Source organism: Apostichopus japonicus, chromosome 16, assembly GCF_037975245.1.
Source record: "Apostichopus japonicus isolate 1M-3 chromosome 16, ASM3797524v1, whole genome shotgun sequence".
NCBI classification, from domain to species: domain Eukaryota; kingdom Metazoa; phylum Echinodermata; class Holothuroidea; order Aspidochirotida; family Stichopodidae; genus Apostichopus; species Apostichopus japonicus.
In genome coordinates, this window is record NC_092576.1 from 23,997,953 (window position 1) to 24,070,041 (window position 72,089).

General features: G+C 36.8%; 2 protein-coding genes and 1 long non-coding RNA gene across 7 annotated transcripts; 1 reads left to right on the forward strand and 2 right to left on the reverse strand.

The window, feature by feature from the left end:
* Positions 1 to 11,146: 11,146 nt before the first annotated feature.
* Positions 11,147 to 42,036, forward strand: LOC139983512 (uncharacterized). 4 transcript variants are annotated; one of them, XM_071997102.1, is made up of 5 exons: positions 11,147 to 11,305; positions 27,504 to 27,603; positions 28,913 to 29,142; positions 29,934 to 30,038; positions 40,116 to 42,036. In XM_071997102.1, the coding sequence occupies exons 2-5, from the start codon at positions 27,510 to 27,512 to the stop codon at positions 40,644 to 40,646; spliced, it is 960 nt and encodes a 319-aa protein (XP_071853203.1). In that variant the 5' UTR covers positions 11,147 to 11,305; positions 27,504 to 27,509; the 3' UTR covers positions 40,647 to 42,036. The 4 variants fall into 4 exon arrangements, with proteins under 4 accessions (XP_071853203.1, XP_071853202.1, XP_071853200.1 ...); XM_071997101.1 differs by having other exon boundaries at positions 27,504 to 27,602; positions 28,906 to 29,142; XM_071997099.1 differs by lacking the exon at positions 11,147 to 11,305 and adding an exon at positions 25,136 to 26,474 and having other exon boundaries at positions 27,504 to 27,602; positions 28,906 to 29,142.
* Positions 41,795 to 45,321, reverse strand: LOC139983516 (uncharacterized). Its single transcript, XR_011798725.1, has 2 exons — positions 44,543 to 45,321; positions 41,795 to 43,862 (listed from the first exon to the last, which is right to left on the reverse strand). It is a non-coding gene; the product is annotated as an uncharacterized lncRNA (long non-coding RNA).
* Positions 45,322 to 51,850: 6,529 nt separating this feature from the next.
* Positions 51,851 to 70,709, reverse strand: LOC139983517 (methylthioribose-1-phosphate isomerase-like). 2 transcript variants are annotated; one of them, XM_071997128.1, is made up of 7 exons: positions 70,569 to 70,709; positions 67,911 to 68,048; positions 66,281 to 66,513; positions 62,158 to 62,327; positions 60,487 to 60,663; positions 55,022 to 55,246; positions 51,851 to 54,147 (listed from the first exon to the last, which is right to left on the reverse strand). In XM_071997128.1, the coding sequence occupies exons 2-7, from the start codon at positions 68,043 to 68,045 to the stop codon at positions 53,981 to 53,983; spliced, it is 1,107 nt and encodes a 368-aa protein (XP_071853229.1). In that variant the 5' UTR covers positions 68,046 to 68,048; positions 70,569 to 70,709; the 3' UTR covers positions 51,851 to 53,980. The 2 variants fall into 2 exon arrangements, with proteins under 2 accessions (XP_071853229.1, XP_071853230.1); XM_071997129.1 differs by lacking the exon at positions 70,569 to 70,709 and adding an exon at positions 70,174 to 70,483.
* Positions 70,710 to 72,089: the final 1,380 nt, after the last annotated feature.

Here is a 72,089-nt window from a genome sequence, read left to right on the forward strand (position 1 = left end):
AAGAGGAGGCAAATTTTAAAGCACGTGTGAATATCTTTTGACAATGATTGAATTTAATCTTATTGATATTTGAATCCATTTACAAAAGCTTTCTCCTGGCATTTCAACATTGCTGACATGCACTGTAGACATTCAATGTACACGTTAACGACATTAACAAATTGAGGATATCATTTTGAGGACGTCAATTCGAGGACGTCAATTCGAGGACGTCAATTCGAGGACTAAGGAGGGTGCTCTCGTAGCAGGGTTTTCTACGATACACACTGTTCAGCCAAATTTGTGTCTGATAGGGACAATTTGAGGACCACCCCCATACTAATACAGGAGCTTTCTGAGGTCACTTTGAGTCCATTCCTCAATGTAACAATTTGAGGACGTCTTAAAATTGACGGTCACACACCAAATGTCCTCAAAGCGAAGGTGTGTACCAGAACACAAGTCCTCGAGTTGATAGCTATGACAACCAACATACACACTCTCATGCGACTGCGTGACAACAAAGGTTACGATTGTCATCAAAACCAAAAAGCAATAAGGACTATTCGAATGACACGTTGACCAATGAGGGGTCCAGAGAGGCAGGGATGGGGGGGGGGGGCGCTAGAGTGCATATAATGCACTCAATGCCTATAACCTTATAACAGTGTACGCAAAGTACACAATACGTTGTCAGCAGCTGTTATTTGCCATCTGCAAGCCTATGTCTTTCTGTATGTAAACATTCTGTAAATGCTGCCCAGTCCCCAGAGATCCGTAGAAGATGCAACCAGGACCCTCACGTGTGAGATAGGGACAGAAAGGGAAGTGTTGTCGTTCATGAATACGCAAGACAGTAACTTTTGGGGTATTAAACATCACTACTCTCTTAACCGTCTCAGGTAGATATGCACGGAGTGACACTACTGCGATGGTGGGAGACCCAACCGGAGGGAAAATTCCCCGAATGGAACTCCTATTTTCGAATGCGACCTCACCGCATTATAGGAGATGAAGGGGAGAAATATATACTTATTCCAAAGTAAAGACAGCAGAAGAAGGTAATTCTTGAGTAATAATACATACCTCTATATAATGGAATATTCAGAACGGTTAATCTGCTGGTAACATGGTTGTTGTGTAGTTTATAGGTATACATTTCACATGTTACGTACTTCAAAATGTGAGAGTAACGTTATATGAACTAACACAGCAAATTCAAAAGTTCTACACAAGCGTTTACTAAAATATCATGTGTAAACCGGTAAAGGAGACTATGATTTATTTATCTGACTTTAAACAACGCTGTCATGCTATACATGTTTGCAGCATGCTAGTTAGTCTGCAGTTCGACAATTATTTCCCACACTTCAGTTCAGTAACATTCTTTCTACGGAAAACCCACTACACAATACTCTGACAAGTTCAAAACACGCAACCGAGAATAAGGTTAATGTAACGTATGTATTGAGGAGCAACTAGCTATATTGGGCTCGATGAGTATATTAGAAACGTTTCTAAGCCCACTGAATCATAGATTAAACGTTTTAACTAACATATCATTCCCACTATTTCAAAACCGATAGCTGTTCCGATTAAATATGGTAACATGCCTCACTCCAGCGATAAATGAATGACAATAAAGAGAGCAACGGGCACCTTACTGTATACTTTACGCGATGTTTCAGCCAGCTTTCTATTTAATATACAACAATAAAATATCAGAGAACTGTTTAGTTTACATTATCGCATGCCACCCTATGTCACATCCAAGCATTTGAATCATGTGTTCCAATAATATATCTGCAAAGAAAAGAAAGTGGTTTTGTTAATGAAGGAGACCACAGAGTGATTTCTTAAAATGAATCCAAATTAAAAAAAAAAAGTGAAATAAAAAGTATATATTACGGGACAAGGGTAAATAGACTCTGTATTGTTTACCTTATGTATAAACAAAGCTCTAATAATATTTTGTGGAGATGGTCAGATTGTATTATTAGTAGGTAGTCTACTACTGCTATATTATTCTAATGGTGGACATTATTTTTTTTTACTTTTACATAAAGTTAGATTCGTACCTTTATTGGAGTGAAATGTATCACCATAAAAGGTAAGACACATACAAAGACGGACCATCACATTAAATACCACACATTTCGGTGCCTTTAAAACAAAAGCAGAATAGCGTGTTATGTACGTTAGCATTACGATGCGTTAATACAAGGGATAACGTATTCGCTATATCAGTTCATATAGTACCTTCGAGTGAAAAGTAAATATGAACTTTGATATCTTCCATAATTTATGAAGAAGTTCAAATAGGCCTACTCACAGCACATCTGCGCCATTTCATATCAATATTGCAGACTCGTTGTCATATAAACTTGGAATTATATACGTGTAACATTGTTTCTCCTACATATGAAAATGCTGGTTAATTAGTCGTATTTGTACGGTACATACGGTTTTTTATGTTTTCTTTTTCTCTCTAATATTTCTGGTAACTTAAATGGCCATTGTTCTAATGAAAGATTTGCAGTACGTTTTCGACAGTGCGGGACATAGTTAATGCTACCATACAATTACGGTAGTAACACTTCGCGATTGATTCAATATGGCTCTATTAATCATGTTCTTTCACAATGGTTTCAAGAATGTGTCTCATGTACGGTATCGATACAGATAATCCTTCGGAATCATTTTAAACTTGCTTTTATTTCTTCGTCAGCTGAATTAAAGACAGAATGCGGTATATTAACCGATCCGATAGAGTTAACTTCACAAACATTCGTGTATGCTTTCAACACTGAAACCATTTACACTAAGCCGTATCTCACAACTTAGGTGACGTACAGTACGCAAATTAATGTTTCAGTCTCTCTATGGAGTATCTCTTCTTTCCCCAAACTCTAAACTTGTCATACACAAGGTTGACATATTCCTCATGATAATATTCTATTTAAATTTTTGTAACACATTGCTTAGATATGACTGGACGAAGTTTTCGTTTCCAGGAAAATAATAAACGTATATGCCTTATGATATGTTTATGCATGTTAAGTTATGTATGTGGCTTAATACTGAACACGTTATATCAAAAATGGATACTTGTATAGATCCATTACTCTGCTTGAGGGTTCTTATAACGAATATTAAAGGTTTTGTTGTTTATTGTATGATCACTTCATGCCAATTAAACACGCAACAAACTGTGGAAATCTAAAATTGAGCTTTTACAGCATTAACTTTTAAACGTCATCGAAAGCACATGTGTTTTTGTATTTCTGGTTTTAACCATATAAATGAGCAACCAAGATAACAGATGAATGAAATGGATGACCGCTGACACTTTGGAGTTTGTTTTTGACATGTTCATGTACACTTCTCAGCATTGAATACGATGGAAAGTTATCATCGTTTACATTATGACTTGTTTATACCATTTCAATCTAGAGGAATGTACCCAGGGATTGTAAGAGAAAGTCTTAAAGACAACAATGAAATGGATATTTTAATCACGTATACACAACATTGTCTTTGTAGCCACACTTCTATACAAAATGTAATGCAATGAACAAAACACACGAATCAGTTAATCTGCAAGTTGTTTGATCACCAAACTCAATTCAATTGATTTGGAAAGCCTTCATAACGAATAAATCTCAAACATTGATAGAACATGGATACAGCTCAAATAAAATAAATGTATGCGAAATTTACTAAAACGAAACATGCTTAACCAAGATTTATCAGTTTGTAAATATATAAGAAAATAATTCAAATATATCCCAAAGCTTAGGATAAACATATTGATGAGCCCTGTAAGACACATGGCCCTCTTACAATGATTTAACTTTGACCCAGTGCAAAGCAGAATACTACATTTCACATAAGTACATAATGAACAAGGTGAGTACTTCGGAAGAGAACTTCGCTGAACAGTTATTAAAAAAAAATATATAAATAACCATTTCTGTTAAAAAATATCATAGTAATAAAATATAGAAAATCACCCACAAAATATACTACATTTAAAACCATTTTCAATTCCTTTGCAGCTTACAATGTTCATGAACTGTTGAGTAGAGTGGTAAATAATAATAAACATAATTATCAAACCATAATTTTTTAAAGCAACCACTTTAAGGGCTAACTAGCAAACTCTGGAACAAAATGTAACTTAATTTTTTGTAACCGTGTGGAGACTTATGTTCTAATGACTCTATAACAAAATGAAGATGCCGCCGCCTTCTTCTGATCTGGACTGTTCGTGCTTGTGTGTCGACTAAAAGACAACATTTTACGATTACAAAGAGACAACATTACAACCATCTCTTTTTATCATTATGGCATATTGATTCCATTGCTGACATCACTATAGACTTATCCAAATGTCAAAGTTTAAGTAGATGATACCATGACATAGCTTGTGTGGAACTTGATTTTGAGTTGATTTATTTCACACCAAAAATACAAAGGCAAAACAAGACACTTGTGTAAGGAACACACAGAAACGATTGTACAGCAGATTTATTTCCATTGTGGTTCCTTTACATACAAAACAACGAATACAAACATACATAAAGAGAACACACTAAAAACAATTTCTAAAATAGTCAAGAATAGTTGACGTCGACTTTAAAGTCAAAATAAGTGTGCCTCCAATTGTTGGGTGGTTGGGGTCTGAGGGGGCCCTCTGTAGTCCTGTCCCATAATACATACCGTACTGTGTAGTGCCGTACCATATTGAAGCGGCAGGCAAAGGTATTATTGGACACAATTTGCAACACCAGCCTATTTGATCTATGGCCATAATTTTATGATGGACCATGGAATAGTTGTATCTTACCAAGAAGCCAAAGACTGCATATCACACATACTAAAAATACAAGATACAGAGCAAAACGAAACTGAATGAGAACTGCATTCGTTAACTTTTCATATCTGTTAAGTTAATATTTAACATGGATATTAAATTCCATTCATTTAGGACAAACTTTGACTTTATTGAACTTTTTATACTGATCTACAGCATTGTATCAGTCAGAAATGACAACGGACATTACACCCAAAGGTTAAGACGAAAGAAGTCAATAAACAACTTAACAAATGATATGAAATTGAATAGTATAATATGGGTCTATTGAATTTGTTATTTGAAAGCAAATTGATAATATATATTAGTAGAGAAACATGTATGAATAATAAAGAGACAAACCGCAATTTGAGCTGCGAAATGGAAATTAAAGAAACCGAATACAAAAGTCTTAACCATTAGAACAAAGCACTTGATATGATGAATTGTACAAGAACCATTGACTATAGCAACTGAGTGAACAGGGTACTGACACATCAATTCAAAACATTACTTTGAAGAAATAGATCCAAAATGAGAAACAATACTACAAAAGTGAATGTACTTGACCACTCTACTAAGAACAGAGAGTTTTTTTTTTAATTTAGACATTATCATTAAATGAAATCGGAAAGTTTTATTTCGAATCAGAATTGTTGGAAGACAGTGCAACCGTTTGATAGTTTATCAATTATAATGGCTCTAATTTATGTGGCATGGTTAGGCCTCACGATACACTTTTTGTAAGATGACTGTAGCAAGACCCTACATGATAAATGTGCATGTGAATCCTACACCCGATATGGGTAGATATGAAACGAGTGGTGACGAAATACATGAACTAATTTTATTAAGTTTTGGAATCGAAATTTGTTGACAAAGTTAATAACGCAAAGAAAATATACCATGCAAAACCATGATAAGATAATTAATGACATTATAACAGTTGGTAACAGGATTAGATGCGATGAAGAAGAAAACATTATAACATCATAGGAACAATCAATGGAAGTATTGTATCATTGCTTGTTCGCTCGATAGACAAATTACACTACACCCATGTGCCAATAAAGCTACTCCCAACGTCAGTTTCTAAACAATACCTTTCAATAAAAAGCAAATGTAAACTTTGATTTGCCACCCATAATTTACGAAGACAGAATATTATTCAAATTATAATGTCCATACATACTCTTGGAGTAGATACTATAATCAAATATGGACAGACATAAGAAGAAATATGACAAATGCTGCATATTTGTGTGGGTTTAAGAAGAGTAAAGGTTAGGAGGATAACTCAGTACAGATCTTTATCATTCTCTATATCAGTGACCTATCGATATACTTTATGGGTACTCGTTTGCCAACAAAATAGATAACGTACTCTTGATATCAGTTTATCAATAAGAAAGCAAACATGATATTTGGTACTACCCATAATGTATGTAGATAGTGGATTTCCCACAACCGTATGGCGCCATTTGATGCTCACATGATTCATGTCGGTATTAAACATTCAATCCTCGATCAGCTCATAGCGGTTATACGGTTTATTTTTTAATTGAACGTTAAGCATGTCATACAATAAGGTATATGTATGAATAGATTTAATCAGTAACCAGTTAAGATGTAGGGATAATTTTTATGAAGAGACGGAACGATTGTTTGGTTCTATATTACTATTTTCCTTGGCTGCGAAAACAACTACGATGTTTATATATTGATCGCGAGAAATTATGAGCTGCAAAGCTCCGTTATTACAGTCCAGAAATGTTGATCCCGAGGACTTTGGCTGGAATTAGAATTTAGCTAAGAAATATTAAGTTCTTTTAAAATGTACAATTTTTACTATATTTTATGCTTAAAAAATGTTTGACGGAAATAACAATGTGACCATCATATTTTATTTGCGGACTAGACACGAAGTATATCTTAACACGTCGGCTAGTGACACGCACGAAGGGTTTAAGAAGAATACCACCATACATATAGTACTCGTGTAAATACTGCGCGGCATGTTGCGTATTCAGTTTTATCATGAAAAGTAAAAGTAGCAAGAGAAACGACGTTATTTGCTTGTAAATGTCAAGCTAAGGTTTGTCATTTTTTTAAGGTTATATTGTAAACCCAATCTTACTTTTGTCAAGTCAAGCAAACGAGTTACATAACAGAAAGACGTTGATGGCTCAGGCAGGAAAACAAAAGACAAATTAAGTCAGCACAAACTATTTCCATTATCTATAACTTGAGAACTACATATTACCCGGTCACGTTACATGATTCGACTCTGTATTTTTGGCGATGAGTGCCATTCCTAACTTGCCTGGACGCTATATCCAAATTAGTAATATAACAATGAACGTACGATATCTAAGAGACTAAGAGTTTGAGTATCTCTGTGCGTAACAACCAGTTGTATCATATAACTAAGAATTCCCATCTGCATCACATCAAAGTATAATAAAAACAGTTAAGTGACAGGATCAAACATATAAGCAGGCTATACTTATTTGGACTCATGTATCACACATACTTTATTGCAAACTTATTATATGCAGATTCCGTATATGCAGACTTAAAGTAAACAACTATTATATGCAAATTACAAGTAAATTCCATAAAAGTTGCGGCTTAACTTCGCCAAATACATTTTTCCTTTTGCTTTTGTTTTAGATCAAAATGGAAACTTTTATATACTTGATGAATGCGCCCTTTTCTGATACGTACTTTGAATTCGTTGTCTATTGTTAACAGCTTCCTTTGTATTTACTTACGTTTTGCTGAAGTGTTTATCGAATTTCCAAATAGATTACTGATGACACGATAGATAAATACCTAACCTGGGCTTTTGAACAAGCGTTTAGTTTCGTTTTAAGGTTAAGAAATGCTGCTGACATGGCGATTATAATGAAGTCTAGAAGATATATGGTGTTGTATCATACTCATATTATTCAAAATGTTGACCAGCTGACCATTTAGTGCAAACAGCGCCCTATATTATTATAAGTGTTGTTACACAGTGCACATGGTACATATCACGGCGACATGTACCATACTCTAAGATTATATCTACTAAGTGTCCTTGGCCCTGTTTTAATTACTACGGAACAAACATGTCAGTAACTCCACAACGGATGTATAGTTTGCGACTCGGCATCATAATGCACGACAAAGTTACTGAAGTCGGTTACAAAAAAAAAAGCCAATACGAAACGAACAACATCTCTGTAGAAACATTGTACGATCCTGGTCACATAGAATGAACGTTTTGGTACAGGTTTTAATTTCATGTTAACATTTAAATAAAGTTTCACCAAATAAATGTGAGGAGGGGATGCCACCACTCCAACCCTACTCTGGAAATGTTGATATTGCCAATGCCTTACTTTGCTCGTTTTTCATATCATGAAATACAGAGTATCGCCACCGCATTCACGTATATGATCTAATGTTCGTGTTTCTTTAAACTCTGAAAACGAGACTGAACAAATTATGTGTATTATGCTACTTGGATCAAAGCAAGTTTTGTACGCTGTTGTAATGAAGGCAACCAGTTATGTCTGTCATGACGTTCAGCAGTGACACTTGTTGCTTAAGTTTAAGATGGTATTGATCATACGTTTATGTGACTTTAACTTGTTTTTGTAAACGTGTGGAGACTTAGCATTATGTTCTAATGACTATATTTCTAAATGAAGATGCCACCGCCTTATTCTGATATGGACTGTTTGTGCTTATGTGTCGATTAAAATTAACACAGACAAGTTTGTACATCAGACTTATTTCCATTGTGGTTCCTTTACATACAACACAATGAATAAATAAATAAAAAGAACACACTAAAAACCAAACACAAATTCTAAAATAGTCAAGAATATAAAAATGGCTCATAGGATAAATAATATCCTCCGACTCTTGTGTTATCATTAAGTCTTAAAAATGCTTTTTGACTCCCGTTTGTATGCATCAGGACTAGTGGTGCTCTGAGGCTCCGTAAGAGGAGAATTCCGTACTTGCAGTATAAATAAATTGTAATTATTAAACTACTCATCACTAGATCTGTAAAAAAATTATTACAACAATATGACAAAAACAAGACAAACTTAAGCCAGATAGATAACATGTCAGCCAACAGACAATCATTTGCTTTTATTATTATGTTGTTTCATTTTGCATACACTCAAATTATATTCAAAATATAGTAATTGAGGAAAATAATGAAGTTGCAGACATATTCATACAAACACATTAAGTCATAGGAATCTCTAAGCCATGTCAATACGCATTATAGATACCTTGTAGTATAATTAACACATGTTGAAAAGACGCAAGGTACACCGAACTGTTATTTCTTTTTTCAGAAAATTTCGTTATTTAACTAGTAAATGTATTGATTCTATATAAGATGACAATGGACGACAAACTCAAAGTCTGAGAGTGAATTGTATTGAATACTATTAACGAAATACAATTAGCCAATGTGCTTGAGAAGGGAAATGAAATAAACAAAAACATAATCCCCTACTACTCGAATCATTTTCTTGTGTTTTTAATTGCATTATGTTGCCGTTGAGTATCACCTAAGTATAAACAACTTCAAAGCAAAACCTCTAAGCAAACAAATATGGATGCAAACACAAACCAATCAAACGAAAGTGAATGTATTGAGTATTGTGCGTTGTTCTACCAGTGCACAGAAAATGCGCGAAAATTATACTACGAGTGTTTTCTTCTAGCCATTTGCATAATAATTGTGTTTTCTTTGCAATGAATCAAGTTCACCTGCATTGTTCTATTCTAACTTATTTAATTTTAACGTCGTATAATTTACCAATCAGTAGAAATTCAGCCGAAACGATATGTATACTATAATGACGTCACGAAGCCGTGTACATGATCATGTATGCAATTCAGTTATAAATAATACTTGAATCAAGTTAATAAGAATAGGATTCACATAAGGGAAAGTGTGTCACCCGTTTTCCTCACCCCCCCCCCCAAAAAAAAAAACGATAGCAATGTTGTTTTGTTTTAAATGAATGTATGTAGTCCGTTCATTATAAAATCATCAGACAAATTATAAAATAAAAATATGAGATCAGCGGTAGTACATACACACAAGGATCAGTGTAATTAAATATAATATAATATGAAATAAATATATATATATACTATTTAGTACTCGAAATGTGCGAGATCGCTCTTTAGACAAAATGCGGCACAGTAGTGTCAATTAAAAATGATAGTTGACAGCATCTATGTCAGTTGTTACAATTCCTGTCTCAGTGTAAAGTCAATATGAACTTTGATGACACCTACAATGTATGAGGAAAGTGGAATACTCACAACGGAACGGCGCCAATTTACATTAACATGGTGGATACCTTTTTTAGGGATTATTGTGATTTTAGGTAAATGTTAATGTTTCTATATATTTATGATATTGTAGATTGAGTAGAATTATCTTACCGTAAGTAGCCTGATGAGTTTTATTACTTGACCAGAGTTCCAAACAATGATTTGCCGTGAATGAAATACAATGCCTGGCATTATTGTTTTGATAAATTACTGCGCTAACACTTGCTCCCTCATTTTAGTACATAACCTTTCTATCAATACGATTTTGGGTAACCGTGTGGAGTATTTATATCCTACAACAAAAAACCCAGATTATTATCTCTATAGCTGAAAAGAAATTTATATAACACAAGTTGTGTCACAATTTGACCAATCAGATATAACCAGAATGACACACAATCGTTCTTTATAACTATTGCATACCGCCATTGATATTGAAACCAGTTTAACGTAACAACATAGTTTTTGTGTTATCCAGTAACCATTCGTAAGCAAAACTACACAATTAAATTTCCATAACCTTGCCATCACAATAAAGCCGATAACCATCTTTGAGTTTAGGCTTAGGTTCCTCTTGAACATGGTTAAGTGCTCGTTTACCCGTTTGTTAGGTTATTTATGAATTAGATAGTAGTGTGAAAGTATTAACGGAACAATCGTTTGGTGTTAATATTCTTCACGCACTAAATAAATGAACTCTAAACGTTACTAAGAGGAAAAAAAAAACAAAATGCCTACTCACGGCATAACACGAATAAAGCTTCTGAAGCCGGCTTGGTAGTTGGGTGCTTTTAGAGGAGATTAAAGGGAAGAAAAGTTAATGATTTCTCATAACCATTCATATGTTTATGATCTCTCGCTAGAAAAAGTAGTAAAAAATTTATCAAATACTGTAATATGATCACTTATTCTTTATATCCATATGACCTTGCTGCGAAAAGCAAACATGAACTTTGGAACTCATCAGGTTTGTAGACAATACTCAACCGAATACCGAACGGCGCCATTTTCTGTTAAGTTGGCAGATCTGTGCTTGACCTGTCATTCTATCCTTTCATTAATGATTTCATTTGGATATTTTTGGCGGATTTAATCCAGACTATACCTTAAACGGTAAGTAAATACGTTTGTTACTGTTCTGCTAACTTAGAATTCCTTGCAATGGAGGGATTGCTGTAAATTGTATCCACTGCGCTGATCGGTTATTGCTTACATATATAAGTACTGCAAAAACATTTACTGCTTAATTGTAATGCAGTATTCTTCATAATTTTACAAATCAGAAAGAACTAGGAAGCAAGGCATTCTTTACTCATCATTATTACATTCCGCTTACAACTGTATAATATCTTGCTCGTAGTTGTATTTCTCATTACAAGTGAAAGTAAGGCTTACACCAAGAACTATGCCCTGTCCTTACCATACAGTATCTGGACATCACACTCAAAGGTTAGGAATACAGTAGTCAATACACAACTTAAAAAATGAAATGAAATTGAGCAGTATAATATGGGCCTATTGAAGTAGTTATTTGAAAGCAAATTGATAATATATAGTGTTAGCTTCTGAGAAACATGTATGAATAACAAAGAGACAAAATGAAATTTTAACTGCGAAATAGAAATTAAAGAAACCGAATACAAAACCATGAGAACAAAGCACTTGATATGATGTATTGTACAAGAACCATTGACTAGCGTAACTAAGTGTTCAGGGAACTGACAAATAAATTAAAAGCATTACTTTGAAGAAAGAGATTTAAAATAAGAAACAATAATACAGAAGTGAATGTACTTGACCACTCTACTAAGAACAGAGAGGTTTTTAAAAATTATCATTAAATGAAATCGGAAAGTTTCATTTCGAATCAGATTTGTAAGAAGACAATGCAACCGGCGGTTAGATTTATATAAAGGCTCTTATTCATGTGACATGGTTAGGCCTCACGATACACTTTTTTGTATGATGACTGTAGCAAGACCCTACATGATAAATGTGCATGTGAATCCTACACCCGATATGGGTAGATATGAAATGAGTGGTGAAGTTACATCAACTGGTTATATGAACTTTTCAATTAAAATGTGTTGATAAAGTTAATAACGCGTAGAAAATACACCATTCAAAACCATGATAAGATAATGAGGACAATATAACAGTTGGCTACATGATTGAAGGGGTTGAAGAAGAAAACATTATAACATACTAGGAACAATAGGTGGAAGTATTCATCATTGTATGTTCGCTCGATAGACAAATTACTCTACGCCCATGTGCCAAGAAAGGTGTTAAAATACTCCCAACGTCAGTTTCTGTACAATACCTTTCAATGAAAAGCAAGATTATTCATATGTAATTTTCATACATACTTTTGGAGTAGATACTATCATCAAATATGGAAACACATATGTAGAAATATGACAAATGCTGCATACTTGTGTGCGTATAAAAAGACTAAGAGTTAGAAGGATAACTCAGTAAAGATATGTATCATTAAATATGTCAGTGACCTATAGATATACTTTGTAGTGTACTGGTATGCCAACAAAAGAGAAAACGAACTCTTGATATCAGTTAATCAATGAAAAAGCAAACATGAACTTTGGTACTACACTGTTAAAACACTGGGTAAAGTACCCTTTCAATTGTGTTGGTCAAATAGTGCCCAGTTTATATATAAAAATGATCGAATCGCAGATTAGTTTTTTTACCCATCGAGTTGGTAAACTCCGTGCTCATGTTTGTCCACATGTTGGTCTTTTCTGTCATCGTAATCGTATGTTGGGCGAAATTTTGGTTCTTTATACCATACGCTGGGCAAGCATTCGGCTTTACCTTGGCGACGTTTACCAACGTTGGGCAACTTTGAATGCAAAGTGTGCTTGAGCGCGCGTGCACGACGAAGGGTTACATATTCCGTCGTGTTGACAGCCTCAAAAGTCGAAATGGAAGATCTACTCAAGAGCTGGGGGTTGTTTGTTCCCGACATAATTCAGTCTATGAAAGGTAATCATTTCAGTGAAGAGATTGAAGTAATCGGAATAAACTGGGACGATTCTTTCACACAATTTTCATCAACATTTTGTACTCCTATGCTAGGCCTAGTAGTAATACTAACGTTCGCGTATAGAGCATATACAGTAGTGTAGCCTATCACAGTGACAAAAGGATACCTGTATACCGACGTACGTCCTATATGCCTAGCCTAGATTACTTAAGCGAGTCCTACTCCTAGGCTAGTTAAGGTTAAGTGTGGAGTTCGAACTTCCAATAACCTTTTCTATCCTTATAATAAGCCTATGGTGATCCGTGGTTGAAATCTTGGGCTTATGTTTACAATGTGTATCGTTTTTATTATGCTACAGTGGCAAGCTACAGTAGCTTCAGCATATTACGGTAATTTCTTAGTGTTTAATGTAGATAATATAGAAACTGTAGGTCAAAGGACAATAAATTAAGTCAGCAGAGGTCAAACAATGACCTTCAACCATATTACTTCAGGAACAACCAGGTTGATGATGTTAAGTATGTTCTGTATATTTCCCATATTGAATACAGGATCACTATCTTTCTTTGAATGGGAAGGGGGGGGGGGTCTCCCAGCTACTTACCTACCCTATTGTTTCTAACCTGATGACTATTGAATTTGGTATTTACTTCCCGATAGACTATTATATTACAACAACCATTGATTTTGAGGTTTTTATGCTTTGCTAAATTTGGCATTTTGGTTTTCACTTGCAGAGGAGAAGGAAAACCTGTCATTGCTCATGTTACCAGGAGCAAGGCCAAAACTGGAGGACGATCAGCGGCAACAGATCATGCTTCATCATTTATTGAATTAAAAAGGGTATGTCTAAATGCATTATTCATATCAGCTGCTGACTTTGCTTGTAATCAGCTAGGGTTTGAATCTCGTAATCCAAGAATCAGTGGTTCAAATCCCGGCTACATTGTGTCCTTAGGCAAGGCACTCTATCTTGATGGCCTCACTCCACTCAGGTGAAAATGTAAACTTGTGAGGAACCTGAGCAAACCCCTGTGTGATTTACAAAGACTGCAGCAACTAACTCTCCAGGATTGTTGGAGAATTGTGACTGGCTCCACTGATCTGTAAAACCCTTTAAGCTGTATTTTCATCATTATTGTTATTGTTGCTGTTCTTCTTTTTTTGTTCTTGTTCTTGTTCTTCTTGTCGTTGTCGTTGGTGGTAGTAGTAGTATTAGTATCAGTGGTATCAGTAGTATTAGGTGTAGTATTGCTATTGTTGGACATTGGATTGTGCAAAATCCCTGAGTTCAAAACTAGCATGTACCCATTGTGATCTACATTTATATTTCGAATTGGGAAGGAGGTGCCAACTAATGCCCTACGACGATCTCCTTGTTCACTTGGATGATCTTAAGTCAGTCAAGTCTCTCCAAACTAATTCTACATATGAATCAGTAGTGTGCTGGTATCATCCTACTGGTTAGACATATCAAAAGGGAGCGTTTCCATTTTTAATTTATACTACAAGTTCAATAACATATTTGTGATATGCATAAAGTAAATGGTTTTGGCTGTTATATAGAACACACCAAAAATAAATAAATTTGAACATGGAATAATAAGGCTACTTTTCATTGCTTCTATTTGTTTCACAGGAGCACACCCATTTGCCTTCATACTTACAAGGAATAAGCAGTGAATGAAGATCTCAGCCTTTTATCCTTGGGTTTTACTCAGACTTCAAACTGACACCATCACAAGTGTTTGTTATCTTGGAGAGGCACGCAGCGAGCGTGCAGACACTCTCTGGAGGAGTCGACATCTGCTATAAAGCACACTACATATTCAACTTGCAGTACCAGCACCACTGCCGAAATGTTTGGGATTTCATTGAAAGTTGCATATATAAACATTCAGGAATGAAGAATCTTTCCTCCTCCATCCGGTCTTTCAGAGCTTTTATGAAGAATGCTGCCAGTCCTTAAACAGTTAATTATCACCTGGCTCGGAGCCTTTTTTCCTCGAGGTATCATAATGGGATACATATCCAAAGCCCTAATACCGCTGTTTCAAACTTCGACACAAATTACAAGGTGTCTACAAATTCATTTTTGAAGCATTCATTTATCATGGAATTGGGTAGAAAAAGTGGATGATACGAGTATATGTAGGTTACATTTGTGTAATGAACGTGCTGAAATGGGCAGTTGCACTGATTTTACGGCTAATTAAGGAACTATTTAGCTACTTTAGCACTTAAGTTAAGATATTTCGCAGAACTAGTCCATCGGAATTATTATGTACATCTGAACATCTAGATTTGAACTTACTCTGTAATTGTATTCACTTAAATCAAAATGACAACATTATTAGGGCACCCATGAAAGGCAGAGCTTCATGCACAATGCGACTGCAAATGTTTTTTTGAAACTTACTCTTGATTTGCACCACCAATTAAAATTCTTCCAGCAACTACTGTGTGATGAGCTAGTGTACAATGAAATGACATACTTGTGCTCTTTCTATCCACTATTTTTACATTTTTACATATGTAGAATAGACCCTTCCCCCTCCCCCATCTCAATGTAATGAACTTGCAAACATTCCCTTAGCCTGTGTTACCTTGTATATTTGGAAACTGAAAGAAAACTGAACAGTGTGTCTTACGTGACTAATTTGCATTAGAATATCAGTATAAAATGCATATCAATTAAATTTTACCTTGAAGTTATTCCTCAATGTGTCTTTTTCAGATATAATAGGCACCTTAGCAGATTTCTCTCAATGCTTCACAGGATTTATTGATTTCCTCCAAAAATTTTAAATTCTTCATTTCTCTGCCTGACGTACGTGACAAATGTTGAGGGCGATATAATTCGCAATGGGAAAGCATTAATGTTTCGCAGTGGTGACAGAATTTATTTTGGGTTTTCAAAGTTCAGAAACTATAGGCTTCTGACTTAACTACAGACTTGTACTGAACATGATATTGAAAACAAGTGTAAAATTTCGCTCTGATTTGTGTCTTACGTCACATGGTATGGCCCTAAAGAATGTTATCAGTTTTTAAATCATATGAACATTGTATAGCTTGCTTCACAGCACAGAAATTAGCATAGCAATATATCAAAATTTGCGGATCTTTGTTTTAATTATCATGAAGAACATTTTCAAAGACATTTTTTGGCCAGCCCTCATATCTCCTTTAATACCATTATTCATTTGAACAAAAGTTTGAAAGTGTTCCTTTCATGTTCATCTAAAAAAGAGACTTTTTCCTATTCAACAATTTAAAGATGGCTAGTTATGTAGTAATCATTTTGTGGAAAATGTTTTGCGAATATCATTAGATTGTGGAAGACAATTGTTCAAGTGCAAAAGCAACTGCTCTAAATTTTGTTAATTCAACTTTGTACATGGTTCCACATAATTATTAATTAATTAATTAATGATGAGTTTAAAAGACTGCAAAGGTAAAAAGTGATTAGCTATGGTCAGCAAACATAGGTCCTAACATAGATCTAGAGAGGGAGTGAGTCTGACCACAGCAAATTTCCATTTCCAAAACAAGAACAGACAGCAAGGGCAGTACTGGGCTGAAGGCAGTAAGCATTTAGGTACAAGAACATTGCTGACAACCTGTTTGCTTCCTGTTTCACTATAGTATGGAGCTTTACACCCCTTGATTGCAGCCCATTTTGATCCACCCTTGCATTGGTTAAATATTAATTTTAACCAGTACACTTCCATACATGGGTACTCCAGAAATGGAGGGTGTATATGTGCTTTTGATCCACATTACTGAAACTTTTGGGGTTAAACTTAAGGTAAAAGGTTAAAATATTAATGCAAAGTTGGTGTATGATGTACAAGGGGGATTTTAGTTCTCATGGCAAGGAATCACAAAGCCATTGGCATTTTTTCCATAAAATTTATCCTGTGGGATTCTTAAGAAAATTGAGACCACAAATGTTAATGTCACTTTAGGGAAGGTTGTTTTCAGATCAAAATGAGTTTCCAAGGAATGTGCGTGAACCCTACATAAATGAAACATATGGCTTTATTAATTAATTTATTTCAGTTCATACCCTTGTTTCAAGAATACCTGAATTTAAGACTTCTTATATCAAATTATACTGTTCAGTCAACAATAAGTTTCTTCAACCATTATAGTTATATGTCTTGTTCAAGTTCAGTTCATTCAACAATAAGTTTATTCACCCATGATAGTTATATATGTCTTCTTCAAGGTCAGTGAATAAATGTGTTCCAAGTATTACAAAATACAGTATCTTTCTTTATTTCAAAGGATGTGATGTCTTAGATTTTTTAGAATTCCAACAGTTCTTTTCCATTATTGCCCAACACGATCTAAGAAACCCCCAACAGTTGGAAGTGGTTCAGGATTAACCCAACATTTGGTTGTTGCAAATGCCCAACAAAATCCATGAATTTTCCAACAATTCGGACAAATTTAGTATACACCCAACAGGTGGCTAAATGAACTGCTCAACAGATGGATACATTACTGATGACTTCACCCATACGTTGGTTAAATGATTTGCCCGACAAAATGAATGACCCACCCAACAGTTGGGGAAATGGCTAACCTGAACAGTTGGGTAATTCCCCTCCCAACTGTTGAGAATTTATTATACCTATTTGGGTTTGCCCAACTTTTGAGGTTGCTGAAAACATGCCCAACGTTGGTTAAAAAGTTGGGTAAATTTTGCCCATTATGTTTAACAGTGTACCCATAGTGTATGCATATTGTGGATTGCTCACAACCGTATGACGCCATTTGATGCTCACATGACTTACATCAACCATAACTAATCCTAGCTAAAACATCAACCCTATCCAAATCAAATTCGGAGATATTTTGGTCTTTTTAAACGGTTAAATGTTTATCGGTAATAAACATTCCATCCTTGATCAGACAATAGCGATAATACGGTAATTTATGAATTGAACATTAATCATGTCATACAATAATGTATATGTATTAATAGATTTGACCAGGAACCAGTTAAGAGATAGGGATAATTTTTATGAAGAGACGGAACGATTGTTTGGTTCTATTTTACTTTTTCCTTTCGCTGCGACCACAACTACGATATTCATATATTGATCGCAAAATACTATGAGCTGCAAAGCTCTGTTATGACAGTACAGACATTTTAATCCCGAGGACTTTGGCTGGAATAAGAATTTAGCAAAGAAATATCAAATTTATTATTTTTACTTTATTTTATGCTTAAAAAATGTTTAAAAGAAATACAAATATGACAATCGTGTTTAGCTTGTGGACTAGACACGAAGTGTATCTTAACACGCCGGCTAGTGACACACATGAAGGTTTAAAAAGAATACCATCCATACATATGGTACTCGTGTAAACACTGCGCGGCTTGTTGCATATTCAATTTTATCATGAAAAGTAAAAGTAGCAAGAGAAACGACGTTTTTTGTTTATAAATTTCAAGCTAAGATATGTCATAATTTGGTTCCCGGACAACTCCCCCCTGGACGATTTCCCCCCGGACGATTACCCCCTGGACGATTTCCCCTCAGACAATTCCCATCCGGACAATTCCCAACCCTGACAATTGCCCCCCGGACAATTCCCACCCGGACAATTGCCAACCCTGACAATTACCCCCCGGACAATTCCCACTCCGGACAATTCCCACCCATGACAATTTCCCCCCGGACAATACCCCTCCTCGGAAATTTCGACGATTGATTGACAGCCGATGTAGGCGGGGTTAAGGCTATTATTCCACCAAAAATGGAGGTGTGCAACAGAAGATTTCAGTTTGGGTTCCGATGACAATCATAACCTATGCATTCATGCAGGCGGAAAGTTTGTGTATGTGTGTGTGTGTGGGGGGGGGGGGTGACGCCTCGCTTGTAAACACGATATCTCAAGAAGGGAAGCTTGGACCAATCTAATATTGGTGTATATGAGTAACACATTGGGTTAGAACCCAATTGTTTTGTGGGTAGGTCAAAGATCATTTTGAGTCACCAGGGGCCAAACAGTAAAAACCTTGTAAACACGATATCTCAAGGATATAAGCATTGACCAATCTCATATATCGTGAGTAGGAGGACCACATTTAGGAGCAAAAGCCTCTAGTTTATTGTGGAGGTCAAAAGTCATTTGGGGTCACCAGGGGTCAAATGATGTAAACCTTGTAAACACGATATCTCAAGAAGGGAAGCTTGGATCAGTCTCGTATTTCGTGTTGAAAGAGTACTACATTGAGTTCAAGATCCCTATTGTTTTTGGTAGAGGTCCAAGTCTATTTGGGGTCACTACAGTCAAATTGTGAAAACCTTGTAAACACGATAACTCAAGAAGGGAATGTTGGTCGAATCTTATATTTAGTATGTAGTTGTTACATGTTCAGTACAAGATTTTATTGAGGTCAAAGGTCATTTTGAGTGGCCAGACGCCAAATTGTGGAAACCTTGTTTTATAAGCTACCGTATCTCCGACCGACCAGCCTATCAGATATCATTTGCGTTACGCCTCATACGAATAGGGGGATTAGCAATTGGAAATGAACTTATGGGCATCCGTAGAATCTAAAACTCAAAACTGTAAACTCAAACATCTTTGCATTAGGTTCAACCTGCCGCTCGGAAGCCTTACTTTGAGTGCAAAGGGTGTACGTTCTCTTTGTATACATCGGTTCTATTGGACGTTTTCCGTTGTATTTATTTCAGATTGGATGTAGTTTCGCTGTGACCAGGCAGCGTTTATGAAACTTAGCAGTTCGTCTAGTTAGAATTTTTTACTATGACCAATGCGAAATAATTGTGTAAAACGGTCTTAGTTTGGCAGTGAGTTCACGAGCTTTTGTCTGGATCGGCTGTTGATCTCAATATGTGTAGTCTCTTCCACCAGTTTCAGCATAGCTAGGCCTTAAAAGTACCGTTCGGCTTTCGTCACGTTTATGATTATGCAGTGGCGAGAGCCCCCATGAATGCTTGTCGCCCCCAGTCGCCCTCCCACTGGGATTTTGGGTGTCTAAAAAAAAATTACATGTGCGAAAAATATATCATTGGTCTGAATGGTCTCGGATCTCCATGATGACCACTCATGAACGACCCTTCGACCGCGGACCGGCAGTAGGCTATAGTTGCTGAAGAACCTGACGTGACATAGCGCATAGGCCGAGAAGACATCTACAGTAGTCGCACTGTACTGAAAACGCATGTTAACGACCGTGGAATTATATAATTCCTGCTCTACAAGACTGCCACACACATAATGTTTATTACTGAATTCGTGTGTTCGACCGTTCGGGCAAACTTTGCTTTTGTTTGTTTCTTTTTTTAAATGGACGGTGACGTCACAATGGTACACGCTGAACATGGATGAGTTGTTGACAAGTTCACTGCAGCACATAACAACAGGAGGATCAAACTTGTCTAGGCATACTCACATTGACTTGATGAATTTTCTTAACTAATTATCAGCCTTACATATCCTATCCTTTCTCGTGGTTGGTCGGTTAGTTGGGTTTAACAACACAGCAACACTATCATGTTATGTAGTGTCTCCTCAGAAAAAAACAGGGTCGATGCGCACTGGTTTACAAGAATTTCCCAAATTGGTTAACATTAACCATAATCCCTAACATATACAAACAGCCAATCAGGATCTTGTAACCAGTGCGCTGATCAAACAAGCTAGTGAGCAATACTATACCCTTATAGAAAGATGGTTTCCAAGTACTTGAATGCCAAAGAAGATGTTAAAAGGTAAAAACTGCTGACATCATACAGGTTTCTCACATCATTGCTCGCGTCATTGCTTCGATACTCTGTTACATTTTCAGTCGTGTGGTCACTTCTGTGACGTACCCTGATGCTTTTAAAACCGCTAAAAAAAAAAATTCAAGAAAGGAGACAATACTATCGCTGAGAACTACCGACCAATCAGTCTATCACCCTAATAATATTTCAGACGCAATCTTTGATGTCAGTTTGACATATAATTTGGTCATTTCAGTATGTTACTTGGCTGAAAGCCCAGTCAATCTTTCCTTAATTTCCACGCGCAATTTGCAGATTTGTCGAAAAATGTCAATGCCGGTGTCAAACTTACAAAAGATATGTCATGATATTTCAAAGTAACTTACCAGACTGTTTTTTTTTCTATTTCACTAAACTATTTGATGACCATATCAAGACATGGAATATTAAAATAAAGCATGTTGAGAAAACTTTAGAACAGCTTACAAGGCCTGGGAAGTGTCATTTCCAACGATCTAGGAGGCCTTTTTAGCTAAAAGAATTTCGGTGGCGCTCCGCTTAGAAAGACACAAGACGCCCTCCCAGAAAAAGGTCAAGCCCCCCAGCGCCCCACCCCCACTGAAAAATCCTGGCTAGGCCTGTGAGCAATTTTATGTTGTCTAGGCCAGCAACGGTTGGGTAGAATAGGGTTCGTTTAACACAACAACGTGAAGGATACCAGTCAGATTTTTGGAAGATAGATGCTCTTACAACCTCAGATTTTCATTGCGTGAAAGATCGCTTTGACTTAGGCAGTGCAATGGAGTAATAGCGATTACTTTTCGCGCATCAATCTGCAGCTAAAGACAAGATAAATAATGGGAAAATGTACGAAGTCGTTCTAATTGAGCAGCGGTTCAAAGTAGTAGTGAGGTACTGTATATGCTTAGGACTCCCCCATGATGGTTCGGGCCATTTCTATTGTAACAGCTAGTTCGGGTTATACTAACAACCAGAAGTCTAGTGCACTGAAGGCATCGAAACCTCAATGCATTTTGGGTTCTGGTTTCATATTGTTGTATCCCCACTGAATATTATATCCAATTAACATAAATTCAAAATGGACGCCAACGATAATTTTGAGGCTCTGTGACAACTCTTTAACGATTGGTTTTTATACCCTCAACATATATTTTGGAAGGATCGAAACATGACCCCAAACAATCAAACTAGCTTATTGAAAATACACATTGACGTACCTATAACGTAATAACCTAGATAGGACTCCATGTGACGTCATCAGAACTATAAATGGAGGCGGACTGAACGAAATTAGGCTGCTTTAAGCAGAGACGATATTATTTTATATTTAGTGTGGTCAATGGTTAAATCCATATTTGGAAAAATATCGCGCTACGCGTGATTATTGACTGTCATTACCGCTTTAATATACTGTAGGTAGTTCTTTATGCAGCTTCAGTGATTTACTTTGAGAACGCGAAGTAATAGTTAAACTTCAATTCTTTGCAGTAGCGTATTGAGCATTATTAGCGGTCGGGGGAGGGAGGGGCAAATTTCGCTTTTGGCGCCCCCCTGTCAAAGTTTATAGCATACAGTTTATATGGGCCCAAACCACATTTGGGGGCCCCTATACCCTTGCGCTAAAATAACATGTAAAACAGATATCACAAAGATGATAAACAGAATAAACTACATGATACTATTGAATAAAAAAAAAAGCCTACAGTAAGTAGTAAGTAGTAGCTTGAAGCTACCAGTTCTCTGAAGATCGCTATAACGCGTGAAACTCCGAGTAACAACTACTAGTGTTCCACTAGTCTCATCTAGTATCAACACATGTATATATATATATATATATACATATGTATGTATATATATGTATGTATATATATATATATATATATATATATATATATATATATATATATATATATGACCACAGTGATTCTACTGGTGTGTAATTAAAGCCGTAAATAAGAAATGCATGTGTAGCAAGTGGTGTGACAGTTATTCAACGCCAATTTATACGCTGTGGTCGAGTGGTGCGGACTTCGGGTCATGACACGAAGATCCGGGGTTCGATTCCTACCTTCGCCTGATGAGTCCCAAAAGGACGAAACCGGTCGTTAAGTGGAATTTTTCTGGTGTGTTATTCTTCATTGATTTATTTATATATATATATATATATATATATATATATATATATATATATATATATATATATATATATATCCACAAGAGAAAAAGGGGAAAATGATACTTTCATTTCCAACTGTATTACTTAGAACGTTAAATCAGTTACAAAATATTTCGAGCGTTAACACGGCTCTTCTTCAGTTGCAGTAATGAAATGGAAGAAACTAGACCTTATTGGGATTTAACTTAGTATGTATACTCATAAAAGAGAGATCTCCGTTGAGCCCATTGTTGTGTGTGTTGAGGCGTAAGATGGTTTTTAGTTCCCGGTTGCTTCTTTCATGAGCAGTTTTGAAGAAGCCGTAGAGAATGACAAATTTGAGGTCAGATAAGCTGTGATTGGGGAGATTAAAGTGTTCTGCAACAGGGAAGCCGGGGTTATTTTTGCGGACACTTAGTTTGTGGTTATTAAACCGAAGCCTGAACTTAGTGCTGGTTTCGCCATATAGGTGACCTGGGGGCACTTGCAACAATAGAGGAGGTAGATGACATTGGCTGAGTCGCAACCAAATCTACCAGGTCTCAGAGTGGTGCCTGAGGCCCGGTGGAGGAAAGCGGGGGAGGGGTCGAGTGTGTGCACACCAAGCATCTCGGTTTGTTACAGGTGACGTTTCCACTATCAGGCTCATTGCTGGGTGGGGCGAGATTAGTGTCGAACCAGCACTGGTCGAATGTTACGTGGTTGTCTATAGGCTATTACAGGGGGAGTTTTGAAAAGTTCAGCTATTGTGGGGTCGGAACCTAGAGTGCCCCAAGCTTGTTTGATTTCATTGAAAAGGGGGCGAAGGGAGGGGTGGTAAGTGACAACGAGGGGTAGTCTATCAGAATCAGATTTGTTACGATAGGTTAGGAGACTAGATAATTGTAGAGACAGAACCCGTTTGAGGTGGAAGTTAAGTAGTCGGTACTGGTATCCCTTTTTGAGGAAGAAATCAAGCAGTTCAATGGCCTTATTAAGAAAAGTTTGGTCACGTGAGCAGATACGCCGGTACCTGAGTAACTGGCTGTAGACAATGGAATTTTTGGTGTGGCGGGGATGAAAACTATCAAAGTGGAGATAAGAGTGCCTATCAGTTGGTTTGGCATTCACCGATGTCTCTATTTTGTGATCTTCGATCATGACGAATACATCGAGGAAGGGGATTTGCTTTGTGGACCGTTCGGTGGTAAACCTTATGGAATCGTGAAAATCATTGGCAAACGTGAAAAGTTGTCCAGTTCTTGTTCGCCCTTATCCCATAACATAAACATATCATCAATATAACGTACATAGATACATGGTTTGTAAGAGGATGAAGAAAGTAATTCTTGTTCCAGGTAATGCATAAAAATATTAGCATACGAGGGGGCCATTCGGTCGCCCATGGCTGTGCCTTTGGTTTGCAGATAATGACGACCATTGAAGGTAAAATGATTATGCTCAAGTATAAACTTAATGAGCTGCGATATCTCACAATGTTGGGTGATATCATTAGACGCCATCATCTTATTACAAGCCAGGACACCTTCGTTATGGGGGATATTGGTGTACAGGGCAGAAACATCCATAGTTACCAGAATGGCGCCTTCAGTGAGGGGCGGGACTTCCTTAAGTATGTTAAGAAAGTGGGTGCTATCTTGATAATAGCTGGGTATGTTGGGGAGACATAATAGGCCTACCGGGGGCGAACATATGTTGTTTACGAGCGATTTCGAACACCTCGTGGTCTGACAGTTTATCAGCATTCTTATGTTTATATATATATATATATATATATATATATATATATATATATATATATATATATATATATATATATATATATATATATATATATATATATGTTCAGTTGAGCCAGACAGGGCATGAAAGTTCAACATATTTTCAGGTCTCAGCAGGCAAGGCCCGATAATTGTTCATATCCACAGCATTAGGTCTATGCAAAGTATCATTAATCGGAACAGCAGATGCAACTTGTTCTTTGCCAGTTTGAAGGTGTTGCTGATAAAATTTCTAACTTTTGGACCTACTGCACTGGAATTATAGCGAATCAGATTCTGATGTCGATAACGAAATGTTTCGGCTAGGTTTCCCCGATTCTTTGTTTTCCAAGCAAGATCTTTAAAATAGCTATGGTTTTTAACTCCAAATCATATGCAATTAACCATAGGACCAAACGGTTCCATTTGTTTACTGTAGTGTGTTAAATAGTTCATTGTTGTTGCTAAACTACCTTCTGAAAAAATCAACACATATTAGTTTAGGAAATCGTCAACAACACCATGCTAATATACTACCATCTGACCACTATGCTTTGGAGAAAACAAAATACTTAACATGCCATTTAACTGAACAACCAACTCCCAAACATTGTCGCCAGTAACCACATTTCTACCAAACATCAGTGAGGCTAACCTACAGAATCACCCCATCTATGATGCATTTTGGTTAAAGACAACTTTTCCTGGTGAACACAGTACATAAGATGGTTTGGATGATTTATCAGCTCATACATACGTGACATTTTGAAGTGCTTCGTTAATTTCTGAGATATATAAATACTTTCTTTCTACTAGGGAAGCAATACATTTAGTCCAAACAAGAGGGCAGACTCATTCTCGCAAATCATCTATTGGATCATATGGGAGTCCATTGGTAACATGAAAGCATGACAACTTGTTTAATGAGGAATGGTGTTTGACACAGATTTGGTTGTTGTTACACAATACGCAACTGATGTTCATAGCCATGAATAGATTTTTCTCTGAAGTGACTTGCTAAATGTGTCGCTTCATACTATTGTAGGTGCACATCCTCCGACAAATCCTGTTGCTGTACTGTTTTCCGTGTACTTTCAGGCTTTAGCCCTTTGTCTCTAAAACTTGAAAATTAGTGACCAACTGTTTTACAACATGTGTTCAGCCAAATTTCTTCAAAAGACTTATGCTACATACCCATTCCAATTGTATTGAACTCAGCCTGCTTCTATGCTTTGCTGGTTACCAATTTTATAGTACATCCCATTAAGCGTTTGTTTTTCCCTTGTAGTTTCCTGTAATGATTGCATAAATCAAATCATCAATGAATAATTGAATTGTTAATGTTTGCGGTGTTTCAAAAATCTTGTTTACATTAATGAAATGATCCATCATAAAAATGTTGACAATGCATGTGTGTTTAACACTTCATTCAAACATCTGTATGCCTGAGAAGGGTCTTCAGACTCTCCAGAATAGAAACATACATGTATGTAACTACTTTATTAGTGCTATAAGCGTTGATATGACCGATGATGTATTCTACTGGGGCTACATAGGCGGTGTTGTTCAACACAAATTCTTTCTGGTGAGCCTCGCTGTTGAAGTATTTGTTAAAGTATTTGTGCACTTACTGTTGTCCTTGGCAAGCTGTGTTTTTTTCTATAAGTGTCAAGGTGAACAAGCCGACAGCATCCTGCATTATGTTCCTGTATATTTTAGTTGTTTTTCATCATCTCTGTTAGAACCTATTTTTATTCCCGGATCATTCAGTATTTGTCAATTTTCTACATTTGCAAGAGATGGTTTACAATAGTAGTCTTGCAACCAGGTTTCTTCGATGATATTAGAAGCAGCATCGATCTGAAACCCATATAGGAATTCACCTTTATGTACACATTCTCACAAACATGAATCCCACAGCTACCATTAAAATTTGACTCGTGTCCATGAACTAAACGTAAGTGCTGAATTAATCTTCTAAATGCCACTGCCCGTTACATATGACATTGCAAACACCTGTTTTGCATCCATAGTTTAGTCATGAGCCTAATTTTTCTTAAAATCAGAATTTGGTTATATTCAGTTGAGGCATAGACTACCTATACTTTAGCCTAGGCGTAGGTAGGCCATTAGCCTATTCAGAGTGCAAACGTTGATAGCCTGAATTACTGGCTATAGCCTAAGCTACAACTAAAATATTAACGAAGTGTGTACTGCTAAGGTCCGCGTGACGTTATAAGTATCTTATATACGATAAATCAAGACTAGTTATAATAAAACTGTAAGCACGTAAAACCAAACGAGTTCTACACATTGATACACTTTGAAATGATATATTGTCTTAATGTGAGGTCAGTGGGGAGGGAGTGAAGTGACATGGCAACCATGGAAAACTCTTAAGTCTATTATATTCTGAATATAACGTATACCGTGATTCCATTGACCTACATATATTTAGTAGAGACAGAGATCACATTTAGTAAATTCTTTAACATGACAGTAACACTAATGAACATGGACAGTCGAAACTTAATTGATTATTTAGTTGCTTGAGCTATTGCAATAAATAACGTAACAAACAAGATCGTCAAATGCAACATTTTCCTCTTTCAAGGTCAAGATGAACAAATCTATAGCAATAACATTGGTAGCATTGGTCTCCGTCTCTGGGTTCGTCTTATGGCAACATTCAACGGTAATTATCCAATCAATAGGTGAGTTCAGTCCTTCTTATGATGAAACATGTACATTCTTTTAAATATATCATGTTTAACCATTACATATGTCATTTGTAACTGTTAATAGTCTTACTTCAGCTTAGAATGTTAAGGACGTGTAAGTGATGAATATCGAGTTGAATAAACTGCATACGATCTCAGAAAATATCGCGATGTTGGTACGTAGTTGAACCATAACATATTCAATATAGCAGTGAACGTAAAAACTTTAAGGTAAACAATAAATGTGTTATCAAACAGTAGACGGTTGAATACCTGTCTCTCGGCACATTACTGACTAACATTACTGAAGATGTCGTAGATTCCCCAGGAATACAATTTAAAAATCTGGGTAGGGAAGGGGGTTTGTTTTGGTGGAAACGCCAAAAATAGAAACCAAGAACAAATAATCTATATTAGGTAATCGTCTAAGCATATTCGTAACTGAGCCTAGGACTGTTTCTTTCACGGAATTTATTGTTTAATGTTTTTAATACTGCCTCAGATTGATCGAATTTGTGAATAAATTTAGTTATCGAAATATATAGGAACCCTGTTGTAGGAATAAAGTATATGCGTTGGAAGAATTTAGCTACCCTAGGCATTTGCAATAATCCATACCTTGCAACCTAACCAGTCTTGCTATATATTATTTTTCTGCTCATGTGAGGATATGAAAATATTCACTTAAATTTGGTCTTATTTAAAGAAAAGTATTCATGGCTTCAACCGATAATTTGATCTCATTTGTTTCTCGAATATCTCCTCCTTGCACCTTTCTCCTAAAAGTCTCAATTTAATAAATGTTATATCCAGTTAGCTCTATACTGCCAAGTCGTACGTATTTGCTAATTGATTGTTGACAACGAACATGGTGTAATGATATGCATTTGCATTGAATAACAGTGTATTGCCGTTTTAATAATAAACCGATTCTTAACGTATACATTGACATATCGTAAATTCATATTATCATCACTTCCACGCGGACATAACAAATCGTTTGAACATTGAACATTATTATTGCTTTTTCAGTTACCTTAGCAACTATCGATATGACAAAAGTAGTTATTAATGTTCCAGAGGCAGCAAACCTAAACAGCTATTTTAGCTTTAAACGCAAAGACAAATATATAATAAATTTGACCAACGTACGTATTATCAAAATACATAATTACAACGGTAAAAGCCAAAACAGTATGAGGATAGCTATTACTTTGTTCATGAATGAAGAATGTGAATTTTTAATATAATAGAACTACCTGGATTTTTTTTATTTCCTTTTTATGTTTAATTGTTGTTCGAGGCGGAAACAATTCTAGGTTCGTGCCATCTCCAATAAGATACTCAGATATCGATGTAGATGTGTCAGTACCTTCGATAGATGAACTGTACGACAGATTGGTCCTCATCACAGCCTTCTCTGACAATCACTACAACGAGGCGATGGGTTACATCGGGACAGCTCAGAAATATATGCCTGGAAAGAGAATCGTCGTTTATGACCTAGGATTGTCAACAAAGAAGCAACACGAGGTATTAATACATTGTAATGCTTCGTTGAAAAATTTGAAATAATATGATATAACAACACACAACATGGGTTATTTAATTGTGAATTATTCCTAAATCATGGCAAACTTGCAGAGTTATGATAATTGGCGTGTACAGCAATGGACATTGCTACATGGAATCCATGATTATTCCTACTTGTGGTGGCTTACTATAATGCAGCAAACCAAGACATCTGAATAATGCATCATAACACCACACATTTTGATGTAATACGCAATAAGACATACATACACAAAGGCAATTAGGATACAATTCTGCTACGAAAACACTTTTTGTACGACACTTTAGCTTTTACCAGTACCGTTTCATGTACACATTTTTAACCTTTGCACTCACTTAAAACTAAACTATAAAACAGAAGTCAATCAATCATGTCAGTCTTTCTTGTTTAGTACATAACATTGACTAACTGCTTCTTTTAATTTAAGAGAGCTGACCGATTTTAGTAAAGTCTGATCTGGCTGTTGTCACCAGTGACAGCTAATTATTATGGTAAAATTTCTTTAATTATGTAGAGGTCTTAGAATTGAGTTCTGTAACACGATTACGTTGGATGTTCGTTGAAGATTGAAATGACAGAAGAAAAGTTAACTAATGAGATAATCAACAGACACATCCCCAAAGTTATGGTTACACTTTAATGCATCTTTAACCCGTCCCCCCCCCCCATCACCACCCCAAGAAAAAATATACCGCTGCAATAACTGCACTTTGATGTATATATGTTCTTACTTCGCTTTTGCTTAATACAGGTGAAAAGGCTCTGCAATGTCGAACTACGGATGTTTAACTTCAATGATTATCCAAAACATGTCAGCGATTTGCTTACTTACGCATGGAAGGCAATAATAATCAACGTGAGTTGTCATTAGAATATCCTTTTCATCGTTTTGGCTGTTTTCAACCCGTTCACTAAGTTGTAACTGTCAAATATTATAAAATATACTTAACAGTCGACATGTTTCTCTTTTTAGGGATGTAACAAATTCAGCGTAACAAAGTAAAATCTTTTGGACAAAACATATGCATTTCAATTTTCATTTCGTAATAACAATGTTCGTAACATCATAAAGAGTAAACATTCCGTAGCAACGGATATAATCATTTACAGATCTATTCGTTACTACTGTATTTGTACCAGAATGTGTACTTTTAGGTATATTTCTTTACAAGGTAGTTACAAGCAATACTCATTGACCCACTTTGAAAATACGTTATTGGCAGTCTACAAATATCTTTCGATACAATGTAAGTAAAATGCTTGTTGGTTATGGCTTACGCAGTTTCGTGTGACAAATTGAAACACTTCTCTCGGCACTGTAAGCCCAAACTAGACTGCCTTGTACCAGAAAAAGATCCTGACCAACGCTAAGGGCTTCCGGCTGTGACACTAGATCTAAGTTTCAACTCAAGTGAGAACATATTCAGCTTCCAACGGGACCCGTGCCCCTCAACTTGCCCTCTTCCCTAAATAACTTGGCTTTGGACTGATTGTAGGTCGAAACCAGTAACGAAGGTCGCCATTCACTTCTAGGCTTTTGACTTTATCGAGCAATGCTTTTTTTTTTGGTGATAGTCTTTACATTAGTCTAGAGATATAATGCTAAGCAGCTCAACAAGTATATTGTCCGATCATAGTCATTCATAAAAAGATGAATTTCAAGGGTCCACATGAAATACGAAGCATTAGCATAAGTGAATACAATATAATGAAAACAGGTTTCGACGTTGACGTTACTCTTTTTGGCAAACATGAAATATTTTGCTACTACCAATTGGTTGCCAAAATTGAGGTAAACAATTGTATTTATAAATAACAATATATGTGTTATTATGCAATGTCAAGAAAGCTATCCAATTACATCCAGATCTAAGTTTTGACTTAATACTCAATTTTAATTAAATGTTTTTATTAGAGGTCTGTTAGTAGATAGATGGCCGAAGGGTTGGGGCTAGTAACTCAGTGGACACGGATAATATATAGAACAATGTTGAGTTTACTTAATTCATGATATATCTAGATGGAATAAACAATTAGTAGAATGGTAGTAACGTCATTCATAGTTGACTTCTTTACAAGCTTTGTAATGTTTCGGATATATTAGGCAATATTTTTTATACTACTTGCAGAGTTCTTTCACGCAAAATGTAATGTGTTGTGTTCTAACCGAGTATTTTTGCTTTTTTAAATGAGGTAAAGTTACAAGTCACTTATTATAAAGTCAGGTGATAAGTGAATTTCATTTGCATCAAGTCAAGTCACAACTTATTTGATTATAAATTTTAAATAAATTGAAATATAATAACAACCTATGAAGTCAGACTATATGTCAAATGACACACGAACAGCTTAGGTTTAAGTATGCTTATTGATGAAGTGACTCTCGTCAAGTGGATGGCATGCATCAATTTCCTGAAATGCCATGATTTCAAAGAGGTACTTTATTCTACCTCTCCTAATTCAACTATGACATAAACTGAAAGCAATATTGATTATAGCTGAACTGATTACAGTTATTACCATTATACTGCCTTTTGGAATCACCATACTGAAACTTTCATATCAATTGCTATTGCCAACAATATGCCCATAATGCAAAAGCTTAGATTAATTAACTGGATATCTCACTTTACATATTATCTTAAAGATTAAACTGTATATTTCATGTCCCCAAAAGAAAGATCGACTTTAATGGATTTTTAAATGCTAATAGTTACTAGTCCTAATGTAGCATATTTATACACCTATCAATAACCCATCAAAACATACCCTACTCAAGAAGTAAAGAGAATTGTACCACTAACGGTTACCAGATATGATATGTTGATCTCAATGACAGTTGACTAAACATCAATACTACGTTTGTAGTTAATACCAAATTTAATTATGTTGGAATGTGTTCAAGTCAATTCGCAACACATTTTATCCGCACGAGAAGCCAAGTCACAGTCCATTCTTGTCATGACAAGTCAAGTCAAGAGTCAGTTATCGTCAAACCAAAAGTGAAAAGAAAATGGCTGACTAGAGTCGAAATCATGACTTGGTCTCGAGTCAGACACAATGGTGACGTCATTATTTGGACGCGTCCTCGTTGTTCAGCTTTCATGCACAGCCAACACGGAAACGAAGGACAACGAGAACTATGTGATACAGGTACGCATCATAACTGTATATAATATGTAACGTTTTAGAAGCACGGGTGCGCAGGTAGTATGTACTCTTCCAACATTTGTGAAATACCTTCAAAAGTCTCACTTCTGGATACATGAGATGTGGTTGTTTCCACGGCACAAAAGGAAGGTCTGGAAACCTCGAAACAAGAAGTTTTAGCTCAGTGGTTAACCCTGGTGACTTTCAATCATAAGGTTCCGAGTTCGAGTCACTCCAAGATTAATGTATGTCGTCCAGTTACATAGTTGTTTACAATTGACAATTCAGAACTATCGACGTCATAAATGAATCTCAGAGACTGACTCAATTCAATTCAATTCAATTCAATTCAATTCAAAAGACTTTATTTCAATCTCTTGTATTAAAGTATGCAATTTTGACAATAGACGTGGGTAAATGTACAAGAAAACAAGAGATTGCGGAGTGCCAACAAGCAGCTCTGTAGAGGTTGTTTACGTTGACACCCCTTGACAAATAAAACATAGAATGAAAGCTTAAGTATACAGAGAAAACAGAACAATGATGGCAATGAAAGGAAATACAAAATCAATGATAGGAAGATACTCTTTAAGACGTTTTTTGAAGGTTTAAAGTTAAAGTTTTACAACTAGTAATAGTAGTAGGGAGGGAATTCCAAAGTTTTACGCCGGAATAACGAATACCAAGTTGTGAAGACCTAAGTCTAAAGTAAGGAATAGTAAATTGATTTGGCGCACGGTTAGGATAGGGATCGTTACGTAACTGAAAATATTTGCGAAAAGTCGACGGAGCATTATCATGTAACCAATTGAAAATAAAAATACCAACATAGTAACGATTTATGTCATAGATACTAAGAGCGTTAAGGGTAGTAAGCAGGAGTGCTGTAAGCTGGAGGTAATCCTCATTGCAAATATAACGAATGGCTCTCTTTTTTAAAGTAAATAAAGGGGTTGATTTCTAGAGGCATGGGTACTGCTCCAAATAACATTACAATAGGTAAGATAGGGAAGTATGAGTGTATAATACAAAGTGACCAATGTGCTTCTGGGAGGATTTGGCGAAGTCTATTAAGAACTTCAGCGCCTTTAGACACTTTCATACAAATATTCTGAATAAGATTATTCCAAGAAAGATGATTATCGATATAAATGCCAAGAAATTTAGTAGTCTTAGACAGCATAACTTCAACACCGCAAAGTCTGATACTATTTATGTTAGGATTTAAGTGCTTTGAAGGTGTACTAAACACAATAGAGGTAGTTTTCTTAACATTGAGTGACAATTTATTAGCACAAAACCAATTATTAATATATGTAAACTCATTCTGTTTAGTATCCAATAGAAAATTAATGTCATTACTGGAAAAGAACAGGTTGGTATCACCAGCATAAGAGATTATATGAAATGTGTTGCTGGCTCTATAGAGGTCATTAACATAAATTATAAACAACAATGGACCAAGTATGGACCCTTGAGGAACACCACACTTAATTGGCTTAGAAACAGAATTTATATGATTAATAACAACAAACTGGTGACGATCAGCAAGATAGCTTTTGAACCACTGAAGTACAGTTCCCCGGATTCCATAATGATTAAGTTTGTCAAGTAAAATGTCATGGTCAAGAGTATCAAACGCCTTCGACAGATCCAGAAATATACCAGAAGCATACTGATTATTTTATTAGTTTTTATTATAAGTAAAATGTAAATTAGCATGTGTAGTTGAACGGTTAGGAAAGAAACCAAATTGATAGTTATACAGTAAATTATGCTTAGCAATAAAGTTATATAACCGTGAGAACATTATTTTTGCGATTACCTTGGAGAAAAATGGGAGAACTGAAACGGGTCTATAATTATTCACGGATTCCTTTTCACCGGGCTTAAAGACAGGAACAACTCGAGTTATTTTTAAAGATGTGGGAACAAAACCAAGCTCAAACGAGAGATCACAAAGATATGTGAGTGGAATACATAATGAATGGGCAACATGTTTTACAATAATAGCAGGAACACCATCAAAACCAGCAGCGGGTGGCTTGAGTGATAGAAGTACCATTATCAAATGCAACGTTTACATCATTGCCATTAACGACATCTTGCCAAGATTCGTTTTCAATAGCAGACCGAAATAACCCATATAGTTGCTGAATTAACGTGCCTCCTTAGAGTAATTGACGGAATACTAGTTTTAACATTGTCAATGTCAACAATAGTAAAAACAGGGAATGATCGAAAATGTCGCCACGAATTATGCCCGAGGTAGATGATAACGATGGACTATTCGTAAAAATTAGATCAAGAAGTGTAGCAGAGTGTGACGTTATCTTAGTAGGCAAATTGTGGAGTGGACGAAAAGAGTGAGAGTGTACAAGATGTAATTAAGAAATTACAATTAAAATCGCCTATTAAGAAACAACTCATGTCCTCTCGATTCAACGAAATAAATAAAGTAGAGAACATGTCAAGCACAGTTTCGCTAACACCGGAGGGCAATAAATAATGATCACAATAATGATTGGCGAATGAGAAGCCTGTAGTTCTATGAAAGTCGACTCAAATACTCCTTCTACAAACAAACTCAAATCTGAACGTGATTTGTATTTAAGAGAAAAATTGATATATAGTGCGACCCCTCCACCACGCCCTTGCCTAGAGGCATGTTCCATATTATACTCAGGGATGTTGTAGATAGTATGTAAAGTATTAGGATTACTAATCCAGGTCTCGGTAATACCGATAACATAAAAATTATGCCTAACGAATCTTATTGATAATAATAAATTATTAAAGTTACTATTCAGAGACCTAGCATTCACATGATACAAGGTAACTTTCTGATCCCATAAATCGTTGGTAAAATCGTGAAAGAAATTATAATCATAATACTTGCAATTAGTAGCTTGAAAACTTTGAACAGAATTGATATCAGGATCAATAGAACTGAGAGGGGAATTAATGTCGTCGCATGCTTGAAAGTGATTACGAGCTTTTTTTTCAAATGATACAGGCTATGTCCCCATGTAAGCTAATAATAGGATTACTAATACAGTCATTATGCCATTTACTAACCCCAGAGCAATTGCAGCAATGACCTATGGAATAACAATCACTAGACGTTAAGCTATGCGCGCAAATACAACAGAGATGACTAATAAAGTACAAGGCTTCATGCAGTATCAAATGCAAACTATCAAGAAGTAAGAAAAGAACAAAAAAAAAGGAAGAAGAACAGAACAAAAACGAAGAGTGAAAAAAAAGTATTATAACGTATAATACCTTGAATGTGGATAAGACGGATGGTTGGACAAACGAGAACACACGACAAAAGGGAAATCCTTTAAAGTAATCCGTAAAATACCAGTAATACGTGCAACTTCTTGCTCTTGCTAGATTTAAGTAACTAACGGTAATGGCAGGTACTGTCCCAAAAAATCAAGATAGCGGCTTCAAATTCAATATGGCGGCTTCGAATTCACCATAGTGTCCGTGCATTACCGAAGTCTTGCCAGGTCCTATGTAGTAATATGATGTTTATGATCGTTCCCATCAATTACGAACATCTTCCCATCTAGGGTCCAAGACCGGTGAACTCTCTCATGTTTGCGAGCACGGGCGAATAGCTCCTGGTTCCTGCGGGTCAATTCCTCATTGATGTATATTCTGGTGCCTTTTAGTGAGGTCCTGGCACAATATATCCTGTCTCTTGTGTTGTATGAGTTCAGTTTGACGATGATAGCTGACTTCGGTCAGCTTGCGGCTTTGATTAACCAATGATGGCTTATACGCGAGTTCTTGCCTGCAGGAGGATCTAAAATACATACATACATACATACACGCATACATACACACACACATACATACATAAAACAAACATTTAGTATAAGAAGCTGTGAATACAACCAGAGACAGTGGTGGTCATTTAGTCTGAGGATGGCAATTCTTATGTGAATGTAGACTCACTTGTCACAATTCAGAGGTAGCAGATCTAATGCTGGCTTGGCTAGAAAAAGACTTGTTTGCAACCTCTTGGATTTTACTTGCTTTTAAAAAAAAAAAAATACTGGAACGTGTGGTAAATACTTCAGATTCTCTGTCAAAAGGTTTGGAATTACATTTGTGATATTCCAACTTCCCATCGAGACTTATGCCCTTTCAGATTATGACGTCTTCCCCCGCTCACTGTAGAAGTCAAATGTTTGACTGCAACTTTGGTAACAGCATTACGTCATATAAACAAAACTTTTTGTCTATATCATGTTTTCTTTAAGTTAATCATGCATGGATTGTTTCTGTGATGAATCAGTGACCTCAGGTATGCATGTCAATACCAGTATTGATTACTTTCTAAATAAATGAGGAAAACAGGAACGCATTGACAATAACGTGTGTGATCAGACAACCTGAGTATAGCGACTGAGTGATTCATGTTTGTAAATAGATATATACCCACAAGTATTATTGAAATAAAGCAGTCCATGTCGCATACAAATTCACTTCGTAGAAGACATGTTAATATAAGTTGAGAATTACAGTCTTGTATCAAGGCAATGCCACTCACACGATTTTATAACAGTTAACCCCTGGTCACTGGTAACTTGTCACAACCACACACCTCACTGTGCACAATTCAAACAGTGATATCAACGTGTCCCCTCGCGGAATTCCCAGAAGGTGCAGCCACTGACCAGGACACACATCAATATTAACAAGGTACCTCACTGGTCCCCATTTATATATTTGGAGATAACGTTCCTTACCAAAGGACACACTGATCTGGCCAGGACTCAAATCTGCAGTCATTAGATCGTCAGTCCATTGTCTCAGTGGTGATCGTATAACATTGGGTCTAGAAACGTACAGATCTTAATTGTAGCTTAAATGTGCCTGGTATTCTACGATTTGACATTTAAAAGTTCACAATTGTATGGTGGAGGACTCCCACGAGGCTTCCTGTTTGTGGTGCATTTCAACAACCCCGAGACTACAATCCCTCCTGCTTTATAAACGTTCGGTTCCTCCTCTGACAGTCTAACACCTTTATATTGCTCTATACAGTCAGACGTTCTTAACCCAACTTCATTAGTAGTATCTCGTCTACAGAAATTTCATAAAATGCCCGTACGAGTTTGTTAAATGCCATTAATGATTTGTTTTGACTAATCGTAAAGGCAAGAGCACACAAGTTATGCTGTCATTAGTTTAATATAGCTAAGAGAAATTAGTTTCCGTGTTGGATAATCAAACATAACATAAAACCTTCCCGGTTATCAACGCTATAGTTATACAGTCTTGGTTTAACAGCCTAGCCGATGTAAATATTTATTTCTATTCATAATATTAATCGGAAATAATCGGTATCAATTTCTAATCTGTACTATTTACACTTCACTTCTTCTTTGGCGCGAGAGGAAATACTTTATGACGAACCTTGGGTGTAACAGTAGCACCTTATACGAATTTGCAGTAACGCTGAGAAAGGAATTTTAACATGTGCTTGAGCATCACATTGCATACTTCATAACTAAACAATAGTAATTCCACCAGCTGTTACAAATTTACTAAACATTGTAAACAATTAATGATTCCTTATTATGATTAAGTAAATTCACTAATACTAAGTGACGTTTCGTTATAAACGTACTAGTATTTCATTAAATCAAATAATTTGTATAAACAATGCAATAATCATTTTAAGAAATTACAATTCGTTATGATGAAATAACACTTTGTATCTACTTGCATGTACACATTTTTCATGTGTGGTACTTATTAATAAGACATCAATTGTAACAAATTAATTATTTTATCATTATGAAGTAATAATCTTTACCAAGTAATATTTCATTATAGTGAACCAGTATTTCATTACAGCAAAATAATATTTATTAACAGCTCGTTCCCGTTTCAGTTGGGATAACTGGGTCTGACGTGGTGTGGGTTTTGTTGTCTATGAGTCCTATCAGGGACTGGATACAACTAGGAGCCTTAACTGCATGTAGGGTCTAATATCTAGGAGCCCTCACTGCTCTTTGGTATAAATTGGCTAGGAACCCAGGCTGCCTGCCTGATAATTAAGTTATCAAAATTAAGTGATTTTGCCAGAAATCAAGACTTTCTCAAATAAACAATATGCACGCATTTCACATACCTTATTAATGAAATACACCTAATTAACCTACTAATGATAGGCCAAAATTAATTAATCCTCCTTTTATATATTACCAAATCAATTAACAACTCTTTATTAATAACACTTCACTAAATAACTTGTTCCACCCATTAACATTGCATTACCTTACGTTTCTTTCAACACATTTCAATATGTTTGAATATACTTTGAACAAGTTTCGACACCCCTAATTTACTTAATGCCACAACCAACATTAATCATTATTACCAATACTAGCAAATTATCCACTGCGAGTCGTTCTAGAAATTACACTTACAAATAGAAATCTTACCATTTCAAATGGAAACCAATATTCTCATAAAACAGACAGTAGGACTGGCATAGAGGATGTACTGACAGCACTGGTGTAAATTAACCTATTTCCTTCTAGATCTTGTAACCTTTTCCCCTATTCAATGACGCTACTTGCTCAACGATATAGCGTTGGAAGCATAACTATAATAAGGTAGATAGAAAACCATACACAGCCACGAAGTCTGTATGAAAACTGATGACAACCAAACGTGGGTTTTCCTTTCAAATGAAAACCAACAGTTAATCACTGAAATTGATATCCGGCCCCCCACATATGTTTCTATACAACTTATTCAACTAAATTCAGATACAAGCAAGTTATTTCACCATCAATCATGTCCCTATTGAAGTTATGTAGTATGTACGTGGCCCTACTTTGTGTATTTAACATGCTGTAATACATTACCTTATAGATCTATAACTACGGAGAGTTTAACAAGCCATTAACTTTCAATAGTCAACCTACGGGAGATTTAAATTCCTATACAACTTGTGACAATGATGCTCTTTGATTGGCGTACGCGTCAAAAGTCTACCCTTCAAAATAAGAATTTCAAAGTGCATTTTTAGTACTCAGTTAAACCTAAATAGCAAAAAAACGTGCTCAAATTTTTGATGGGATTTATTGCTTTTTCGAATTTTTATCAGTACTTGGGATTAATTTTGGTCTCCCCTCTGACTAGTCGACAGAACTGCAAGAAAAAACGGATTATTAATAACTGGTTTCCTCACGACTGTGATGGATAAGGAAGTTGATAGGGTAAACGACTTCTTGAATATAATGAATTAAAATTGGGTAAATAAATGCGTGGTGATAGGCTATGTTCTGTCCCCAACCTCTGCCAGAAGTTACAACGATCTCCTAGCTTCGCGGCGTAAGTTTACAGTAGTGGATGATGTCACTTAATGGTTTAATTTAATAAATATTCAAAAGGTAAAGCAGTAACCTAACTACATCGTTATATACGGAGGCGTATTCTTAGACAGTATTATCATCGTATAGTCCACGATTAGAAACATTCAGCTTTAACCATTGACATGAAGGTTAATTCTTCCTATTTTATTACGCAAAATATCCAGTTATATCATTATCTTTGTATGCTAATCATTTTGTTTCAAACTTCACAACCATATTCCAAATTAGAAGCTGTTTAAAAGTGCCATGCCACTTGGTTCACAGATAATTAATTATAGAAATGTACCGTTGTAATGGACGTTTATGGACAACCATGCAGATAAAGGCTGTCCATTTATGAATATTTCTCTCTTTTTATCTCCCTTTTGAAACAGCTCGCCCTAAACGAATTTGGTGCAGTATATTACGGAGACGCCTCTGTACGATTCAAGGAATCCCTTAAAGTATTGCTTCCGGGAATTGAGCATCACCATGGTTACATGACAACCATTCCAAACTTCAATCCAACGGATCCCAAATATAAACATCATTATCAACTAACTGTACCAGAGATGTTCATCAAACTTGGCATAGATAGAGACGAGTATCGTGATTGCATCAACTGTGCTCCTCACCTCCAACCAAATACACAGCTAATTATAAATAGCACCACCATTCAAACGAAGCTCATGCAACCATGGCTACGGTGCGCAATGGTAAAAGAATGTATCGCGCCTACAGGTTCAAGCAGAGCAAACCACCGACAAGACGCATCTGCAATCACACTCCTTGTTTATAAAAACTTGTTCGGAGAATGGACGGTGGAGGATAACGATACCAAGAAGATGCTGGCAGTTTTATCCGTTAGGAGAGGTACAAACGGATTCGAGCATAATCCACAGTATTGTGTTAATGCCATTAAATGAAAACACAGGTTTTAAAGGTTGATTGTCTTGGTTTTTATTTTGTTTCTACTAAACAGGTATTCGAAAATAATGAATTTATGCTGAATTGGGTTTATTTTTATTCCCCATGTAACACCACTCTTCTATTATATAAATTGAGTTTTGTAGATAATTTATTGCCTTTTTGACTGCTTGACAAGTGTTCCACATGGCTATTTCGTTGGCGAATTGGCTGATTTTGGTATTACTGACTTTACATATAAAGAGTAGAGTAGAGGACTAAGTACTGAACCTTGGAGAGTGCCAGCTTCTAGAATAAAAGGATCAGGATCAGTTGAAACTTGATAATTTGTATTTGAGACCATTATGCCAGGTTTTATCGAATGCCTTTTGTGCATCAAGGAACACTGCCGTTTTACTTTTAAATTATATTTTGATTACTTCAGTTGATCTAGCAATGGGGTTTAATTTAGATGTATTCGTCCTGAAACCGGATTGGGAGGTGTTAAAGGATTGGTTCAGGTGGCACACAAAAATATTTTTTCTAAATAAAATATCCATAAAAGAGTTAGGCCATCAGCTGAAGCTCAAAATGTGGCTGTAAAATCAGTTTCGTTCCAGCAACACCGGGTCTAGATTTTTAATGCATTTTGGGGTAGTTTAATGCATCACAAACATTATATCAAAAGTTCTCCAAAAAATTTCCTGCAGTATTTTTGTAAGAAACCCTTGAAATTGGGTATGTTATGTAGACATTACGTGCTACGATGCTATGTATTAGGAACACATGTGCTAACGTTAGATTTGGTACAGTGGTGCATACATACCACTCTTTTCTTGTTAAATTACGACTGATATATTTTTTTTTGTATAATAGTTGGGTCAGGGTTACAAGAATGGTGGAAGAGGATTCTGGTCTAAAGGTCAGTGAGGGTTGTTTTCAGGCATTACAAGTTGTGCCCCCCCCCCCCTCCATTTTCGCCAAAATGGTAAAAAATCACATTTTCAACTTTGAAATATTAAATACAATTTTTGCACATTATAACTTAAGGGTTTTAATTATAAAAATGTACCACTTTTAATAAACTCAGATATAATGCTTTGTAATAAATCAAATATTTTTAGATTTTCCCCCTATGTTATGAATGCATTTCGTCTGTGCATGTATGCGTAAATATACACATATAATGAAAAGTTCCTCTCCATAATTGTTACACTCCCCATCCAAACTGTTTTACAAATGCGACCCCCTCCCCCTCTACTTTACATGTAGCTAAATCCCTAGTTACAATGAGATGTACCAATGCCCCAAGACCAGTGAGCTATTTCTTTTGTATAAATCAATATATAAGTTGGCACACTAAGACGTCATGGCATATCGTAGATGTGAAATAAAGTTATAGTCGGTATATATCCGTTACCTTCGTACTCTTTCTACAGTCTCCTGCAAAACTAGGTACTTTCTCCTTGTTATTGAAACGACATGTTTATAATTCGTATTCCTGCAAAAAGAGTTTCCAAGGGAGTTAACACATAAAAGAAAAGATCGACAAGGTTTCGAATGGCATTTTGAATAATAATAGTTCTATATTCTACAAATAATATGAATAATAAAGGTGAATGGTACAAATAAGTGAATAACGAAGACAGTTAACTTAAGCCCCAGATATAAAGAAATAATGTATCTATTAAGACTGGGTCGATACACTCAATGGTATAGTAGAGCTGGGCCTTTGCGATGATTCAAGATACAGGTTCTTCATCAAAAGGCGCGGCGCGGAATTAATAAGTGATTAAAAGTTCATCCAAGGACAGTTGTACTAGTCTTAACAGTATCCACTTCAATTCACTGCATGGAAGTCAGATATGGTATGGAAAAGGGAAAGTCTATTCCATAGTAGAGGTGAAGATAATTAGATGAAATAAAAGTCACTAAAGACTTGAATATCCTTCAGTCAAAACTTGAACAGATGCACAGAACATATTAACAATATGAATAAAACAGGTAACGAAATGTTCCGGCAAACAATAAAGAACCGTGATATTGGAACAGGGTCAGGGGCGATGGTTCCCCAACAACAGTATATAAACCTTTGACTGGTTTCAGGACGCGGTATTTGCGTCATCGTCATCAGTAAATGTAGTTGTGAATATGCAAGAGGTAAAGCATGCCCATAACACCCTCCTCCCCCCTCCCATCCCCTCTAAAAAAAAAATGTGTGATTTGAAGAAAATGTGGATATTTATCAAAGGTGTCTGGTAGGTAGGGTAAGCTACGTAAAACTACTAATAGCTAAAATGAATATATGAATAAGATCATGTTTACTGGTTCCTTTAAACTGTGGGGAACAAAATAATGACAACATGACTTTGAAAAAGTTAACCCTCTTCACAAACTTCAAACTTGATTAAAATTTCAGACTAAGATATCGAGATTTAACACCATCACAGTTCATCCTCCAAATCATCTTCCCCTGCATCAACAATCTCAACATCTTCTTGGAAGTTGCTGCAATTTCTATATTTACATAGGTCTGTACACGGTAGTTGTGCATTCATCCAGGAACATCTTCCTTTAAGACATTTGCCGACTCTACAGCTACTGCTGACAAACTGAAGCAAAACATCTGGGTCAGGTGGCTTCGTCATCCAAGTGATTATAAGGTCATCATTTTCAAGTTTACATCCATGTCCCTCTGGTGAGAGTGCATCAATCCTTGGCTGCAATGCCCTACTGTGAATAGCAGCCTGGTTGGTGCAGCGCTTAACATGCTGGATCAGGGCATCTTTTGTTGGTGGTAAACTCTGCTCTGAGGAGGAGATGAACAGAACACCTTGTACCATGAAATTGGATATTTTTGAGTCTCACATTTTATGATGGGGTACCAATATAATTACAATTCAGCTAGAAATATGTTGCAAATTTCTTTAATAATTTCAATGGAAAGATTAACCTGATATTGCATCTCAAAGCGTTTAGAGAATTTTTTAATTTTCCTTGGGGGAGGACCCCCATATTCCAAAAGTCCTAGATCCACCCCTGAACACTCAATGAACCACACATTGAAGAGAGTACTTTACCTTTCAAGATCTGTATGTCTTCCTTGTCAAGAATTGTATCTAGTTTCTTCAACATAGAGAGTGGTACCTCACTTCAATGGCAACACGGTCTTTTCCTCTAATATTCATAAAATCTGGGCTCATCTTTTTCCGCTCTGCTGCTTGTCGAAGCAATACCTTAATAAAATTAAATAAAAAAAGCAAATTTTTTTGCATTTTCTGTTGATCAAAATGTAAGTTTGAACAAATAAGAACTAAGACAATTTTATTTATATACCATGTGATCTGCTCATCTTCTATGGACAAACAAAGACACATTCAAATTTTGCAAACCAGTGTCATGCAAAATGAATTAAAACAGGCTTTTTTTGACAGTACAGTACATTATCTCTTAATGTTATGGTTTAAATTATACAATGGTAGATTATATCTGTTACTAATAATAAAGGAGACAGATACTTGTTCATTTTGGTAAAGCTAGACAGGCTGACCATAAGACCTTGCAAATCTAACCTTATTGCACCTTTGTTACACTTATTTTTCTAACTAATATAATTCAAATATCATTCATTCAAATAAAGGGCCACAGTAAGAAAACTATGAAGCCTGTATTTAACACTTAGGCTAGTGCCCCAGATGGAGAATTTGAAACAAATTTCCGTTCCTACCACCTTATAACAAAACAAATCTGATGACCATGCCACTAAGTAATTATATTATGTTCAGGTCCAACACTGTGCCCTTTGACTTGGATTCTATCCCTTAAGAGCTACTGATCTTGCATTATGCAACTTCTCTTAACACTTCAACTATGCCACAGAAGTACAAGTACAGTCGTGTAGTATGCTTAGGCTTACCTCCATCGAAAGTCTCTGCCTGCTGCAGCTTGTCCCGTTTGCAACGCCTAGTAATGTATTGTTTCTTTTCCCACATATAATATATTGAACAGGCAATACACCAGAGCTTCTGCTTGGTTTCCTCGATCTTTTCCGTCAATTCTTCGTTTAAAATCATATGGGGTCTCCTCTGGAACTGTCCGTTTTCTTGCAGCAATGTGCTTGCTATCAATGAACCGCCTGTAACACTTATCGTGGAACCCCATCATACTATGCTGTTGAACACACGCTTGATCGTAGTAGGCCATGGAGTAATCAGTAGTACGGCGATATCACCGTCTCCGCCGCTGAGATTAAGCCAATCTTTAGCGCAGGAAGTAACTTTATTCCATCTTTTATTCGTCAGTGCCTTGAATGCTTCAAATTTTACAGATTCAATGTGCACTGAGCACTGTAGATTTCCGTGTGTCGGAGACTGACTAGCGCCCGTGGGAGCCGCCATGTTTGTTGTTTTCTACAAAGATTGCACACAGAACTCATGGCTCATTGGACAATTCATATCACATGGTACAGATATCTCACTGGCGCACAACTTTTGAACGTAAAACGGCAGGTTTCTTAACATACGCAATAAAAAATATAGTTCGATCTTTCGAGCGGAATTGCAAAAAAACTGCAGGAAAGTACATGGAGAACTTTTGGATCATTAATCTTAGTTAATTTATGTATTCAATGCTGTAGAGAAATTTTAGACCCGCAGTTGCTGGAACGAAACAAGCGAATTTCGACCTTCAGCTGATGGCCTAAGTGTCCTGCCATTTGCAGCTTGTTTTATTATAAGCATCGAGAAAAATTGCAAACAATGTGAATCCTATGTACGAGACTGGCATAATTAATATATTGACCCCTGACCGTGTGACGTCAAATCCTCACTTTTCTATTCTTACACAATCCACAAAACAACGCTAGTGATTATAGTAGTAGTCAAAATGCCTACGTGTCAAGCTTTCAGCTGTTCTAATAAGCCTTCAAATTCTTCTGAATTAATGTTTTTTGCCATCCCTGATCCAAGAAAGGATCCAGAGAGATGTCGTGCGTGGATACACAACATCGGAACGGACAAATTCAAGTTCCAACGCTACAAATTCAACAGGAACCGAGTTGTTTGTGAGGAGCATTTTGCACAATCTTGTTTTGAGACGGACATGTCTGCAGCGTTAGGGCTTTCCCCTTACCGAATCAGGTTGAGACCTACCGCAATTCCAACAATTTTTTTGCGCATACAAAACCTTCAGATTCACGTCCGAGTAGTTCAAGACGTTCCGATGAGTTTGACAGATTTTGATAGAATATTAACGATATCATTATGACATTCCAATGCTAAAAAGTCGCACTCGTATACTCGTATGTGCATAATGTAGCGTAGGCCTAGTAACAACGTTGCGATACAAAATGGCTATTGGTGTCAGCTGTGTTGTAACGCTACAGGTAAAAGTTACAACATACCGTGTAGCCTGTGGTAGGCCTGCATTAGTACATATGATAAGCCCTAGAATCTCTGTGCATTAATTTATTTGGAATTGCGTCGAATTAATGTCTGTGAATGCAATTATGACCCTTCTAACAACAGAAAATAACAACAAATGTCGGTTTGACTGGTGTAAACAAACCGGAGAGACAAATATATAAATATATTCATCATGAATGAAAAGGGATTGGGGCATTCAGGCTATATAAGTACCGATTGGTGTATAGGGATTTGGTGTAGATTCCCTGTGGTATCTATATATCCTGTAACAAAAAACTCTACATTCACCTTACATGCGGCAAATGCCATACTAAAATGTACATAAATTTCAACAGATTTATTGTCTAAGAACTGTAAACGAAGAGAAACGAGTGAAGAAACAACAAGCAAGAGCGATCGTAGGTTTCCATGAACAGTATATACGCGATGTACGTACAGCTGTACTGCACTGTGTTTACCTACTTGTACTGCAGCCAGAACGGCAGACCGTGTACACGATGTTGATTGGCTGTTGTCAAAGTGAGGACTTGACGTCACTGCCTAGCGTACGAGGCTAAAAGCTTTAAAATTTAGATTATTTTTCAAATTGCGATTCCTTAATTACTGCATGAGAGAAAAATCTGAAACCTTGTGTGGGGGTAGGAAAAAATGTAAGCTATCATCTAATGAAAGGGTTTTGTGTACCTGAACCAATCCTTTTAAGAGGTTATTGCTTTCTACGTGGGTTCTTATTCTGTTATCCGTTATGTTTTCGAATATTTTTCCTATTGCTGAAAGTAGGCTAATAGGTCTTTACTTGTATGGGTTTGATCTGTCTTGTTTCATTTAACTAAGAGTATTGTAAGCGCATGTTTCCATGGCCTTGGAAAATAGCCTGTTCTGAGTGTCTCGTTAAAGAAATGTAGAGTTAGTTTTATAAAGCTATCTGGGCATTTTTTTAGCATTATGTACATTACCCCATCTTTCCTAGGAGAGGAACTACTTTTTGATTTTTTATTGCCCTTTTTCATTCTTTATGACAAATTGGTTTGGTAAGGGTTTTTGGTCATCCAATGTTCCATTGGTGGATAGGGAAAAGTTATTGACATTTCTTTGGACAAATTTGTCTATTTCTTCTTTAAAGAGGTTATTGAAATTTGGGTCAGTCGGGACAGTAAAGATGTAGTTTTAAAAGTAGTTGCGAAGAGTTTAATTTGTTCTTTGGAGTTTTGAATTTTGTTCCCCTTTTTATGAATTAAATAATTAGTGCTGATTCCTAGGTTTGGATTTTCTGTCGGTTTAAAGATGGCATGAATTTTTTTCCAAAATGTTATGGGTCTTTTTCTTTTGGAATGTTGGTATACTCTTTTTCAATGCATAATTTCCTTTGTATTTTAATTTTGTTGTTAATTTCATTTTTTTATTATGTTTATTTTAATCTTTAGTAAAGCAATTTTAGTTTTTTTAAATTCCTTTCTCAATTTTCTCCTGGCCTTGACTAAATTAAGGATTTCATTTGTAAGGGACCATTTGTTATTAACGCTTACTTTTAAGGGGCATTTTTTATTGAAGATATCCAATATAATTTTTGAGAGGGTTTGGGGTGTTGTATCAATTTGTTCAAACGTTTTTTTTCTTCTATTATTGGTAATTATTAAATCAAGTAATTCTTGTTTGCCAATAAAGGGGTCAGTGACAAGGAGTAGCAGAAGTTGATCAAACTGCGTCAAAGTTCAATACAGGGGAACTTGAAATGCAGCTATTGGTCAAGACAAATTAGTTGGGACGAGGTATATCATGTCCCCACCACTGAAAAAAAGAGTTGGTGGGGACGCGTCCCGCTGTGCCCACCAGGATCTGAGCCCATGGTTTGGAGGCTGTTCATCCTGGTAGGCCATTTTCATGCTCACTGATATGATGTGATATCTGCTGTTTGCTTATCAAATTCGAATAATTGAAATGAGACTGTAATAAATAACTTTTATCTGTTTATTGTTCAATGCCCCATATTCTTTTCATTACGAAAGACGCACAGTTTCAAGTTCAGTACACACCGAATTCTCTATCTGCCTTCAGTTAAGGTAAGATCTTGGGATTTTCATCCCATATCGCTGGATATTGCTAGATATCCATACAGTACAGTGACCTTGGCGTTTCTTAGGATTTTTCGGGGCCTGATCTTGGGAAATTGCAAAATCGGGAGTGGTCATAGTCCACTTAGGTCAGTGCACGACCTCTAGACGTCACTAATACACAACTCGATCACTAGTCTTGTTATCGATAAAGTGGTGTGTTGCCGGATTTTGTCAAAGTTTTGGTACTACGGGCGGAGGTTATTAAATTTCATAACTCATCGGGAAGCGATCAGAGGGTTCCCTTACTCAAAATCCATATATGGCCCATACATGGCAATTTGTATCTGGCCCATATCTGTGCCATATATGGAATTTATAACTGGCCATATCAATAATTGGGCAGATATAACTTGATATAAGATAAAGACCATATCTGCCTCAGATAAAACTTTATATGGGTCACTTTTTATCTGGACCATATATGGCAAATCCATATTTGGCCCATATATGGCAAATCCATATCTGGCCCATATAGGGCAAATCCATATCTGAGAAATCCATATTTGGCTCATATATGCCACATCCATATATATTGCCCTCGGCAAATCCATTACTGTCTCATATTATGATAAATCCAGATTGAACTAGTTAAAAAACAAAGGCTTCATCTGTGCCAGAACTTTATCTGGCGATGCAAAGAAATATAATTTGAAACCAAATAAGGGCAATATATGGCGCAGATAAAGCAACTCTTTATTTACTGCTTAATTATCTGGCCATTAATTACATTTCCTGTTTGATCCATCAGCAGGTAATTTTCTTTTTCTTGTTTCACCTGTACCCACAGTATGTCCAAGCCTTTACAAATAAAAACTATATAATATTTAAAAAGGGTCTTCTGTTCAAACGATTAATGAGGCAATATGACCGCCAGAACAAAAATACATGGTTAAGAGAATAAAATATCCTGGCATGATAAAATGCTCCACGAATAAATTGGCACTTGAAAGCCTGCTTCGTGACAAAATGCCCATCACTCTGCCGTCTCTTGGCTGTCTTCAGTCTCTGCAAGGTCTGCGAGTCCTTTCATCGACACAATTTTCAAAACAATGACGAAGACATAAAGTTGGGATTACTTTATTCCCAGCACATTCCAAACCCAATTGTGTACATAACTTTTTTGTGACACATAGTTTTATTTATGACTCACAATGCTTCCAACTAGAAAGAGATTTCCAAAACATTACAAATTGTGTCTGAAAAAACCCATCTCCGGACAATTAGACCAAAAAAGCAAGGCTTAATTGGAGGCAAAGATCAACTTATCTTGGACTTCAGAATCTGCAGTTTTGGCCTCATACATATCACTCAAAAAGCTCCTTGCTGTTACCTAATACGACTGCTATGGTCATAAAATGACCGCTGTTAAAAATAATACTTGAAGGTTGAGTTCTTTATTCTTCTGTTGTCCTGTAGAGGTTGATACTAAATTGCATTGTGCTATTCCTTTATTTCATATATTTGGTTTAGTAAATAAGTTCCAGGAGAACGATATATGTTCCATTCAGTATCGAAGTTCAGTCCCAAAATATGTTGTTTCCATCCGTTCCAAAAAATTTCTTCCTTACTACTGACTGTTCAGTTCACTATAGAATCCTTTGCCAAGGTCCTAACTCAAAAGGTTATTGTTTACGAATCTCCATCACCCTTCCTTAATGTACCAATCCTTTCTATTAAATTTCCTTCTGTTCTCCCCTACCATGTGTAAACTAGCTGTTTTTCCTATCTCACTCTCCCAGAGTATCAATACACATATGTCATTTGTTCCAAAGAAGATTTTCACACCATGGAGGTCTGTTTTTACCTCCATGTTCACACTTAATTACCCTCTGAGTCATCCTTTTTCCCTCAATGACCCTGTGGTTACCTAGCAACCCAGATAGATCAAGTAGCCGATTTATACCCCCTTTGACTTAGTGTGCACTGTAAGTGCTTTACCATTGAAATATGTGCAGTGTACCACAAATTCAACAATATAGGGCAATGTAAATCTCTATGAAAATACATTATAGCATACAGTCTTACATGTATATCCAGTTATATCTGGCTTAATATGGCCAGATAAAACTTTATCTGCATATCTGGATAGAACTCTATGTCCAGTTATATCTGGCTTTATATCTTTATTAGGCCAGATAAACTTGATATGCCTATCTGGTTTGACTCTATATCCAGTTATATCTGGCTTTATATGGCCAGATAAAACTTGATATGGATATCTGGCTTACAATTATATCAAGATATATCTGGCTTTATATGGCCATATCAAACTTGATATGCATATCTGGCGTACACGTATATCAAGATATATCTGGCTTTATATGGCCATATCAAACTTGATATGCATATCTGGCGTACACGTATATCAAGATATATCTAGCTTTATATGGCCATATCAAACTTGATATGGATATCTGGCTTACAATTATATCGAGATATATCTGGCTTTATATGGCCATATCAAACTTGATATGCATATCTGGCGTACACGTATATCAAGATATATCTGGCTTTATATGGCCATATCAAACTTGATATGCATATCTGGCTTACAATTATATCGAGATATCTGGCTTTATATGGCCATATCAAACTTGATATGCATATCTGGCTTACAAGTATTTTAAGATATATCTGGCTTTATATGGCCATTTCAAACTTGATATGGATATCTGGATTACAATTATATCAAGATATATCTGGCTTTATATGGCCGTATCAAACTTGATATGCATATCTGGCTTACACGTATATCAAGATATATCTGGCTTTATATGGCCATATCAAACTTGATCTATCCAGATATAGCCAGATATAAAACCAGATGTGGAATTTGAGTAAGGGTTGGGGCGTAGGGTTGTGGGGCGCGCGTTTTCGTGTAGATGGGAACATGTCAAGAAGTGATGGGTGCGTCTGCCACCCCCCCCACCACAACCCGCCCAAAATACGCCCTTGGATCCACTACATGATTTTCACAGGACACATGTTCAATTCTCCAATCGCATGCGGAATTTATTGTTGGATTCATTGTACGAGTTACTGTACTTGGATTGTGGTAACAATAAACATTCAGGTCGGAGTGTATAACATTTTATCTCTGGATGGCAGTGTTGCATCGAAGAACATATGTCTAGTGCAGTTCGCGTATAGAACCTGGTCTAATACCGAAATGCGTCATGTTCAAAACTGGTAGCAGTTGGTCCATAGCACAATTGTTTAAGACGTCCATACATATATATATATATATATATATATATATATATGTGTGTGTGTATATATATATATATATATATATATATATATATATATATATATATATATATATAGAGTAGGTTGGCGTTTATCTTGGTGCAGAGTGCTCTATGTCCATTGGACAGAGCGGAATATATGTTGATACTAGATGAGACTAGTGGAACACTAGTAGTTGTAACTCGGAGTTTCACGCGTTATAGCGATCTTCATATATATATATATATATATATATATATATATATATATATATATATATATATATATATATATATATATATATATATATATATATATATATATATATATATATAAATATATATATATATATATATATATATATATATATTATTATTATTATTATTATTATTATTATTATTATTATTATTAGAGAAAACCAGAGAAATAAGATATGACTCATAATTGACAAATAAGTAGTAAGATTTAGAAATTATATTTGAATTTTCAGTCACCCTGGGACCTTCGTCAGCAATACTTGGCAGTCGAATGAAAAGTACAAAATGTAACACAATGGAAGTATGACGCTAGATAGGTATAAGTTGCAATGATGGAATTAAAACCAAATAAACCATGACTATACAGGAAGCGGATATATATATATATATATATATATATATATATATATACGAAAGATCCAATCGATTTCTTTACGTTTACGTTCAGTGGTTGATTCGAAGTTCGAGGAAATTAAAATACAATTTAGGTTTTTTAGAGAATGACTATGAAGATTGAAGTGTTCAGAAACTGGGAATCCTGCAAAATTATCACGAATAGATTTTTTGTGATGTCATGACAAAATACCTTATGCCTATGATGATGATCTATAATCTGGAGCAATACCACAGGACTGTGGCGCGCCGAGTACCACTAAGATTTTTTATTTGATTTTTTTTAAATAAAATTCTCTCGATTCACTCAAAAACGGGAATTGAAATCATGTTCTCAACTGAGAAAGCATGGTTGGTCTTAGGGACCCATTTACATCCCCACGCCAGACATCTGACCAAAACGGTTCAACTGTAGCGATTTATCTATCACTTCTTTTAATGCAAACTGTTAATTATTTGGAAATGTAAACTTCTATTGAAATACATATATATATATATATCTTTTTTATATTTTTTTCTCTCTTGAGATTTCCTTTTTACGGACTCCCTTCCACCTAGCTTCTTTGAAAGCAATTTCAATGACTGGCTTAGCAACGTTTCCAAAAGGAATACAAAAAATATTAAAAAAAATCAAAACATGTCTGCCAGTAACTGGATCGGTTATAAAACATCTATGGAGTTTATCTGAAAGCCCTCGTGGGGATTCAGGGGGCAATGTAACTTGTATACAACAATGTAGATATTCAAGACAACACTTACATAATAGTTACTTGTATGAGCCGTTAAATGACGTGGCCCATATTTGTTTGAATAGCAATAAGGTTACCCTAAAACTGGATTGGAAATATGGATTGCTCTTCAAAGGAAATACATGATCGCAAGCTTCGAGATGGTTCACATGTTCGACCAGTTCTAGTTACAAACATAGCAATGATTTGAATGGAATCATAGAGTGTATACTGTTAATGTTTAAGGCAATGATGATGCAATTGACGGGAAGTAACATGATTAAATATCTATTTATCACGATGCTATCTAAACTTATTTTTCTTTCTAGAGGATTTTTGCTGACACAATATTGACACCTGTCAAATTACATTGTTATTATGATCTAAATTACATAAATGCTACATTCCACTCTAATTTGAGAGCAAACAACACGTTACCTATAAGAATCATTAAATAACTCAAATTTTTGTCAGAGGCTACGCACTAAATTGCTTTCTGTTCACTTCCCCTACCACCCTTAATCCCACTCTCCCCCACACCTATCTCTTTGGTTTAGGCATTTTGGAATATTTTTCCACAAATGGTAAAACTCAAATAAGGTGGAAATCCAGGGGTCTTCGAAGCTTTAATAATATATTGCAGTGAATCCCATCTGATATGATTGCATAGTTTGGCATACTCCATCCTAACGAACTAAATAGGGTATTCACTTGATGATAAGTGATTGGCAGATCAGCAAGTCCACCTAGTTGGTGTTTGAAGTTTCGTTCTTCTGAATAGATACCTTTCAACATGCAACAGGTGATTGCTATAGAAACTACACTATTGGTGATATTCTGTGTGTGTGTTGTTTAATACCTAAATAAAATAGACTAAGACAACTACGAAAGGCACTTCTGTGCTGGAGTACTGTCTGGTTAATAATATGCTATCATATGCTCTTGCAACCCTTATAAAAATGAGTTGTGAGTTTCTTTGTCATGTAGCCACATGAGAAATATGTATCGAAACTATATTCAACTTGGGATAACACAGTCCCTGGCAGGGAAATGAGGAGTGGGTGCTGGCCAGTATAGAGAAGTCCATTCTACTGTGGACAAACCACATTTCAATTTGCTCAACATTTTCCACCAATTATTCATGAAAAGATGCCTATGTTATCTGTGCAAGTGCACTGCTTGTAGATTTCATGTTATGCTCTACTGCAGTCTCAGACATCATTAGCAAGCTTCCTTTTCAAGTTATGTTTGGTATTGTGGTCAGCAGTCATACTGTCCTGCAGTTTATCAGGAGGGAACACACCATTCTCAGTTACAATGCCTCCTGTTATCAGGGAGGCCGGTGTGACATCAAATGCAGGATTCCAACAACCAATACCTGTTAGAAGAAGAAGAAGGAAACTAAAATCTATAAAAACGAACAAAATAAAGCAACTATTCAACGAAATACACCATCACTTACCAAATTGCCAGAAATTAAAACAACATTCAGAAGAAAAAATTGATACGAATTTTGTGCCAAAACTGTGTCAGCAAATAGAACCAAATGTATCGTTTAGAACAAATATACCGTTAACATGAACTATTGTTATGGTCACATGTTATGACCAGTAACATTACAGATCAGTGTCATTAGGACTGTTACTCATATATGGACTGAGGTCTCTAAGAGAATTTAAAAAAAAAATCAAATAAACCAGTAGCAATTGCAAATACTAATATTATATGATATATCATTTGTTTTATTAAACTTTTCACATTGGGGGAGGGGGAAGGTAACTGAAATCTATAAAAACAAAAACGCAACTATTCAACAAAATACACCATCACTTTCCAAATTGCCAGAAATGTAAAATACTAATAATGCAAATACTAATATCATATGATAATATCATTTGTTTTATCAATATTTTCACATAGGGGGAAGGGGGGAGGGGGAATCCAAAGGGGGTAAATCAGTTCATTCTCTGGCCAGGTTAAAATCATATGATTTCAAAAATAGCACATTTAGAAGCATATCAGAAACCCCCAAGCTGTCAACAATGGGGTACTGCTTTTTAATGTATTGGGACTATTGGTAGGCTAGTTATCAGCAAATAAGTACATGATTATACTAGGTATATGCTGCAAGGACAGATAGTAACTACAATTTACTTTGACCAACATTTTGCAGACAGGATAATTGGCAATTCTAAAATTATTGTTAAGAAGGGGGATTTAACAAAACAGAACAGAAATAATGAATTTAATACCCGGTGCTGCTAACTGGACATCCTTGAGACATGTCAGCTCTTTGTGAGGACGCTCTTCAATAACAATCTGTTCTCCGCTGGCAAGGTTAAGATCTACAGTAGTGGTGGGTGCACAAACATAAAATGGTATCCCATGGTGCTTTGCTGCTATAGCTAGCTGATAGGTACCGATTTTATTGGCTGTATCTCCATTAGCTACAACTCTGTCCGCACCAACAAAAACAGCTGGGAAGTGAAAAACACAAAACAAGCATTGATGTCAAAATTGATGCCTATTGTACTCTGGATAAAAGTTGACCTGACTTAATACATTGACTTTAATGTCTCTTATGAATGATAACCTGTCCCAGAGACAATCCCTCCAGACGGCTGCAGTAATATACTGCATCCAATGACAAGTTTCCTCACAGGTACCCACTTTAATCACTGGGTGGAGAGAGGCAGTTGAGATAAAGCATCTTGCCCAAGGACACAACGTAATGAACAAGGCAGGAATTGAACCAGCAAACTTGGATCACAAGTCTAAAGCCGTAGCCAATGTTGACCACCACGCACTTAAAACAATGTCCTGGATAAACTAACTACGGTACTTAGAGCACAATTCATTAGGCAGATTGAGGTATCACATACTGCTGTATACGGCAGGCTCCCTGTTAGGCTGTGTGCTTAATGTGAACTGCCAGAACAACAGCTGTTATCTGTTACCATCTTGTGATGCCAGTGCATCTCATTATCATCAGGCCTATCTTGATTGGTTACAATAAACTAGGTCTAATATATACCTTGCTCTGATTGTCAGAACAATAGCTTCTACCTCTTATCATTTCATACAGGTCTGTGCATTTACAGATCAGGAAGTACTCATGAACCTTTTCTCTTATACTATGGGAATTATTGGACATGCTTCTTCCTCAATTTGTTCAAATTACCCTTACCCTTGTGCATACACCATCCACAATGATGGTAACAGACTAACACAGCTGCTACAATGAAGCTACAGACTAACACAGCCAGCCTGTACAGGCAAAGTTCCAAGACTCAGCAGTGACTTCCTTCTCCTGCACACAGCCATTTCTGTAATATCATGGTGGTGGTCACATAATATCACCAGTAATTGTCATAGCTTCTATATCAAATGACAACTCGCTCTGCACTAGTAAGGTAATCGTGTCATTTGATATTGAATAATGTTATTACCATTGGATGCAGGCTGCTGTGTTCAGTCAGGCAGTATGTATGGCAGAACAGATTGCTTACTAGTCAAATATTTTTCTAACATTTATTTCTTCCCTTTCAACATTTAAGTAAGATGCCTCACCATCAGCCATGAGAATACACAATTAATGTTTGTTAAATTAAAATCTTGTGAACTTCAAATAGAATGGAATGTCTCCCTCCCTTAATGTTAATTGTTTGTTTCATATGTAAAAAATACCAAATTGCAAAGTGGTGTTTAAAGAATTTTAAATGTTTTATATAGAAAAATAAAAAACTATCTTGCTTTAACCAGTTTCAATCATACTTACAACAATCACTAATAGGTTGCTGCTGTTCAATGTGTGGTCAATGACTTTAATAACAATGATGTTAAAACCTGATAGCTTATAATAGATGACTTTTACCATTTTTACAAACCTTCTACGTACTGTGCACGCAACTTTCTCTTTCATTTGTGCCAAGTTAGTTGTGATGAGAGCTGCTAGCATATGTCTGAAACTAATTTGTTATGTCTTCTTTAAGGAATTTAACCTGGTTCCTCAGACTGTTAAAGTCATTGAAAACTTGCCCCAAACCGCGGGCCGTGCTCTGAAAAAGTTAACCTTCTGTTGCTTGCAAGTGAAGTTTTTTTCTTGTCCCTACCAAATGCAGACAGTAATGAAACATGATACCTTGTTATCTTTTATCTAGACCTGAGATGTCCATCGCTGCTATATACACTGTGTTGTGGGTATTGACCGTAGCTGTATGTATTGACTGTACACTAGTGTCTAATTACCGACGGTAGCAAGCTGTGTGTGTATTTTCTGGGACCAATGGTGGTGTCTAACACTTCTGTTACACCTCATTTGAAACTAGGTCAGATTACCGGCATGAGACGTTTCTTTGTGCTCGAGTCTTCACTCCCTTTAATTCTTCCCTTCAAGTCTTATCTATGTGATATCAGGATGAACATGAATCTTCATCACAGCTACTTTCCTCTCAAATACAGCATTTTATTTGCTTCTTACCCCTCAGATTATACACATATTAGCATATATATATTTAACAAGTTCCTTTCTATTAACAGATTCGGCTCCAATCATGCCACTGTACTCAAACTAACTGACCTGTAGTATTTGCTCTTCTTTTATATTAAGTATGTCACACGATGGTTTCTGTGATTTGGAACACAATGCAGCTTATTGTACACCACTTTCTGACAAATTAACTCACAAACATAGCAGCACCATGACCAAAGTACCAGTGACAAAATTTATATGCTTCGGAAGCATATATGATTTCAATCTAAGGTGAGAGCTCCTGTGTATTAATCAGTGGGTTAGTTCATGTTATGTTTAATTAACTGCTCTGACTGTATGGCCTGGTATCAGTTTGTCAGTATACAAATTGTTACAAAATTGTCACTTTAATTACAGCATACATAACAATGATGACTTTAACAGAAACCATCTTCTCGTTCATAGCACATGCATGATGCCATGCAAAGTCTATGGAAGTTGATAACGGTTTACCCCATAAAAGTCAATGTGCCACCCTCAAGCTGGTCTGGTGACCAATTGTCATTACAGTAAACATGTTACAATAACCCATAAGCAGCAGCATCACATCCCAGTTACTTGCTTCTCTCTCAGTACAAATGAAGCCATGCTATCAGTGATGAGAGATCATAAACGTTAGATCATGACAATCTACTGAACTGGCTCTGTGATCACAGCAGTTAACAGTACACACAATGCTATCATAACCTTTCACACACATCAGCATGAAACACTTACCAGTTACTTTCTCCTCTCCCAGTACAAATGAAGCCATGCTATCAGTGATGAGAGATCACAATAGTTAGATCATGTCAATCTACTGAACTGGCTCTGTTATCACAGCAGTCAGCAGTACACACAATGTTATAATAACCTTTCACACGCAGCAGCATGAATCACTTACCAGTTACATTCTTCTCTCTCAGTACATATGAAGCCATGCTATCAGTGATGAGAGATCACAGAAGTTAGATCATGTCAATCTACTGCCTTGGCTTTGTGATCACAGCACTTAACAGTACACACAATGTTATAATAACCTTTCACACACAGCAGCATGAATCACTTACTAGTTACATTCTTCTCTCTCAGTACATATGAAGCCATGCTATCAGTGATGAGAGATCACAGAAGTTAGATCATGTCAATCTACTGCCTTGGCTTTGTGATCACAGCACTTAACAGTACAAACAATGTTATAATAACCTTGCATACATCAGCATGAATCACTTACCAGTTCCTTTCTTCTTTTTCAGTACATATGAATCCATGCCATCAGTGATGAGGGTTCACAGAAGTTAGATCATGTTAATCTACTGAACTGGCTCTGTGATTACAGCACTTAACAGTACACACAATGTTATAATAACCTTTAACACACAGCAGCATGAATCACTTACTAGTTACATTCTTCTCTCTCAGTACATATGAAGCCATGCTATCAGTGATGAGAGATCACAGAAGTTAGATCATGTCAATCTACTGAACTGGCTCAGTGATCACAGCACTTAACAGTACACACAATGTTATAATAACCTTTCACACACATCAGCATGAAACACTAACCAGTTACTTTCTCCTCTTTCAGTACATATGAAGCCATGCTATCAGTGATGAGAGATCACAGAAGTTAGATCACAACAATCTACTGAACTGGCCCTGTGATCACAGCACTTAACAGTACTTACACACAATGTTATAACCTTTCACACACATCAGCATGAAGCACTTACCAGTTACATTCTTTTCTCTCAGTATATATGAAGCCATGCTATCAGTGATGAGAGATCACAATAGTTAGATCATGTCAATCTACTGAACTGGCTCAGTGATCACAGCACTTAACAGTACACACAATGTTATAATTACCATTTCACATACATCAGCATGAAACACTTACAAGTTACTTTCTTCTTTCTCAGTACAAACGAAGCCATGCTATCAGTGGTCAGTCTCTGCACAGTACATATAATGTTACAATCACCAAACACTCACAGTAGCATGTTTCACCAGTTCCTTATTCTCTTTCATTGCATTGACGCCATGCTAACTGTGATACAATATCCTGCTAGTTTATATGTCACTCCTACTACCCCCTATGCAACCACACCAATGTACAGTACACACTATCTTCCATTCACCATTCACACACATCAGCATGAATCACTTACCAGTTATTTCCCTTTATCCCAGATCCAGGGAGTTAGTTTATTTGATGTCAATCTGCTGCAGTGTCTCAGTCACCACTTGTGTACAGTACAAACCATTTTACAATCACCAAACAGTGATTTTTGGTGATTGCACACAGAGTAACATTCGCCAAACACACACAATAGCATTATTCACTCATTGGTTTGTTACTTACATTCCATTGAATACAGTGCCATGCTAACTGTGATATGAGATCCTGGGAGTTAGTTTGTATGATGTCAATCTGCTTCCCTGTCTCTGGAACCACACCTGTGCACAGTACACACAATGTTACAAACACCAAACACACACAATAGCATTATTCACTCATTGGTTTGTAACTTACCTTCCATTGAATACAGTGCCATGCTAACTGTGATATGAGATCCTGGGAGTTAGTTTGTATGATGTCAATCTGCTTCCCTGTCTCTGGAACCACACCTGTGCACAGTACACACAATGTTACAAACACCAAATACACACAATAGCATTATTCACTCATTAGTTTGTAACTTACCTTCCATTGAATACGGTGCCATGCTAACTGTGATATGAGATCCTGGGATTTAGTTCCTATGATGTCAATCTGCTTTCCTGTCTCTGGAACCACACCTGTGCACAGTACACACAATGTTACAAACACCAAACACACACAATAGCATTATTCACTCATTGGTTTGTAACTTACCTTCCATTGAATACGGTGCCATGCTAACTGTGATATGATATCCTGGGAGTTAGTTCCTATGATGTCTATCTGCTTCCCTGTCTCTGGCACCACACCTGTGAACAGTACACACAATGTTACAAACACCAAACATACACAGTAGCATGTACAGTATCACTCATCGGTTTGTTACTTACCTTTCATATGGTGCCATGCTAACTGTGATATGACATTCTGGGAGTTAGTTCCTATGATGTCTATCTGCTTCCCTGTCTCTGGAACCACACCTGTGCACAGTACACATAATGATACCATCACCATTGACACAAATTATGATGAATCCCTTGTACCTGTTATTTTCTTCTCTTTCATCGCATATGATGCCATGCTATCAGCGATGAGGGATCCAGGGAGTTTATCATAGACTAGCTCGTATGCTGTCAATCTACTGCCCTGGTTGTAAGGCCTTGTCTCAGTGCAGTAAACATGTTGTAGTTTTTCCCTTTCTGCTAGTGCTCTTACAACTCCTAGATAATCAAGATCAAAGAAAAAAGCAAATCATAAATCTTGTGCATAAACTTTGTGATAGCACATATATTGTTCATGATGCAGCAGTGGTATTACTGATAGCTTTATCTGGCAAGTGTCAGATAATGTTAATTCACAACACAAACAACTGGTTTGACCCAGTGAGCATGCATGTAAGAAAGTAGTGGCTTGTAAAATGAATTTTAATATGAATTCATATAGGGAGGACAGTTTACATAGTTACCATTCACTTTCTTCTGATGTGCTAATGAGTGTTCCTACACTCCTACATAGGGAAAGCCTGTAGAGCTGATACTTTACACATGACTAAAATATGAAAACAGAGCAATGTAATACACTGGAAACTGTTAAAACTAATGTGCAAATTAAATTTGTCAGAGTGTTTTGAGCTGAAAAATACTGATGATGTGGAACCAAAACTAGTTGATACTAGTTAAGAAAGTCTATAGTTGATGAAAAGTCGTAATCAACAGGCCGACTTAGATGGATCACTTTAGAAGGTGAATATTCAATAGTTTTGATTTAAATTTGGACTTGTAAACTGAATAAAGGCTTGCAATATAGGTTGATCCACATATTACTTGTGTGAACTCTAAATGCACCACTGCAAATATTAAACTATCATTGTTATATACATATCAACTGTTTATCCACTAGAGAGCCTGTGTAATAGAATGTGTAAAAGTAAGGTTGGCCTGACGTTTTGATTCCTAGCAGGATCTTCTTCAAAGGCTAAATGGCAAGTAACAGTAACAGAAGGGACAAAAACATGCACAGAACACAGACAGGTTAAAGAGCACTGTGAACACAATGAGATACATGTAAGGGGATTAGTAGACAAATGATGGAGAGAAGAAAGCAACAGGGGAAGAGGAGAGGTAGGAGATAAACAGTGGAGGGACAAAGGGAGGATTAAAGGAGGGGGATAGGAAATAAACTGGAGAAGGACAAAGACAGAAAGGTGTGGAGAAAAAAAATATATATATACAATTATAAAAAAATATATACACAAACATATACAGTTATATGTTTGACAAATACTGTCTCACCACTCAGTTCTGCAGGTTAGGCCAATTAGTAGCTGTTTATACATATATAATTCAGTCAATGGTATGCACTGCAAGGATTCCAAATGTGAGAAAGCAATTTTCCAGAGGTTAGATTTGAGCAGATCTACAATACTCTGTGGCAAAGGTTATCAATTTGCAAGATAATCATACAGGTAGTCGGCTTTTCTTGAATGCAACTCACGAAACTAAATGGAATGATCCACATCCCCCAGATGTAAACTATTCGGATTTCATATTTAGAATGGTTGAAACGTCTTTTATACACCATATATCTTAACACATCAACACAACACCGCAGTGACTGACATAGATCATAGTATTCTGGTTTTTGCGAGCTAAATCCACTTGTTACCCAGAGTGGCATGAGAAACATGTGTGATATACAGTTGTAGCCTAGCTTACCTAGTGCAGTTCCATATCCACTGGTAGCCAGTGATCCAGCATTACAGTGTGTGATCACTGTCTGTGGTTGACCAGATGAGTGCTTCAGTACATGATCAGCTCCGTGCTGCCCGAGTCTCTTATTCGTATCCAGGTCTGCGGTCAACATATCTTCTATCAGCGATATGATTCTGATAAAATTGACAACAAATTTACAAAGTTCTTTCTGTCAAGTGCTGGACAAAATCAATCTGCAATGTAGAGGCAGTAATTGTGTTCAGTTCAGATTCATTTCTTGGCCCTGCTCCACCTCTTACAAAGCGTTACCATCAATTACAAGCCATTTAAACAAAACTTGAAGTCAGTAAACTTGGATAATAACAAATCTGTGTGAAGTTATGCAAGTTATTAGCAAGGTGTTTGTGTATGTGTGGATGCTTGCTTATGTTAACTGAAGGATAAAGTACTGTACTTTAATACTGTAATGTTGACAGCGAATCATTTATCTGATATTGCATCACAAAACTTAAAAGGGGAATTTGCTCCACAAGTCCACTGTTTCACAGGAATCATAATATTTTATAATTAGAGACATACAGTATTTCACAGCTTTCAAATATGCTAACACAAAGTTTGAACAATAAATTACTCCCTGATAGGACTCAGCAGTGCAATTCCTGCTATATCTGACATGATCACAAAGTCAAAACTATTTTGTTGTGGGGAATTAAAACAGTGTGTTTCTTTTTACTTCTGCAGGTTCAATGTGAAACTGTTTCACACAACCTGTTACAATCAGTCAGGACATATCTAATAATCTTGTACTTTGCAAATGTTCAGTCTTCAGCAACTTCAGTATGTTTTAAGCTCATATACTCACAGTAGTCTACTATGAATTTCCATTAGTACCTCAGTCCTGTGACCTAACTTTAGTACTTCACACACACAAGTCTCCTGTCAAGGAGTTGCAAAAGCTTGATCTGTGAGTGGATAGAATACCCTCAAGTTCAGTTGAAGCCGAGCCCCAATGCACCCTTGTAGCTATTGTACATCATACTGTACTAACACCAGGCAGCCCTGATGCACCATTGTGTACATTACACTACCATCAGGTAGCTGCAACATCCTAGCGTACATAATACTACCATCAGGCAGCCCCGATGCACCATTGTGTACATTACACTACCATCAGGTAGCTGCAACATCCTAGCGTACATAATACTACCATCAGGCAGCCCCGATGCACCATTGTGTACATTACACTACCATCAGATAGCTGCAACATCCTAGCGTACATAATACTACCATCAGGTAGCCCTGATGCACCATTGTGTACATTACACTACCATCAGGTAGCTGCAGCATCCTAGCGTACATAATACTACCATCAGGCAGCCCTGATGCACCATTGTGTACATTACACTACCATCGGGTAGCTGCAACATCCTAGCGTGTGTATATAATAACACCAGGTAGCCCTGATGCACCATTGTGTACATTACACTACCATCTGGTAGCTGCAACATCCTACCATCTGGTAGCTGCAACATCCTAGCGTGTGTATATAATAACACCAGGTAGCCCTGATGCACCATTGTGTACATTACACTACCATCTGGTAGCTGCAACATCCTAGCGTGTGTGTATAATAATACCAGGTAGCCCTGATGCACCATTGTGTACATTACACTACCATCAGGTAGCTGCAACATCCTAGCGTGTGTGTATAATAATACCAGGTAGCCCTGATGCACCATTGTGTACATTACACTACCATCAGGTTGGTGCAACATCCTAGCGTGTGTATATAATAACACCAGGCAGCCCTGATGCACCATTGTGTACATTGCACTACCATCAGATAGCTGTGCAAACATCCTAGCTTACATAATACTACCACCAGGCAGAACTGAAGCACCATTGTGTATATTGCACTACCATCAGGTAGCTGCAACATCCTAGCGTGTGTATATAACAACACCAGGCAGACCTGATGCACCATTGTGTACATTACACTACCATCGGGTAGCTGCAACATCCTAGCGTGTGTATATAATAACACCAGGCAGCCCTGATGCACCATTGTGTACATTACACTACCATCAGGTAGCTGCAACATCCTAGCGTGTGTATATAACAACACCAGGCAGCCCCGATGCCCCATTGTGTACATTGCACTACCATCAGGTAGCTGCAACATCCTAGCTTACATAATACTACCACCAGGCAGCCCCGATGCACCATTGTGTACATTGCACTACCATCAGGTAGCTGCAACATCCTAGCTTACATAATACTACCACCAGGCAGCCCCGATGCCCCATTGTGTACATTGCACTACCATCAGGTAGCTGCAACATCCTAGCGTGTGTATATAATAACACCAGGCAGCCCTGATGCACCATTGTGTACATTACACTACCATCAGGTAGCTGCAACATCCTAGCGTGTGTATATAATAACACCAGGCAGCCCTGATGCACCATTGTGTACATTACACTACCATCAGGTAGCTGCAACATCCTAGCTTACATAATACTACCACCAGGCAGCCCCGATGCCCCATTGTGTACATTGCACTACCATCAGGTAGCTGCAACATCCTAGCGTGTGTATATAACAACACCAGGCAGCCCTGATGCACCATTGTGTACATTGCACTACCATCAGGTAGCTGCAACATCCTAGCTTACATAATACTACCACCAGGCAGCCCCGATGCCCCATTGTGTACATTGCACTACCATCAGGTAGCTGCAACATCCTAGCGTGTGTATATAATAACACCAGGCAGCCCTGATGCACCATTGTGTACATTACACTACCATCAGGTAGCTGCAACATCCTAGCTTACATAATACTACCACCAGGCAGCCCCGATGCCCCATTGTGTACATTGCACTACCATCAGGTAGCTGCAACATCCTAGCGTGTGTATATAATAACACCAGGCAGCCCTGATGCACCATTGTGTACATTGCACTACCATCAGAAGGCTGCAACATCTTAGCTTACATAATACTACCACCAGGCAGCCCCGATGCACCATTGTGTACATTGCACTACCATCGGGTAGCTCTGCAACATCCTAGCGTGTGTATATAATAACACCAGGCAGCCCCGATGCACCATTGTGTACATTACACTACCATCAGGTAGCTGCAACATCCTAGTGTGTGTATATAATAACACCAGGCAGCCCTGATGCACCATTGTGTACATTACACTACCATCAGGTAGCTGCAACATCCTAGCTTACATAATACTACCACCAGGCAGCCCGATGCCCCATTGTGTACATTGCACTACCATCAGGTAGCTGCAACATCCTAGCGTGTGTATATAATAACACCAGGCAGCCCTGATGCACCATTGTGTACATTGCACTACCATCAGATAGCTGCAACATCTTAGCTTACATGATACTACCACCAGGCAGCCCCGATGCCCCATTGTGTACATTGCACTACCATCAGGTAGCTGCAACATCCTAGCGTGTGTATATAATAACACCAGGTAGCCCTGATGCACCATTGTGTACATTACACTACCATCAGGTAGCTGCAACATCCTAGCGTGTGTATATAATAACACCAGGTAGCCCTGATGCACCATTGTGTACATTACACTACCATCAGGTAGCTGCAACATCCTAGCATGTGTATCTAATAACACCAGGTAGCCACCATGCACATTGTTACATTCATGTTGCTCTACAGTATACCTCGTCAAATCCCCAAAACTATACTGGTTTGGGGGTTTACGAGCGACCATACTTACCTGTCTCCCACATCTGCACTCCACATCTGCACCACACCTATCCTACAGTAGTTAGATTGGAAATTGCAGATGTGGAGTGGGAGACAGGTATGAGAGGAGTTAAATAAATTGACCACTAAACTATCAGCAGGCTGTATACCTTCACTGGAGAAATGTTGCAGACCTAACCAAACTCACCAGTGATAAGATCTCTAAATTATGTTGGATTGTCTGAGAATCTTTAAAGGTATGCAAAATGTGACTGTGACACTAACAATATATCATGATTGTCCTTTTACCATGATGCTGAAGAAAACAGATCTATCTACAGGGTATACAACAAATCAAATGAATGTGGTAAAAAGTCAACATTGTGCAGACTGACCGATCTTTTGAATCATCGACTGCATTCTTCCCCTCTGAGAGGTTCTTAGCCAGAGCGACAATGTCATCAGCTGCTCGTTTGAGGTTGACTGCAGTGGGTCTGGCTGTGAGCAGGTAGTCAAGCTTCTCTTGCAGGAAACGCAACAGGGAATCCAAAGAGTCAAACTCCTTGTCAACCATCTCAGCAACCAGAGACAAGGCACCGGTAATGGCAATGGCCGGTGCTCCTCTCACCTACATAGATCGAAAGATGGAAGAGGGAGCCGCTTCATGAATAGGACTTAGACAACTGAAGATTTAATACTTTAAAGCGATGTTCTGGTGGTCAACAAGTAAACACTTACAGCGACAAGAATGATATTCCATGCACTGTTTTTGTAGCTGGAAATCCCATATCAATATCTAACTCAAGTTATGATTGATTGCATGGAATTGAATGGATATAACTGTATGTGTTTTCATAAACGGCAAATATTATTTTCCTCTGTGAATAAGTTAGTTAAACACTGCTAAGGAAACCCCACCAAAAAAAAGAAAAAAGTCAGCAGCATTTTTTGTGATGACATTATTCACTTTATTGTTTAATGATATTCACAAAATTATTTCTTCCCCATACAAAATGCAATGAATATACGGTTTGGACCTATGGATGCAGAATATTACAAGCATTTTTATGCAGTAACCATGTAATGCTACTGGAATACCCAATAGTTAATATTTAGTAAATAGTTAGTGCTGTGATTGTTTCCATTGACCACAGCTTCATACTTGTTTACAAGTACTGACATTCAACACTACAATATGTAGTTGGTCAATCTATATGAACTCTATTGAAATTAGTTCAAATCAATCACAATACCAGTATTGGAATTTCTAAGGGAGGGCAAAACCTTGAAACATGGCTAAACCTACCTGTATGTTTACACATCTCTATTTATGTGGAACACCCAACAAATGCATTTGAAACTGTTCATGATAAGTCCCAGAATACCAAACAAAGAACATGTATACATTTTTACATGCCATTCTTACTATTATCACATAGATTCAGACCACTCTTTTATTCTCCTGGTCATCTTCATTTAGCAGACATAAACTAACAACAATAGGGTATAAATACAGTATATATCCTTCCTGTTTATCTGGTCTTAGGGGTAGCTTTCAGGTTCGGCTGGCGAGAATCACTACCTGTACTTAAGCTTTTGCTCACTGGTGCTTCTTTTGTTGGCTGTTTTGTGTGGTCTGGGATTTACCTTAAGCTTTGTTTGCTGGAGAGTATAAATTGATGCAGGGAAGCTTTCTTCACAGAGGACCTCTCCCCGTAGGACCTCTCGAGAGGTCAAACAGGGGTAGACTCCTTTTTTGTTTGCTTCACAGAGTTACTCTGGATAGCTTCCTCTTTGTGATATACTTGCTTTCCAATTCACTCTAATCTAATACTGTATATACTTTACTTTATTACTTTGTATTTTACTTTTTTACACAGTACTGTACTGTTATCATCTATTCAGAATATTACATTATACTAGTGTTGGATCTCTACAATCATAATATTACAGGAAATCTTACTCTACTTGTGTTGTGTTTATTTATGCATCCCCTGTTATATAAGTACATGTAATGAGTTTTACCTTCATGTCCTTGATGGCGTGCCAGCCATCCTCAACGTTTCTGATTCTTTCATATCTTGTCTCTAAGGGGAGAAGAAGTTGATCCAGAATTTCTAGATGACCTCTTGACCTGTACCTGATGGCTTCAAGTGTCATATTCTGAAAAAGAAAAGAAGCAAGCAGAAATTCAAAGAAAAGTTAAACTACAATGACACACTGCTTTACAGCACACAAGTCTTATGTTCAGTAGGATGCTACCACTATCATATTTTAATTTTGTATATACTAGTAATGTCAACTCATCACACACATGGAAGCTCATTTTGAAAGTGTCCCATCTTTATCATATTTACTGAACTTGTAGGATTCATATTGTACTTAATTGTTTATATTTTGAATACAATGGTCTTTGTTTTGGGCTGGTGTTCTTCCTGGAAGTCAAGCTTTGAGTATACAGCATCCATATATTTTTTGGGAGATAGAGAGAATTTTGCCTGGAGGCTATACAAAACCAAAGTGTTAGCAAGGAAGTACTTATTCTTACCTTTCTATTTGTAAACATTTATCGTTCTTTCTGTTGTGCTGATTTGTTCCAAAATTTTGCAATCAATTTTTGTGTGCATTACATGCAAGCTATTCAAAAAGACTACTTTCTCAAGAAATTTTAATTCAGTTAATTCCATTGAAGCTGGCTAAACTGACTAGATCTAAACACAGCCTGTAGAGAAAAGGAGCTGGTGTGATTGCATTGAGGTGTGTGTGAAACACTACGTCATTGAAAGCACACAATTTACATTAAATAATATCTTTCGCTTGTTTCATGTTTGTTTTACATAGTTGGGTAATAAGCATCCTCGCGAATAATCACCATTTTGTTTTGTTTTCAAATAGTGAAATGTATGCATTGATGTGATTTAACCTACTGTACTAAGCCTAAGCAGGTCAGACCTGCATAAGTCTTCACAGTGGCACATCTTGTTTGGCCATCAGTGTCGTACAATGTAAGTGCTCCTTAAAGGCATTGAAGACTCGCCCCAAACCATGTGCCGCCCTGTGATAAAGTTAACTTTCTGTTGCTTGCGCATAAAGTTTTTTTTTCTTATTGCTGCAAAATGCAGACAATAATGAAACGTGATACCTTGTTAAATCTTTTATCTGGACCTGAGATCAGGGAGTTCCATATAACAACTACCTGCTGAGATGTTTATCGCTGCTCTTTACACTGTGTTATGGGTATTGACCGTAGCTGCATGTAGTGACTGTACAAAACTAGAGTGTTTAGTGTTTACCGATGGTAGCAAGCTGTGTGTGTATTTTCTGGGATCGATGGTGGTGTCTAACACTTCTGTAACACCTCAGTCGAAACTAGGTCAGATAACCGGCATGAGACGTTTCTTTGTGCCCAAGTCTTCACACCCTTTAAACTGAACATCAACAAGCCTTGCCTACATGCTGCAAGTGCTCTTAAGAACATTTAACTTGAAGCAGTTCTGGTGAACAGCAAATACTGAATACTGTGTTAACTTTGATGAAAAAAAAAATTGCACAGGGAATGCCTTACAAACAAACCAGACATCAATGGAATTAAAAACAGTACAACAAATGAATTGTGCACGCAGAAAACAACACATACTGTATTGGTTGCAAGTAACAGGATAGCTGGTGAGGTATTCCAAGCCTAATTCTTTAGCCTAGTTGAATTCTCATTGTTTAACTGCCAGATGAATGGTGGGTTAATACAAATAGCCACACCCGTTCCATAAAGCCTGACAACTTCCTACTGTAGACCTAACCACGTCACCTACCCCACTACTGCCAGTATTGACCCCCGTTTGACAGCTAGTCTAGCATACTTCCTGATGGGGGCCATGATATCATTCTGCCATCGGTACTTTCCATTGAATATGTGCTGTTTAAATCAGACTTTTTAATTAAAATTCAGCCAAATTTAATATATTCAACCAACTATTATCTCTTTGAATTCAGTGTATCGACTCGTAGGAACTTACAATTAAAACTATTCAATGAACCTGTACATTAAAGACTGAGTATCAATTCCCCAATCTTGTAAAACTGCAATTCAGTCTATCCAGTGAACCGTCACATTTGAAGATGGTGTGCCTATATCCTTCCACATGATTCAAAGAAAGTTTAATATGCATTCCTGTTCACCACGGTAAAATCCATTCCTAAAATGTACCTTTCTGCCATAGGTTTCCAGCCTTTTCGCCATTGAGGAAAAAAACGAAACCTATGGCAGGAACTGAGTAATTGCAGTATGTACCTGCGGCGGAATGGCACTAGATCCCTTCCTGATTCAGTGATTGACTGTGTGATGTGCCGTTTAGCTTTCAAGACTCTTAGTCTCTTTGTAATACTGTAGGACTAGCCTAGCCACACTGCTGCATGAAATAACACTGTTGGCTGAAGCTTATTACATAGCAATGACGTACGAAATGATAAGAAACAGCCTGTGACCTGGACGTTTCACAACGCTATAGACCTTAACGTACAGTATGGTTCGTAGTCTGGCTGTTACTGTATCTTTTACGGTGTTCTATGATAGGCCTACGCTAGGCCTAGTTCTGCGATCGACATGTGACGGTTAAGTCTTCCTCGTCTTTGACAGGTTACGTTTTAAGTTTCATATTAACTTCGAAAAATGGACGTGTATCTTACAGTGTTTGGCGTCAATTTTTCTCTAGTCGAAATGGGTGTCAACTGCTTTTTCTTGCTAAATGGCAATTTTTTTAAAGATTGTCGAAAAAATGCTGGTACTGGTAGCAGGGTTGTAACTATATGACCCTTTTTCGTATCAAGGTCAGCTATCTATGGCAAGCCAATTGTTGATTAATTAGATAACATCGTTCTATCCGTCCATAATGTCGGGCTTGTTGGACATGCATTACCAAGCGACAAACTGGAAACATCGGTGGGAAAATAATGAAACACTGATAGACTTGCTCTGACAGAAACAAAGTTTCTAAATAGGAAAAGAAAAATCGATGTAACCGTTATAATCCTCGTTCATATATCATGTAGAATTGCTAAACATAAGATTGACAGGGTGATCTTGCTGTTCCTCGACACCGTTTATTAAACTGACGGAATCCTTCCAGCTTCTAAGAATTGCAGAAATGATCCCATGAAACTAAGTAAAGGGATACCTTAATATCTTAAATTTAGTCACTTAGTAATAGTCAGAAAGCATTGAAAGACAACTGCTTCCCATCTGGCAAATATATATCGTAAACAAACAGTAAACCGGTGACGTGAAGTTTTTGGTCACGGACAATAGTATTATCAATTCTAATAAAATTATTTTTCCAAAGGATTCGATCACCAAAGTAATCGGAGGGTTTCTTAAAGGTAAATTTACTGCAAGCCATGCACATTTGCTTGATGGAGACATTTTTGTTACAGGAAATATCCTCGACATAAAAATTACATTTGAAAAGCAACTCTTTACCAAACGGCGAAAGAGAGGAATGAAAAAAGAACTTCCAATACCCAGTGTTTGCATTATTTTGCTTTAAGAGCTTCAACAAAGCTGTGAACATGTATTATATTTACACCTCCCTTTTCAATTAGGTTAAACATAGTACTAAGTCTCTTAACTTTGTCAGGATTACTTTTCCAAATGAAGTCCAAAATATAATACTTTTGATTTTATTAATACATTTTTATTTAACCTGAAAAAGGAAGACGAGTTGACTGATTTCAAAATACTTCGCTGTTGTGTTTCTGCCAATATGTGTGAGATCACGCTAATTCCCAACTCTAAGCTGGTGTTTCAGCCTAGAAAGCTACTGCTCATAGCTTAATCGAAAGAGATGGGAGGGTTGCCGTAATCAAAATATTGAATTCACTGACATGAGCTGCATTATTTGAAATGAGAGGACCGAGGGAAAGAAACTGAGATTTGCTGAGATTAATTATTGAACCTGATGCTAGTCAAAAATTCTCTAAGGTATTCAGCACCTTAACTGTGCTGTTGCGGGTACCGTCTAAGAATAAATTCTTGTCGTCGGCATACTGCAGTAATTTAATTTCCCGGCCAAACATGTTTATCCCCTTGATTGTGTTGTCACAAATAATTTTTCTAGCTAAACTATCTGCACATGGAATAAAGAAGTACGGGCTAACGGGACAACCTTCTCTTACTCTCTCTGAATAGGTAAGAAACCTGTCAAAGACCAT

Bases quoted from the DNA above. Each gene is read 5' to 3' on its own strand.
- LOC139983512 (XM_071997099.1), top strand. From the start codon at position 26,286: ATGTTGACAATGCATGTGTGTTTAACACTTCATTCAAACATCTGTATG. The intron at 26,475-27,503 runs GTGAGCCTCGCT...TCCTCTTTCAAG, and splicing joins TTCAACACAAATTCTTTCTG to GTCAAGATGAACAAATCTAT. The intron at 27,603-28,905 runs GGTGAGTTCAGT...TGTTTAATTGTT, and splicing joins CGGTAATTATCCAATCAATA to GTTCGAGGCGGAAACAATTC.
- LOC139983517 (XM_071997128.1), bottom strand. From the start codon at position 68,045: ATGACACTTGAAGCCATCAGGTACAGGTCAAGAGGTCATCTAGAAATT. The intron at 66,514-67,910 runs GTAAAACTCATT...CGATCTATGTAG, and splicing joins ACGCCATCAAGGACATGAAG to GTGAGAGGAGCACCGGCCAT. The intron at 55,247-60,486 runs GTACAAGGGATT...TTCACTTCCCAG, and splicing joins GAAAGAGAAGAAAATAACAG to CTGTTTTTGTTGGTGCGGAC.